General features: G+C 38.3%; 3 protein-coding genes and 1 long non-coding RNA gene across 19 annotated transcripts; 3 read left to right on the forward strand and 1 right to left on the reverse strand.

The window, feature by feature from the left end:
• The first annotated feature begins 27,562 nt into the window (after window positions 1-27,562).
• On the forward strand, window positions 27,563-28,279 carry LOC130995678 (uncharacterized). The gene is made up of 2 exons (XR_009092240.1): window positions 27,563-27,712; window positions 27,773-28,279. It is a non-coding gene; the product is annotated as an uncharacterized LOC130995678 (long non-coding RNA).
• A 7,539-nt stretch (window positions 28,280-35,818) lies between these two features.
• On the forward strand, window positions 35,819-36,295 carry LOC130994253 (uncharacterized). The gene has a single exon (XM_057919292.1). The coding sequence runs from the start codon at window positions 35,819-35,821 to the stop codon at window positions 36,293-36,295; it is 477 nt and encodes a 158-aa protein (XP_057775275.1).
• A 3,681-nt stretch (window positions 36,296-39,976) lies between these two features.
• Window positions 39,977-45,830, forward strand: LOC130993051 (cell division cycle 5-like protein). The gene is made up of 4 exons (XM_057917770.1): window positions 39,977-40,922; window positions 41,278-42,987; window positions 43,718-44,002; window positions 44,869-45,830. The coding sequence occupies exons 1-4, from the start codon at window positions 40,746-40,748 to the stop codon at window positions 45,553-45,555; spliced, it is 2,859 nt and encodes a 952-aa protein (XP_057773753.1). The 5' UTR covers window positions 39,977-40,745; the 3' UTR covers window positions 45,556-45,830.
• A 4,005-nt stretch (window positions 45,831-49,835) lies between these two features.
• On the reverse strand, window positions 49,836-56,332 carry LOC130993052 (nuclear intron maturase 2, mitochondrial). 16 transcript variants are annotated; one of them, XR_009091565.1, is made up of 6 exons: window positions 56,039-56,326; window positions 52,854-55,396; window positions 51,615-51,764; window positions 50,449-50,680; window positions 50,236-50,298; window positions 49,836-50,147 (listed from the first exon to the last, which is right to left on the reverse strand). XR_009091565.1 is itself a non-coding variant. In XM_057917772.1 (2 exons), exon 2 carries the CDS (start codon window positions 55,103-55,105, stop codon window positions 52,907-52,909), a length of 2,199 nt encoding a protein of 732 aa, XP_057773755.1. In that variant the 5' UTR covers window positions 55,106-55,396; window positions 56,039-56,313; the 3' UTR covers window positions 52,699-52,906. The 16 variants fall into 16 exon arrangements, 1 of the variants encoding a protein (XP_057773755.1); XR_009091568.1 differs by having other exon boundaries at window positions 50,449-50,595; window positions 56,039-56,313; XR_009091567.1 differs by having other exon boundaries at window positions 50,449-50,600; window positions 56,039-56,313.
• Between the last annotated feature and the right edge of the window lie 15,757 nt (window positions 56,333-72,089).

Below are 72,089 nucleotides of genomic sequence, written 5' to 3' on the forward strand. Positions count from 1 at the left end.
TGATATGGGCTGATCATAAGAATTAATTTATTAGAGGCCGATCTTTATTCATTGTATCTGATCCCTGGACTGGCCCAAAGTCTCCTGAGCCCAGTAATTGGAGCCCTAGGACTATGTTTTGTCTATAAATACAGCTATCTGCTCTCAGAATAAGACACACAATTAATCAGGATTTTAGAGAGCAGTAGGGGGCACCGTTTTTTAGGTGGTCGAATTCTGTGTGGGAGTTCTCATAGTTCGTTGTCCATCCAACGTTGGGAACTGAGCGGGATATAGTTCAGAAGATCTGAGCTGGAGTCAGTTTTTCGCAGGAAATCAAGTTCTGGAAGTTTTTGAAGAATGGCCATAACTTCCCCTACAGAACTCTGATTTAGACGAAACAGGTGGCTACGTAAAGCTCTTTCAAAAAGGAAGAAGTCATATTTCTGGGCAAAATACGATTGGAGAACGTTTGAGGCTTCAAACGAAGGCTTGTAGTTGGCTGACCTGTTCAGCGACGAATTGATGAATTCTTAGGAATTCTTCAGGTATTTCTAACTCCAAGGTGTAACACTTAATTTAATAGGAGCATGCTAGGTTTAATCGATGTATGGTGAATTAAGATAATCCAAGAGACGATCATTGGGCAAATCGAGTATTAATTAAGTTTAATATTCCTACAATTGGTATCAGAGCCCATATTAGTTTTTCTTGGCTCTGTCTGATAATTCGCGTTCGATTAATATGTGCGTATTTTTATTTTGTTTTTCTGCTGCTGTTCTTTGTGGTCTGTTGATTCGTGGGATACGTCGTTTTGACGTTGTAATCATTTTTCCACCACGAGAAAATCCGTGGTTAGATTAGAATTTCAATTGTTGTTTTTTATTTTTAGTTGTAATCTGTAATTATGGTAAAATGAGACGAAGACGATGATGATCAGACGTAGAACGAAGAACAAGTGTTTGGAGTGGAGGAACAGATTTCAGAGTGCAGCATGTGGGTTGCTATGGCAAGGAGTATTCAGATGAACTTAAGCATGGCAACCAGCGAAAAGGTCTCATCATAATCTATACCCTGTTCCTGGGTATAACCTTTCGCCACCAGTTTAGCTTTAAAAGCTGCGACTTCGCCATCCGAATCTCTCTTTCTCTTGTATGCCCACTTACTACATATGGCCAAAAAGCCATCTGGTAATTCAGTTTTCTCGTATACCTCCATAGCATTCATGGATTCTATTTCAGAAACCATGGCATCGTACCAAGAATCTGCATCTAAATCTTCCATCGCTTGTCTAAAGTTGTCAGGGTCGATATCCTTTTATTCATTAATAGGGACAAGATCCGAAGATTCTCCCAAGAACATAAATCGATCGGGTTGGACGATAACCCTCCCACTACGACGAAGCGGTGGTGGTACGGCTGTGACAATGGTTTGTGCAGTGTCTTGTGGTGCATTCACTTGCACACTTGGCTTGGGTTATGGAATCGCCTGTCTATTGCCTTCAATTTCTTGAAGCACAATATCTTACTTGGATGAATTATTATTCACATAGTCCACTTCTAAGAATCGCTTGTCATTACTAATAACCACCTTCTGATTCTTTAGGACTAATTGCAAAGATGCATAACTCATCATCGAACATATTTTTTTTTAAGAGTGACCTATTTCTTCCATCCACCACACCATCTTATACAGGGATTACATGGTGTAGTAAACTGGGTTGGAATTCCAAACACTGACAATGAATCAGAAAAGATCATTCCTAATACATTATTAGCTCTTTATCCCCTTTGCCATGAATGACCAGGTCTCCATCTTTTCCTCTATACAGGATTCGCAGGTTCCAAATGGTACAACCTGGATTGAATCCAATGTACTATTTAGACATGAGCCTTTGGATCCTGTTAAGATAGATGTGACCTAATCTAGGGTATCAATATATGTGTAAGATCCTCATGAGAGATTAGCCTTAACTTTTCTCTTTCTTTAGTTCGATGATGTACATGCAATATAAAGGTATTTTGTAGACAAGTTATAGTATAAAGAGAGATGTTCAAAATACCAGAATTGACAACTTTGTCATTTCTTATGATAGAAACACCAATATCAAAAATGACATAAGATCCATTTATTCAAAATTTTGGAACATGATAAGGAACTCTCAAAAACTAAACTATGTCTTTAGGACTTAAAGACAAGTCTCCAATTGCAACAACTGCGACTCTAGTCACGTTGCCTATGAATACAATCATCTCATCACTTCTCAGCTTCCTTGTCAGCTTAAGAAAGCCATGCAAGGTGTAACAATCATTATCAGTTTCTCTCGTTATCTACTACTCACAACTGAGTAGAAAACGAGCTGACATGTCTCAGTTACTACAACAAGTGAAGTACCTTAACCCCTTGCCTTGAGTATTGAAAGAAAAAAATTCTCCAATACTCAATCTTATCACACCACTACTCCCACTATTTCCCTTGTCTTTCTTGCCCCTTGGACCCTTCTTCTTTTCGTCTTTCGACGAAGAAGATGGCTCTCCTTTGGCAATAACAAGTGCTTGCACACATCTATTTTCCACAACTTCCTTAGCCGTAACTAGAGCATTCAACAACTCAAAAAGAGTATTGTCCTTCTTGTTCATAATAGCGTTGAGGCGAAAGTTCTTAATTAAAAGACTCAGGAAGATAGTTCAGGATAATATCGACTTTTGCCTCACCGTCGATACTCCCACCGAGCAAGTCAAGTCCATCAAACACAGAAAGTGGTTGTTAACACCAACGCACGATTCTTGGAATAGGATTATATAGATAAACACAAGTTTAAGTCCGAGATTGTCAAATCGAAGGCAATGGACAGGCAATTCCAACACCCCTGCCAAGTATGCAAATGAATGCATCACAGGACACTGCACAAACCATTGTCACAGTTGTACCAACACCGCTTCGTCGTAGTGGGAGGGTTATCGTCCAACATGATCGATTTATGTTCTTGGGAGAATCTTCGGATCTTGTCCCTGTTAATGAACAGAAGGACATCGACCCTGACAACTTTAGACAAGCGATGCAAGACGCAGATGCAGATTCTTGGTACGATGCCATAGTTTCTGAAATAGAATCCATGACTGCTATGGAGGTATACGAGAAAACTGAGTTACCAGATGGCTTTCTGAAAGAGAGATTTGGATGGCGAAGTCGCAGCTTTTAAAGCTAGACTGGTGGTGAAAGGTTATACCTAGGAACATGGTATAGATTATGATGAGACCTTTTCGTCGGTTGCCATGCTTAAGTCCATCCGAATACTCCTTGCCATAGCAGCCCACATGAACCTTGAGGTTTGACAAATAGATGTCAAGATCGCTTTCTTAAATGGTTTCCTTGAAGAATGAATGGACATCTATATGCAGCAACCTGAAGGGTTTGTGAAGAAAGGCGAAGAGCATCTTGTGTGGAAGCTAAAGAAGTCCATTTATGGACTTAAGCAAGCTTCGAGGTCATGGAACAAATGTTTTGACAAGGTCATTAAATACTATGGATTTACTCGTTGTGAGAATGAAAGTTGCGTGTACCGCTTAGATGCTAATGGTGACATGATTTTTCTTGCACTTTATGTAGATGATATCCTCCTCATTGGAAACAATGCGGCGCTATTATCGGATATAAAGAAGTGGTTATCCGAACAATTTCAGATGAAGGACTTAGGAGATGCAGCGTACATCCTGGGGATCAAGGTTGTTCGTGATTGATGCATCTTCGATTTTTGGGCCATTTGGCCCAGTTTTTCTCCTTTGTTTGTGTCAGTTCAGGTCTGTCCGGGGGAAAACTCTATTGCGGAGCAAGGAAGGTCTAGTAAGAGGCAAATGGAAGAAATGTGGTCAGAACGGGCATTACCAGCCCAGATTGCAAAGTTATGCTTACCAGCATGGAGCCTAGGCACAGTACCTCTCAAGTTTAACTTGGGGTATGGGAACCCGAAGTAACCCACCTGGTATGAGTCAAACCCGAAGAAGCAATCTGTTCGACCACAACCAACTTAAGCAGACAACTAGAGCCGAGAAAGGAAAGTAAATCACGAAGATTTGACGGAAGAATGCAGAAGAATGGAGAAGGATACGGAAGAATCTAGAAGAAGGGAAGATTGGCTCAAGATTGCAGCTGGGGAATATCTTCAAACGGATCAATTGAAGATTGTTCTAAAGAAGGAAAGAAGATCTCGATGAAGATATGGACTGGCGCAGCTAGGGTTGGCTCCCCACCATTCTGCAGTATAAGAGAAAGAAGATGTGCAGCGTGAAGAAGTTCTTGCCCCGCTGAACTTTTTACTCTACATAGTTTAGTACTTTTGATTCCTGCCGATTTGTGGCATCAAAAACAATTTACATTTCCAGTACTTTATTATTTTCATTTCGATTCACACAAGGAACAAGATTAAGGCTCGTGGTCTTAGGTACTCTTTTATTAATTCAAGTATTTTCCTTTTGCTATATGTTGTGTTTATTTCATATTGCGTTTATGTTTACTGCTATGTGTGAGTAGTTCTATTGGTGAGGTTTAAGGGGTGGAAATAATTTTTGTCAATATGTAAACATTCATGAGGCATTTGTTCTTTCGATTGAGTCTCGTGGTTCCGGACGGATCTGTGCCAAACCATGGACAATAGGGGCCTAACGGGTGATCTCCGTTCGGTAAAACGCTGTCCGTGTAAAGCAAAGGCCAGGATATACCAGGGCGTAACAACCGGTATACCTACGACCGAGTAGCTGAGCAGCGTCAACAAAAAGCGTTGTAGACGCGGAAGGTGGGTAATGGATTGATGGGATACACTGTCCTTCCTCAGTCTTGGGCTTCTCTAGCAACTACCCATCAACTGTGATGAGGCATAAAGCCATGGTTATCAAACGAGGAAAGCAACTACTGCTCCATAGCATGTCTATGATTGGTCGGCTGACTAGCCAGAAATGGTTGTGTCCAGGAGGCATGTGTCACTCAAAGTGCGGAATTGGGGACCTCGGGAGAGAAGGATGGTGAGGGTCATACTTGGTGAGTAACGGGTATGACTACTACCTAAGGAGAAGTGAAGCACTGCCTTGTGATCGGGAAATGTGTGACCTTCGGACCAAGTGACCACAATGGACTCAACCATCCTAAGTGTGAAGTATAACCTCTTGAAATGCCCTAATATCTTTGGGCCACGCCTTGAGTTTATGTGGATCATGGACGGATCATCAGTATGCCTATGACTGAAATAAATATTGACAACAGTTATAACCTAACCATAAACCTTACCTTTTTATTATTATTGATCTTTGTTTAGTTTCTTGTGCAGAGTATACAGATTGAGACCTATGACACCTCAGTTTGTCGTTGGAGAACAAAATGGTTCCTCATTCCCTGTGGGATTCGACCTTATACTTGCTACTAAGACTATTCTTTGGTTGCGAGCAATAGGAGCGTGTATTGTCCGTCTAGGGCATACACATGTATTTTGATCGTACCGCACAACAGGTGCGTGTTAGTGATCGCCAGAAAAGGATGTTGAGCTTATCTCAAGCGTCCTACATTGATACTGTGATTGCTCGTTTTAGCATGCAAACTGTCAAGAAAGGATTGCTACGTTTCAGACATGGCATTCCTCTGTCTAAGGACATGTGTCCTAAGACGCCTAGTGAGGTTGAGGAAATGAGGAAGGTACCATATGCTTCCGCTGTAGGTAGCCTCATGTATGTGATGCTTTGCACGAGACCTGATATTTGCTATGTCGTTGGCATGGTTGCGAGATATCAATCAAACCCTGGACCAGGACATTGGACTGCGGTAAAGCATATTCTCAAGTACCTGAAAAGGACTCGAGACTATAGGCTAGTTTACCAATCAGACAGTCTAACTCCTTTGTGATATACTGATTCGGATTTCTAGGCTGACCGGGATGAGAAGAGATCTACCTCTGGTTATGTGTTTACCTTGGGAGGTGGAGCCGTATCATGGCGGAGTGCAAAGCAAAAGTGCATTGCAGACTCCACCATGGAAGCCGAGTATGTAGCTGCTTCCGAAGCTGCTAAAGAGGCTGTATGGTTTCGGAACTACCTCTTGGATCTAGGAGTGGTACCTAATTTGCTTAAGAGTATCATAATTTAATATGATAACTCGGGTGCAGTGGCAAATTCTAAGGAACCCAGGACCCACAAGGCGACCAAGCACATAGAGAGAGAGTACCACATTATACGAGAAATCGTACAAAGAGGAGATGTGCTGGTAGAGAAGATCAATACCTTGGAGAACTTAGCTGATCCTTTCACAAAGGGCTTACCACAGAAGGCCTACGAAAAGCATGCTCGAGGGATGGGATGGCGGTTGATGCCACCCACTTAGGAAACTTTCAGTATAAGTGGGAGAAGTGATAGTGTTGTAATAGCTAGTATTTAGATGCATTGTATACTAAAAGTTTGCTTAAGTACAAGTGGAAGATTGTTGGATTCTTATACTGAAAGCAAGAATGTTTTACGCTTGTATACAATGATTCTTGTGTTCACTATTTTATCTCCTATCTGATTGTGTTCATGATTGCATATGTATGTCCTTTATCTCTATATAAGTACATTATATGGTCATTAACAGATCACAGAAGGTCATAAAATTGGAATAAACTTAAGAGATATAAATAGATCACAGTCGAGATGACTCTAGGACGAGTCGTTGGTATAGGCTGCAGTATAAATGGAAATAGTTTGTCTTGACTATTTGTCTATACTAGTACATCATAACGTATTGATAAGATCACAGTGAGATGTATTCTTCTATCTGACATAAGTGAAGAATCAAGATCTCGGTGACTTAATAAAATCTTATTACTAATAAGATTTCAGATATATATGTTGATTCGTGTATCACTTTGATTTACTATGGGTGAGAGTTATATATTAACTTGAGTACTCTGTATCTTGGGTGATAGCGGTCAATATATGATATTTGGTTATCTGTATTAGTACCCGTATCCGGTATAAGATAATGACATCCCCTTAAGGAGCTCAATAAGGTTTATTACGTTAAACCCTGCAGGTTGATTAAGTTCAGGCGCAATAATAAGGTTTGAGTCGTACTGCTTAAAGATTACAAAGCGATTAATTATTTTAAGCTGTCAGAGCTTTAATTAATTAACGGATGTCGGATATTTTAAATACGGATATTTAATAAGTCTAAATACAAGCCCCGAGTCATCATCGGTAATAAAGGGGTAAGTCATTATTGATTCTCTAGTGGAATGAATTAATACTTATGAATTAATTATGATCTGGGCTGATCATAAGAATTAATTCATTAGAGACCCATATTTATTCCTTGTATCTGATCCCTGGACTGGCCCAAAGTCTCCTGAGCCCAGTAAAGAGTAAGGGACGCCTATTACAGTTATTGGGGCCATAGGACTGTGTTTTGTCTATAAATACAGCTATCTGCTCTCAGAATAAGACACACAGAAATTAGGATTTTAGAGAGAGCAGTAAGGGGCGTCGTTTTCTAGGTGGTCGAAATCTCTGTGGGAGTTCTCATAGTTCGTTGTCCATCCAACGTTGAAAATTAAGCAGAATACAGTTCAGAAGGTCAGAACTGGAGTCATTCGATTCAGCTGTCAACAACCTCTGCATCCAATTCACAAGTAAGTGATTCTAACTCCAATATGCAGCACTTAAATTCATAGGAGCATGTTAGGAATTAATCGTTGTATGGTGAATTAAGATATCCGAGAAATGATCCACGTGGGGCTAAATCCTTCAGTAACCCTGCTTCAGGAAACAATAGCGAGAGAAGATGCATCCGTCATGAAAATCTGCGAGAAATCGGATTGGAGAGCACCAATAATTCATTTCGTGAGAACAGGACAACACACAGGGCTGGAGACTAGCCTACGAATGTTATACGCAAAATATTGCATCATAAATGACCAACTCTTCAAGAGATCTTTCACAAGCCTATATCTTAGATGTTTAGGGCCAAAAGAGGTAGAATATGCTTTGTCAAAGATACATCAGGGCTGTTGTGGCAACCATGCAGGCTACAAAGATTTGTTGAGAAAGATAATTAGAGTATGATTCTATTGGCCGCAATTGGGAAAGAAAGCTAGAGAATTTGTGAAGAAGTGTTTGAGTTGCCAAAAACACGCCTCGCGAATAAATATTCCGGGAGAAGAGATGAGAATAATGTAGGTTGTTTGCCCTTTCGACAAATGAAGAATATATGTCGTGGGAAAGCTGCCAACAATGCCAAAAGGCAAGTGTTATTTGATAGTCGTGGTAAACTACTTCTCGAAGTGGGGAAAAGCCGAGGCCATTGTAAAGATCGACGGCGTCACTGTAGAAAGGTTTATCTGAAAAAATATATGTTTCGTTATAATTTTCCTCGGATATTAATCTCCGACAATGGCACACATTTCACAAGCGAAAGAATTCAAAATTTCTGTTACCGCATGGAGATAGAGCAACGTTTCGTGTCAGTAGCATACCCGCAAGCTAATGGCCAAGTAGAATTGACAAACCACACCATATGCGATGACATAAAGAAAAGGTTAGAAAAATGCAAGGGGAAGTGGGTCAAAGAATTGGACATTGTCCTATGGGCCTACAAGACTAGTCCCAAAATGGCAACATGGCAAGCACCTTTCATATTGGTAAATGGATCTAACGTGGTCATCCCAGTAGACGAGGCTAGCGTCACACATGATCCAAACATATTCAGAAAATTAGAATGAAGAGATGAGAAAGATGGAACTGGATCTGATCGATCTTGATCAAGATTTAGCAGGCTGCAAAATACAAAAGTGTCATCAAGGCAGAGTATGATAAGAAAGTCAATATCAGAAAATTTGAAAAAGGGGACCTTATTTTAAAAAGGGTTGATGCATCAAAGTCGGTAGGCAAATTTTAAGCAAACTGGGAAGAGCCTTACATAGTGTCTGAAGGCACAATTCCCCTTACCAGGTTAAATCCAATAAACTTAGCAGCACTGCTTGTATTTCTTTTTTAATTTCGAATGTAACTTTAGACCGGGCACTCTTTTTCGGAAAGAATTTTAACGAGGCTCGGGCCAGGACATTTTTCCCAATAGATTTTATGGTTTAGGCACAAAATCTTGTGTTATACGCTATAAATTTCTGATAATAAGTTTGCGCAAATAATCTCACATATCACCAAAAAAAAAGGGAAGGGGAAAATACATACATGTGAATGTTTCTATTAATAAATAATAAAATTTTTGTGCCAAGTATAAATTTTGCAGGGTTAACATGATTACTGTGAAAGCTCGAATGAGTTGAAACCCGAATAGGTCTGCGAAAGCACGAATGAGCTAAAACCCAAACGGGTTCAAGAAACTCTCTTTTTTGCACGATGAAAAACCAGAAACAAGAATCCTTGAAACTATAAACCCCCACGGGTCTAAGAAGTTCAAAACGGCGTTGCTAAAGCTCAAACCAACCCTGTACATACTTGAATGAGAACTCTACTACAGCCTTATAGGTCCACCCATACCCCCCCACAACTTATAATTCCACCGATGGTCAGAAGAGGTAAATACCTTTTACCCACAAAACAAGAATACAACATAGTTGTAATTCCATGGGAAGAGCACGATTTATGTCCAATTTACAAAATTACGCTTATTAACTTAAGATTTGTCCTTAGGGATAGCAATGGGCCGGATCTGGACCGGATCCTACTTGGTCCAGATCCAGATCCATATTTTTTTAGTCAGATCCAGATTCGGTCCAGATCCATTGGATCCAAAAAAATGGGATCCAGACCCAAATTCGTAAGATCCACAGGGTCTCGGGTCCAGACCCAGATCCATATTATTTTCTTTTCTAAAATAAATTCTAAGCTAATTAAACATTAAAATAAAAATCATAACAATTGTCTAAAGTTTAAACAATCATTCAAGAACAAAAATACACCATAATCCATTTAATACTAAACAATTCAAAATAAATAAGAACACCATAATCCATTTAAAATCAAACTGTTAGGTCCTGAGGGTCTCGAATAGGTGTATGGGGGGGGGAATACACCTATAGGCTATTTTCAAATTAATCTACCGACCTCAATCAGAGGGATCTCAGTCAGAGATCAAAATGAAACTTTTCATGCAAACAAAGACGCCTGTTTTACTGAAATCAGTTTTGACCAAACAGGGTTGACGACTGATACTGAAAGCTCTTCAGTAAAGAGTTATCAGTTAAGTTGCTGGAACTTAACTGATGCAAGTAAGGGCTTCAGTCGTGTTTGCTAAAACAGAGATGATATCACTCTTCCTGACTATCAGAGGATAGTTCAGTCAGACCGATATCATACGCAGCGGAAATTAAACTTAGTTTCGAAATAGCCTCGGTAGAGCAAGTTGTTGGTTATGGTTTCTCTTTTGAGTTAGTCAGTGTTCAGTTTTATCAATTGAAATAACACAAGTAAAAATGTAAAACTGAAAGCTGTAAACAACACAGAGATTTTTACGTGGTTCGGAAAAACCCTTTCCTACATCCACGGTTGGTTGATTAGACCAACAATCCACTCCGCAAGTGCTTAACAGGTGCACTGCAAACCGAACTGTGTGCTTGCCGGGTGCACACAACCGTACACTGAAGAAAACCCTTCTCCAGTACCCGCGCTTCACTCGCGTAGGATTTCCCTTGCTTAACACAACCCGTGCTAAGACTCTCAGAGTCAGAAAACCCTTCTGACCTCCGAATCACTCAAAACACTCTTATGGGGGGGAGGTTTGAACGAGTGCCAACTATACTTACAAAGAACAAGTTCTTTGAAGCAAGTTTGACCTTGGGCTTCTGGGTAAACAGATATATGCCTAGGGTCTAAGAGAATGTATGTAATCAGCAGTGACTGATTTTGGCTTCGGAATTCTCTTCTTCGATTCAAGCTTTGGGGAGTTTAAGCTTAAGGCTGAGTAGCAATTTCGGCAGAGCTTCAGCTTATGTTGTTGAATCGGTGAAGGTTGAAGTGATCCTCGAGCGCTATTTGTAGGAGAACTCTTGAATAGATCCGTTGGCGTAAATCATCCTCAAGATTTCTTCCGTTGGAGAGCAATTCGAATTTGGGCTGAGGCTTCAATCTTCGAGGTTCCTTGTCTGGGTGGAAACGGCTCTCTTTGATGGACATGAGATGTGACGTCTCTGAAAAGTAACCACCAGATAGGAATGACCTCTGCAGAGATAAGATCCTGAGATCTCTGCATTTAATGCGGCTGTACTTTGTGAGTACGTGGCTTCCTCTGAATGTTGGAAGATCAGTCCGAGGAGGAATATTCAAATGATACTTGACTTTAGTATCAGTCCTTTGCGCGCATTAATTAATCAGTCTTCAACTGATACTTCAGTTGGTATCTGCAGTCTTCAGTCTTCAGTCCTTCGTTCTTCAGTCTTCAGTCTTCAGTCTTCGACACCGCAAACTAAACTAGAAACGAACTCTAACACTTGAGTTCAAAACAATTCTAGTCTATTACAATTAAGTCCTATGATTTTTGGTATCATCAAAACAAGGGTTAGGATATTCAACAAGGTTCCCAACACAAACAATCCAAAATAAGAAAGAACATAGTAATCCTAATATTGAAACGATCAATTTCTGTAATCCTCAAATATGTCTTCCATGTTACAGCTACTTTCAACATCATCAACATCTTGCAAAAATTAAGAACAAAATATAATGACAAATAAAACTTAGGGTAAATATCACTTTATATCCCAACGTATTAGTGTTTTAACGAATGTGTCACATCATTTGGATAAGTGCAAAAAAGTGCCCAACGTATGAAAATTTTATCAGTTTTGTCCCGTAAAAGGTTTCTGACAACAGAACAGTGACGTGGACGGACGGAACAATGACATGGATTTTATGGCCCGAAAATTAAAAAAAAATAAAATTAGGGTAAATATCACTTTATATCCCAACATATTAGCGTTTTAAATAATATGTCCCATCGTTTGGATAAGTGCAAAAAAGTACCCAACGTATGAAAATTTATGAATTTTAAGTTAATATTTTGGTCATTTTTAAGTCCTTTTGTAGTAGAATTGTTCCAAATGCAAGAAATCAAGCATAGCATTATAAATGAGCTATATCTCCAAAATATCAAGATTGAATAGAGGCACTCAATTTACATTCAGACAAAAAACCTCAACAAAAATGAGCCAAAAACACAAACTTCTCCAACAAAACAACTTTCGAATTGGAGGTCAACTTCTGATCGTAGGATTCATTCTAAGAATTCTGATCTTAAAAAATTATAGGCCACCAACTGCCTCAAACAACTGCCTAATGAACACACATCCATGTCTACTACAAAATGAAATTCCAACAAACTAGGGTGGTGTGGGGTTTTCAACTTGACTTTCTTGTGTTCCACGAGTGCTTCTTCCTCCGAGCTTGACGGCTGCAGCCGTTGCGTTGTATCTAGATACATATTGCACACGACGTGAACCAGGCTCATGGACGTAAATGTTGCCCGTTTCTTCAGAAACTAGTACACCAAAGCCTTTTCTTGCCTGCTCCAAAACAATAACAAATTATATTAGTGAGTATATTGCTTTAGTTGAAACCATAGAAAGATAGATATATATTATACCGTGCGCATTTCTTTACGCTTGAGTTGAGTGCATGCATTGTTAGCATTCGGCGCATCGTTAGCCTTCGACGCATCGTTAGCCTTCAGTTGTTTCCCTTTATTAACCTTCGGCGCATTATTAGCCTTGGGTTGTCTCCCTTTAGTAGCCTTCGGTGCATTGTTATCCTTAGGCACGCCATCTCCTGTAACTTGTGCACTAGACACCTCCTACACAAACATAACTTAAGGTTTGCTTAATATTCAAATGTAACTTAGAAATATAACACACCACGTACCTCGTTCATTCTAGCCGCCTCCTTACAAGTTCTCTTGTTGTGGTCAAAACCACCACACTTTCTACAAGACATCCTAAGCCCTTTTAGTGACCATTTTGTTTTCTTACTCGGCTGCTGCTCATCTTGGCCCCGTATCCTATGTTTTTTCAGCCTACCCACTGGTTTCGAGTATTTCGGAGGCAGTATAGGTGATTCGGCAACAGTTGGCCAGTATCTTTGGCCAGGCAATGGACTAACTTTAATTAATTAATTAATTCAATATTATTTTAATATTATTTCTAGGAACCTTCTCAGAAACCCACTTTTCTTTATTTTTTCGACAATGAAAAATGTCATCTCACAATTGTTTAATTTATATTGTTAAAGAAAGTGATGACTCCATGGAATTGGACATTTAGAAAGTTGAAATGTTGGGAAGGGCATCTTTATCACTTTCACATTGAAATTCTTAAAAGAAATTCACCAGCTTCAATGTGTAAGAAAGTAACACGAAATCAGAAAACAACACAAAATCGCCGACCTACCTGAAATCAGAGTGTTTTCAATAATTTGAAACAGGAGAATGCAAAGAAATCAGACGCATTGAGAGAGAGTCGCGATTATCAGATTTGGGGGAAATTTTAGGGTTCGTGTTCTTGGGGAAAATTTGAGTTATTCGAGAGAGAGTCGCGATTTGAGAGAGAGACACGATTATTTGAGGGAGAGACGTGAGGTGTAATTTTATTTTTTATTTTTATTTTTTAATTTTCGGGCCATAAAATTCATGTCATTGTTCCGTCCGTCCACGTCACTGTTCCGTTGACGAAAAAAATTTACGGGACAAAACTGATAAAATTTCCATAAGTTGGGTATTTTTTTTGTACTTATCCAAGCGATGAGACATATTCATTAAAATGCTAATACGTTGGGATATAAAGTGATATTTACCCTAAAACTTATTTCAATTGTAAATATATAAATGGATTAAAATCAAATACCATATCAATATAATCAATTTGATCTCCATCTTCATCACAATCTTCGGTAACAGTAGAACAATAATGTGTCTTCCAATTTACCTTGGAAAAAAGAAAAATTATATTATGAATACAAGTAAAAGAGATAATAATAATAATAATAATAATAATAATAATAATAATAATAATAATAATAATAATAATAATAATAATAATAATAATAATAATAATAATAATAATAATAATAATAATAATAATAATAATAATAATAATAAGGGTTAATAGCCGAAAAATACACGAACTTTCACCGGATTTGCATATTGCACATGACCTTCAAAAATAGCCCCAAAATACATCAGCTTTTAATTTAATGGCAAATTGCACACGGCGAAAATTCCGACTACCCTTATGTTTGACCGGCGATGACGTGGAAACTATTTTAAACTGCATGGCATTACACGTTGAATTTTTTACACAGTGGCATGCCACGCTTGTAAAAACGAGGTCGTTTTAATTAAAGGCATATCTAATTACCCAATATTTACACGGATAATCAAATCAAGAAACCAATTAAGTTCAAGAAACTTCATCAATGGCGGTCAAGAATCTCTCTGCTCATCTTTCTCGCCACACTCCTACATTATGCCAACTCCGCCGCCGCCACTACAATGCCTCTGCCGTCTCCCGCTACTCCATCACCACCGCCGCTGCGACGCATATGCAGCTGCTCTACGACAACAAGGTCGTCTCATTCCCCACGATTTCCGCCGCCCCGCCGCCCTCCATCTTTCCCCACGATTTCCGCTGCCCTCCCTCTTTCCCCATGATTTTCGCCACCCCCCGCCCTCCCTCTTTCCCCCACGATTTTCGCCGCCCCGCCGCCCTTCCTCGTGCCCTAATTTATGAGATCCGGCGCGGTGGCCTCGTGGAAATAGAGTTTTGGGGAAGCTAAGGAAAAGTGCCAGAAACTGATGCTCCTTAAGTACTAAAGAATTGTGCTCCAATGACAAAACCCTCAATTGAAATTTGTCGATTTTCTATGATTTTCTTGGATTGTTGAAGATGAGGAAAGGTGGGAAGAGGTGGATGGTTAGTCGTCGTTTTCTCTGAATTGTGCTCCAAGAACAGTTTTTATTTTGCAACAACCCTAATTAAAGTGGGGAAGACAAAGATTTTAATTTTAAGTTGTAAACAAACGAAACGACGTCGTTTTGGGTGTTGTAATGTAACAATAAAATGACGTCGTATTCCTACATCGGAAAATCGTCCACGTCAACAAAATCTGACAGCCACGTCACCACCGATCAAGGTGGTAGTCAACGCGGGTGCAATTTGCAATTAAATTAAAAGGTGGTGTATTCTGGGGCTATTTTTGAAGGTCATGTGCAATCTGCAAATCCGGTAAAAGTTCGTGTATTTTTCGGCTATTAACCCTAATAATAATAATAATAATAATAATAATAATAATAATAATAATAATAATAATAATAATAATAATAATAATAATAATAATAATAATAATAATATTTAAAGTACGATAAAAGTAAAGTATTACCTTTGATATCATCAACCATCCAATTTTGCAAGCACATCAATGCTTCCACAGTTTGAGAGTGAAGTCTAGAACGATGAGAACTAATCACTCTTCCAATGGTGCTAAAAGCACTTTCCGAAGCAACCGAAGAGACGAGAATAGCAAGAATATCCTTGACAATTTTTTGCAAAGTAGGATATGTTTGATCTCTTTTCCACCAATCAAGAATATCAAAATTATCATTATCAGGCAAAGGATCATCATCCAAATAGTGCTCAACCTCGCCCCTCACATTCACCTTCCTTTTCTTTGTTCTCTTAGCTTGAGCAAACTCATCCTCATTTGTCGCAGCCCGATCCCCGACGCTAGTGATAGCGTGGGCCGAGTATCGATACGACTATTTTAAAATAATAAAAGACAAGAAGAATAAATTGAACATCAAGCGGAAGCTCACATGAAAAAGTTCTAAGGAAATCATCATAAATCAACTCCAGGGGTATAAACGTCAACATCGTCATAACTCCATAAATATCAGGAATTTCAAGATAAAAAACAAAGCAGGTATAGCTCATTTTTCATAAGAAATCATAATATTCAGAGTATCTGTAACACCCGTACTTTTCCTTATGTTGTGAGATAGTATTTTAACACTATTGAGAATGCTGAGATGTCGAGATGTGAGATTTTTTTTTTTATGACCAAATAAGACAGAATGTCTTTTAAATAGAGATATGAGTGGACAAACCAATGATAGAGTTAGAGTGAAGAGATTTGAGAAATGAGTTGAGATAGAGATGCTGATTGAATTGAGCTGAGATTTTATTCTGTTTCCGACTACCGGAAATAGAATTACCGAATACCGAGTTATCAGAGATTGACTGTCCTATTAAGAAAATAGGAATAATGAGTTAGAAATAGAGTTGAGAAAGAAAGAGTGAGAACCTTTGATGAAAAGAGTCGGTCAGAGAGACGTCTAGTTTGTTTGTGTTTGCCGATTGCTCTGATGTGATATTATGTGAATTTACGTGACTGATTAATTATGTGATTTTCGTTATGTATGTCATTATGAGCAAATTATTATGATTTTTATTTGAGGACTATAGCACTTGGAATTTTAATTAGGTTTCCGAAGCAAGTGCAGTTTATTTTTACCGAGAAATCAAAGAATGCCGGTTTATGGAATTTTTTCCAAACAAAATATTTTCAAATTATTTTTCCTATGATGGTGTATTTATAAATTGAGAGAGAGCACTAATGCTAGTGCTATTTATTTTTAATTTTGGTTACAAGAGTTTTATACTCTAGTATTTTATTAAATGATGATTAATTTTCATGGTTTAATACATGAATTCTCTACACCACACAATATTACACTCACATGATTATTTAATTAATTGAGCATGTGTTTAATTCCTAACCTTGCATGAGAAGGGAACAAGTGGCGTGTGGGATGAAGAGTGGATTAGGATGTAAGTTTAGGGAGAGACAAGGCATTAATTGGGGAATAGTAAATTGTCCCTAATCATCCTTCCTAAGCAAGACAAGTTCATTTCACTCCCTCACACTTCACTCTCGGCACCTCCATCTCCCACCCTCCTTCGAAATTTTTACTCCCAAGATCACCATAGATGAACCTCCAAAGCTCCTAATTTCACATCAAGATCAACATCCTCCACCAAATCAAACATAAACACCTTCCAATTCTTGAAGATCTCAAGAAACCGTGGAGTTGGGTTTGAAGAGTGAGAAAGGAAAACTTTGATCTTTGTTTAATCTTGGGTAAGTGATTCTTATTTTCATAGATCTAGATTGTATGATGTTATATGTGAGTATATGATCATGATTGAGCAAGAAAATCACCCCACTTATTTCTATGAAATTTTCGAAAATTTGGGGCTTGAAACCCTACGAAATTTTGTTGATTGTTTTCTTGAATTGGCTTGAGTTATATGATGATTGATGATTATTGGGATGATATATATGAATATCTTGATGATTAGCCATGAGATATAGATTTTCTATTAGGTTAGTTTACCTAAAATTGGGATGTGGAGATCCTATGGATCAATTGATGTATTGATGATAGATTTGAGTTTTTGAGATGATCTAGATGATTAATGATGGATGAGATTGAAGCTTGAGGATGAGAAGTGAAAAATGAAAAGTGTTAGTTTGAGGAAGAAGATGACATATATGTGTATCTATATGTGAACTTGCTTTATGATGTTGATTTGTGCTAATTGGTAACCTAGGATGTTAGATCTATGATTTGATCAATAGGTTATACTTGATTAGTGATATTTTCAAAAGATTTAGTTGTGTGTTAATTGTGTGAAATCCGTTAAGTATATAATCTTGAGCATTTAAAGAGTTTGAGATGAGATTTTGGTGAAATTTCGTAGGCCTACTGACCTACTGTGATCGATGGTTTTTCGATGTCTAATAGCTTTGAAAATTTTATAAAACGTCTCTACATGAGTCTTGAGTACCCTGATAAAATTTCAAGCCATTCCAACTTCGTTTGTTATTTCTTTAAAATACAAAACCTAAACTGCACATTACTACCGAGAATTTCAGAGAACGGGGGAAAGAGTCATTCATTTCAGTTGCTTCCTGTGTGATATAGCTTTCCAAATTTTTATAGTATTAACCTTATAGTATTAGATAGATATACACCAAATTTGAGCCCAGTTGGATAACGTTTACAATTTTTCAAAAATCCAAGTTTACGGTTGCACAAAACTGCCAGAAATGGTAGATCGTGGTAAAAACGTTATATCTCTCAAACCACTTGGAGTTTTCGACTCTACTTTTTTTTATAAGAAACTAGACTCGAAGATATTTCTTTCGGTATGAGTCTCGAGTCCAGGAGATGTCGGAGTCAGAACAGATTAAATTTTGAAGTTGAGTCAGTGTAAAAACAGAGCATGTTTTGATGATGTTTGATTGTGTTTCTTATGTGCCTTATGTGATTGTGTTGCCTATGTGTTTGAATGAGATTAGACGAGCCTTATATGAGAGATAAATCGAGACTTAGAACCATGATTTTCTTGAAACCTATCCTTGAACTTAAGGATTTGAGATGAGTGGAGAGTTTATATAGAGTTGAGTAAGGAGATAGAATATGAGATAGAGCATGAGTTAAGGCTTGAGAATTAGTCAATGAGTTTCTAATCGAGATTCATTTTTATGACATGAACCTTCGATGACGATGATAATGATCTATGAAGGCCCGAGCAAGACGAAGAAGTAAGTTGCCTGTTTTCCTTTCCAAGTTGAGCGAAGGACTTCAGGTGGGCAATATTTTGAGTATACGTATATCGTATGAGCTTTCTAAAATGATTTGATGATGTTATGAGTTTATCAAATGTTTTGAGATAAATGATGTTTGAGAACTGTTTGACTTGCCAATTTTTGATGTTGAGCTTGTGTGTTACCCTCTACTGATGAGATGAGACGAATTCGGTCCTGCCACAAGCGGGATTTTGTGCACAGAGGTGACTGTGAGCCGTCTTCAGGTCGGCCGATCACGGTACTTGAGAGGGAGGCCTACTTCTCAGTACCTTTGATGATGATGAGTTGTAGATGTGGTACATACATGATGAGTACTTTGATAGCTGCTATCGTTTATTTATGATGTTATGTTTATTTAAACTGCTTACACAGGTTCATTTACGCTAAACTTTATTCATGTGTATTGTTGAGATGTGGCAAGCTTCAAACCTATAGCTCTAAGAGCACCTTACTTGTTTTTCGGCGTTTGCCCACTGAGTATTATATACTCACGCCCTGCATATATTTCTAAATGTGCAGGCTAAGCGTGGAGCGAGATTGGTCTGGTGCTGGTGGGGGAACGTTTCAATCAATGTGGTCATATTTAATATTGCCGTTATGATTGATAGAGTCTTGATGATTGAAATACTTTATTTTCTTTTGAATCAAGTAATATACTCACGGTTATGTGTCTTCATACATATAATCGGTTCGCCTTTTGCTGCGATACTCTGCATATTATTCTTCCTTATGAAAAAATAAGCTATACCTGCTTTGTTTTTTATCTTGAAATTCCTGATATTTATGGAGTTATGACGATATTGACATTTATACCCCTGGAGTTGATTTATGAAGATTTCTTTAACACTTTTTCATGTAAGCTTCCACTTGAAGTTCGACCTATTCTTCTTGTCTTTTATTCTTTTAAAATAGTCGTATCGATACTCGTACTCCACTATCACTAGTGTCGGGATCGGGCTGCGACAGTATCGCAGCAAAAGGCGAATCGATTATATGTGTGAAGACATATAACCGCGAGTAAATTGCTTGATTCCAAAGAAACCAAAGTATATCAATCCTCAAGACTTTATCGACACAATAGAAATGTGATAAAGTAATTACATCAGCTAAACAATTCTCCACCAGCACCAGACCAAACTCGCTCCTCGCTTAGCCTGCACATTTAGAATTACATGCAAGGCGTGAGTACATAATACTCAGTGGGCAAACGCCGAAAAACAAGAAAGGTGCTCTTAGAGCTATATGTTTGAAACTTGCCACATCTCAGCAATACATAGGAAAAAATTTAGCGTAAATGAACCTGTGTAAGCAGTTTTAACAAACATGACATCATAAAGAAACGACTGCAGTCAAAGATCTCAACATGTATGCACCACATCTACAACTCAACATTATCAAAGGTACTGAGAAGTAGGCCTCCCTCTCAAGTACCGTGACCGGACGACCCGAAGACGGCTCGTAGTCACCTCTGTGCACAAAATCCCACTTGAGGCAGGACTGAATTCGTCTCATCAGTAGAGGGTAACACACAAGTCATTATCAACAAAAAAAAACGGCAAGTCAAACAGTTCTCAAACATCATTTATCTCAAAACATTTGATAAACTCATAACATCATCAAATCATTTTAGAAAGCTCGTATGATATATGTATACTCAAAATATTGCCCACCTGAAGTCCTTCGCTCAACCTGGAAAGAAAACAGTCGACTTACTTCTTTGTCTCGCTCGGGCCTTCATAAATCATCATCATCATCGTCATCGAAGGTTCATGTGATAAGACAAACCTTAGTTAGAAACTCATTTACTAAAAACCAATCTCGTCTCAGCTATAAATTATCACTCAACGTCTATACTCAATAAGTCTCAGTCCCTCGGTATACTTAACTCCTAAAGATTCACAAGTCCTACTCTCTACTTGACACTCCACTCGGATTAAACTCATAGCAATCAAGCACATAAACAAGTATAATCACATAAGCATATAAATTCACATATAGACATGTCACAAACAAACCTCATTCTGCACTGACTCGAATTAAAAACGTCACCAGACTCGGAACAGAACTCCACTGGAGTCGTAACCTATACCATTTGAAATATCTTTGAGTCTAGTTTCATTCAAAAAAACGTAGGATTAAAAACTCCAAGTATTTTAGGAGATATGACTGTTTTCCTACAGTCTACCACATTCGGCAGTCTTGAGCAATTGGAAACTTTGATATTTGAAAAATAGTAAACGTTGCCTAAAAGGTTTGAAATTTGGTGGGTACTTAGCTAAGACAGTCATGTCTTAACAATAAAAATTTGGGCTCCAAAACGTTAGGGAAAAATACAGGAAAAGGTGACTCTATTGGCTACTCACCGAATATTTCGGCAGAACGTAGCAGTTTTGGTTTTCTATTTTATAAAAATAGTAAACGAAGTCCAAATGATTTGAAATTTTACCGGTATGCTCAAGACTAATCGAAAATAGTAGGTCAGTGCGTCTCAAAAATAAACTCCCAACTCAAACACACAAGCAAACATGCTCAACTCTACACTTCTTCAATGAAAACTCCTCAAAACTCAACTCAAGCACTTATAGCACTCAAAAACATTCAAGCATGAACATATTACTCATCACAACTCAAACTTGACTCTTCTCTTACATCTCAAACTCAAATCTCAAAGAAAACGTTTCAAAGAACGCATCATTTCAACTCTCATCTCATTTTCATGCTCAAAAGTACTCAATTACTCATATATGACCTCATGCATCATATAACTCACTACACATACATAGACTCTCTTTTATCATACAAACTAAACTCGGAGAAAAACTCACGTATCGACGTGGACTCTTAATTAAAGCATGACAAACGTTCACATAATGATCGTAAAGCAATTAAACCTCATTAAACCATTCATTGACCTCTCAACATATGCATACCCAAAAACTTATATAAACTAAACTAAGTCAAAATTTTATATAACCAACATTTGACCTAACCAAACATTATTAGACTCTAATATCATGCTCAATTTCATTTATCCTTAGTCAATTCAGTTAACTAACACATAGGCATGAAAGTCCTAATTTTGGTTAAACTAAACTTTTTGAAATTCCACAAATACATATGAAACATTAATCCAACCTTAGATCTATCAATTTTAACTATTTAATCATACATATAAACCATCAATTAACAATTTAGGGCATAGATACACATATCCCTAATTTCATCAAACTAACTCACATCAAAATCATCAATTAACATCACATCCTCAATCTACTCCATCAATCATCATCTTAGACATCTCATAATCTCATACTCATCATCAATTCATCATTTAAGACATCAACTCAAAATCTCCCAATTTTAGATAAACTAAACTCAATCAAACTTTGCATCTCAAGATATAGCTTTTTAAAACACACATCAATCATCACCAGACATATCATAGATCACATTTCTCACCCCAATTTAAGGAGATCTTCGAACATTTTTCTCAACTGACAGTGATCAGTCATGAGCTGATTAAACTCGTTAGTTTCATCGGATGAGCTATCTCCAGATTCTGAGTGGTCTCCTGAAAGCATCAGGAAGTTATCAGAATAAGGAGTTTTTGAATGAGAGATTACCTCTGAGCCATTCATTCCATTGTCGTAGCTGTTGTCAGCCACGCTTTCTGATTCATTAGCCATCAGGGCTCGGCTCTCATCGTCTGAGCTGGAACTGTCGAAGTCGGATGATTCTGATGTGTCTTTGGAAGAATCACCATCGTCAACAACCATCGCTTTCTTCTTCGAAAAGCTGTGATCTTTCTTAGCTTTCAGCTCTCTGCGCTCAGCTTGAGTCAGATCAGGGCATTCATTTCGAAAGTGCCCTTTCTTTCTACATCCAAAGCATTCCATGTCTTTGATGTCGTAAGCGGCTGACTTCCTTTCTCCGCTTCGATCTGTGGAATGTCTGGAGTTGCTTTCTCTTTCCTTTCCTTTGTAGTGCTGCTTGTGGAACCTTCTGTACTTTCGGAACTTGGACTCCATCTTGTTGAATCTTTCAGTTAACAAAGCATATTGACTGAAGAAGTCCTCAGGGTTGAGTTCCGTTGGTTCCTTGATCTGCTTCTTGCCTTCTCTTGTTGAGGCTTTCAGTGCTACTCCTCTTGAGGTTGATGGACCATCTTCGTCTGATCCTCCAGCCTTCTTGTTTCCAAGATTTCTCAGAAGGTCGAACTCATTTGCCATGAGATCAGAGAAAAGCTTGTTTGTCGGGAGGTGACTGAATCCGGGCTTATGCTGATGAGCGACTGAGTAGATCTGTCATTCTCCTCGTGGCAGTGCTCGAAGAATCTTCAGGTTGATTTCTCGTTGAGTGTATTTTGTCTTTGGAAATGGATTGAACTTCATTCAAGATTTGGTTGAATCTAAGTTCCATTTCCTCGACAGATTCATTCTTGAGCATGAGGAAGGAGTCGAACTTCTGGAAAGCTATGGATAGCTTATTCTCCTTGATTTCCTCGGAACCTACGCACATTCTTTCCAGAATGTCCCACATCTCCTTTGCAGTTCCGCACTTGATGATCTTCATGACATGCTTGTCGGGAACGGTGCCGGAGATGATGCTTTTGGCGAGGTTGTCTAGCTCATCTTGCTTCCTTTCTTCTGTGGTGAAGTCTGCCTTTTGCTTGGGCTGGACCTCATCATAAGGATCTTGTTGTGGATCAACAGGAACCTTCTTGACGGTTTCGGTGATGGTGATTGGTCCGCTGGTGATGACTTCCCACATTCGACAATGTTGGGCGGTGAGGAAGCTTTCAAGCCGAAACTTCCATATGTCGTATTTTTCAATACTAAACATAGGTAGAGAAGATAATCTGTTGTGGTTAGTCTCCATCAAAAAAGAGAGAACAGATAACAGTAGATAGAACAGATAGCAGACACAAAAAGAAAGAGAACTTTTTTGAGACCTTTGAGAAAAAGGATCTAGTTCAATTAGAACCTAATCAGATACAGAGTGTTCTTGCGAACAACCTGCTCTGATACCAATTGTTAGGTCCAGAGGGTCTCGAATAGGTGTATGGGGGGGAGGAATACACCTATGGGCTATTTTTCAAATCCTCAATCAGAGGGATCTCAATCAGAGATCAAAACGAAACTTTGCATGCAAACACAGACTCCTGTTTTACTGAAAATAGTTTTGACCAAACAGGATTGACGATTGATACTGAAAGCTCTTCAGTAAAGAGTTATCAGTTAAGTTGTTGGAACTTAACTGATGCACGTAAGGGCTTCAGTCGTGTTTGCTAAGACATAGATGATAACACTCTTCCTGACTATCAAAAGATAGATCAGTCAGACTGATATCATACGCAGCGGAAATTAAACTTAGTTTCGCAATAGCCTTGGTGGAGCACGTTGTTGGTTGTTAGGTTACTCTTTGCAGTTAATCAGTGTTCAGTTTATCAATTGAAATAACACAAGTAAGAATGTAAAATTGAAAGCTGTAAACAACACAGAGACTTTTACGTGGTTCGGAAAAACCCTTTCCTACATCCACGGTTGGTTGATCAGACCAACAATCCACTCCGCAAGTGCTTAACAGGTGCACTGCAAACCAAACCGTGTGCTTGCCGGGTGCACACACCCGTACCACTGAAGAAAACCCTTCTTCAGGACCCACGCTTCACTCGCGTCGGATTTCTCTGCTCAGCACAACCCGTGCTAAGACTTCTCACTCAGAGTCAGAGTACCTTCCTAAACTCCGAATCACTCAAACACTCTTTTGGGGGGAGATTTGAACGAGTGCCAACTTCACTACAAAGAACAAGTTCTTTGAAGCAAGTTTGACCTTTGACTTCTGGGTAAACAGAGGTTTGCCTAAGGTTTAAGAGAATATGTGTAATCAGCAGTGACTGATTTTGGCTTTGGAATTCTCTTCTTCGATTCAAGCTTTGGGGAGATTAAGCTTTAGGCTGAGTAGCAATTTCGGCAGAGCTTCAGCTTATGTCGTTGAATCGGTTAAGGTTGAAGTGATCCTCGAGCGCTATTTGTAGGAGAACTCTTGAATAGATCCGTTGGCATAGAACGTCATCAAGATTTCTTCCGTTGGAGAGCAATTCGAATTTGGGCTGAGGCTTCAATCTTCGAGGTTCCTTGTCTGGGTGGAAACGGCTCTCTTGATGGACAGGAGATGTGACGTCTCTGAAAAGTAACCACCAGATAGGAATGACCTCTGCAGAGATAAGGATATCCTGAGATCTCTGCATTTAATGCGGCTGTACTTTGTGAGTACGTGGCTTCCTCTGAACGTTGGAAGATCAGTCCTATGAGGAATGTTCAACTGATAGTTGACTTTAGTATCAGTCCATTGCGCGCATTAAGTAATCAGTCTTCAACTGATTCTTCAACTGATACTTCAGTTGGTATCTGCAGTCTTCAGTCTTCAGTCTTCGACACCGCAAGCTAAACTAGAACCGAACTCTAACACTTGAGTTCAAAGCAATTCTAGTATATTATAATTAAGTCCTATGAATTTTGGTATCATCAAAACAAGGGTTAGGATATTCCACAAGGTTCCCAACAAAGATATTGGTCTTTTTTAGAATATGTGTCTCGCAAAAAAACACAAGCGGTGTTCGCCATATTATAAAAAGTAAGAACTATATGGAAAGCTAAAGCACAGCGAATAACAGAATGAGCAAGTCGAAAAAAATGAAGTGCGAAAATAATTACAGACTTCAATGAGGAATTTACGGGGTGGCAGCCGCAGCCCCGCCTTGATCTAAGCCTCCCAGAGATGAATAATGTTTAGGGGAAGATCCTTGTTATTAGGTTTTTCGAATGAACGGGATTGTACGTGCAGAGTGAAATTATGAATGGGGAATCAAAGAATTTTCCTAAAAGAGTCAAGGTCCTTTTCATAAACAGTCGACGGGGGAAGATTTTCACAACTCATACGGTAGTCAGGTTCTTTAGGAGCCATCACAACGACAAAAAAACAAAAATTGAGGGGACGAAGATGGAGCCGGTAGCTGATGGTTTAGGGAAATCATCGGAAAGAGCGAGAAATGATAAGCCGAGGCGACAGAACACAATTACGTCGGAGAAAGTTAATTGCAGAGGAGGAGCAGTAAAGATGACGACGAAGAAACGGTAAGAATTCAAAATGAATTCGAAAAATAACTTGAGGGAAATCACGGCGAAATAGACGGCTGAGATGAGCTCAATCGCGATTGAGATTAGGGCACATCTGAAAGTGTAGCGCGTGAGGAAGTTGAAAAGTTCGTACTCGCGGCGACATGGCGGGACACGTGCAGGATGGAGAATGAGGGTTGACTTTAGCAAAGAAGATTGTTTTAAAGAACAGGGCCGCAACCTTGTATATTATATAAGATTAAAAGCAAACTTGTACGGAAGAAATCAGCCTTATAAGTTCTCCTCCACATCCCGGATAGAGTCCGTCTGTTTCTACGAAATATTATAGCAAGAAAAGACAATCAAACAACGTTGTTACGACGAATTCGGCCCTATCACTTAAAGATTTATAGTCTAGCTAAAACACCAGAGTTGTCGTGTTTCGACCAGACTAGGAGAGGACAATAAGTTGATGAGGACAAAAATATGCATCCCTTGAAGATCAGGAGATGAAGACCAATTCACCGCAAACAACGATGTTGACCCCTTCACGTCCCTGATTTTCCGGGTTCAACCATATCCGATAAATTCCCACCTGACTGATAAGAAACAAGATTGCCATGAATATGAAGATAAGCACGAAGAACCATAGTCCTATTATAAGTCTAAAAAGAGTCTTATTCCTCCTAGAATTTTTAGTATTTATCTATAAATACACGTGAAACCTTATTGTAAAATTAATCATCACTCACAATTCTCATACATTATTCGATATTCAATTCTAAGTTCTCTATATTTTCTCACCATTCTAGAGTTCTTCTAGCTTTCTGTTAAGAGCAATATTTTTGGGCACGACAAGAGTAATATGCCTAAGGAAAAAAAAACTTAAATGCGCACAAGGAAAAAATCTTAAATGCACCATTTCATGTAACCTTTATTTCATACTCCTTCCATCTCAATTCAATAGGTCTTGTTTCCTTATTTGGACATCCCGATTCAATAGGTCAGTTTCTTAAAATAGAAAGTCAATACATAGGAAATATCCTCATATAACTCATTATTTACACCAAATGTCATTATACCTCACACATAATTGTCCTTTCCTTATTTCTCTCGACTACTTTTTGGACAAATATATCCTCAACAAAAATTACTTTATCTCTCCTATTTTATTATAAATTATTCGTTTCTTAACATCCGTGTCCAATTCTTATGATCTATTGAATTTGGATGAATGGATTATTATTTATACGCCCAGAGCTTAGATGCGCCTAACATAATAGGAAAATAATAATTTATACGCTTGTGATTTAATGTGCCTAATTAGAATAGTTGGCCACATAATTAGAATAGTTTGGCGTATAAATAGATTAATTTGGGGGTGCATAATTAAACTAGGTACTTTCTTAAATGTGGTGCGTAATTTACAAATTATATATGGACACAAAATTGATATTTACAAATACTTTGGTAATATTTTATATACAAGTTGCATAATATATAAGTATTTATATACGGAGCGTATATTAATAAATTAAGGGTTAAGTATCAAATACACCCCTAACATAGACACTCCACGTTCAACCTCCTATACTAGACATTAGATTAATCAAGCCCTCGATGTCCCAATTTCGGTGCAATTAAGCCTTTCCCACTAACGATCGACTAACTCCGTTAACTATTTTAATTTTAATTTTTTTTCATTGGTGGTGCAATTAAGCCCTTTCATCCTTTCTTATTCGTCAAGCTCGCCAGAAATCCAACCATTTCAGCATACAACAATGCCATATTGTAGAAGATCTCAATCCCATGAACCTTGTAGTAATCAATCTTATTTTTAATCGCTTTCAGCAAGTAATGATCCCCCACCGAATTCTCGCACGGCTTCAGTGATGAGCTCATCACTAGCAGAACCCTAGACTTATTCTCAGCGATGAAATTGAGGTAATCTGAATTGTTTTTCAACCATTTGGATCTCTGCTCATTCCAATCCGATATTTTTAGGCCGAGCGAGTAAGGCTGAGATGGATCGCACTGGAATTCGGGGACACCGTCGTCCTCAGTCCTTTAGGGTCTTTTTTGTATCGAACATGGCGTAGTTGTTGCTCCCGCTCTCCACATTTCTGCTCGATTTCAGCTCGGCAGCGGTCTCCACGAGGACACGGCGCAGCTTGGCACGCTTGCGGATGTGGAAAAGGTCTCGCGGATCTCATCGAGATCCTTCTTCGGCGTGCCGAACTTCCCGGCGCCGATGTTGGCGCGCAGGACGATCAGCATGAGGAAGAGGCAAAGCACCATCAACTTTCCTTGCGAAAGACGCGGTGAAGCAGTCGCGCATTGAGCGGGTCGAGAACCCGATCTAGAATCGCGATTCAGGCTCGTCGATGAGCTGGAAGCGTAGATTCAGACAGTAGTAAGCAAAATTCACAAAACTCATAATCTTGAAAATAAGGTTTTTTTGTCTATTTGTGCTCTCAAATTTATCAATGAAAAGTGGAGATCGAAATCTGGGAGTTTAGATGGAGGAGAATGAGGATCTGAGATTGGGATATGTTTCCGGCGAGCTTGGCGTAAAAGAAAGGGTGGAAGGGTTTAATTGCACCGAAATTGGTGATGGGAGGGCTGATTTATGCTTAATTGTGCTAAATTTTGGGGTTTATATGAGCTTTATTTTAAGAGAATCTTCTGGAAATTGGTGCGTTTTATGGCTTGTTTGATGCTTCGCAGGAGATTTAGGTTTTTAGATGGAAGAATACAATTTTGGAGATTTCGGGGCTAAAAAGGGTGTTTTTAGCATAACTCTTTAGCCAGAGCAGAGCAGCATAGCTCTGTCGCCAAAGCCCGCGCTCCAGACCAGACCAGAGAAGTCAGCCGAAGCCCCGCGTCAGAGAAACCAATCTCCAGAGCAACGAAATAGATAGCCAGAGCAGCGAAGTCAATCTCCAGAGCAGTGAAGTGAATCGCCAGAGAAAGGTGCCAGAGCAGAGGAAGCCCCGAACTGCAGAGAAATCAAATCCAGAGAAATCAACATATCAGAGCAGAGGAATCACTAGTCAGAGAAATCACTAGTCATCGCAGCGAAGTCATCGCAACGAAGTCAGAGCAGAGAAATAAGGCAGAGCAGAGAAATCACCATTTCTCTGGCGATAGCCATTTCTCTGGCGCGACCCGTTCCCCTGGCGATAGCCATTTCTCTGGCGAGGTCCGTTTCTCTAACGACAGCCGTTCCTCTGGCGAGAGCCGCGATTTCCGCCAGAGTGGAGATTACTTGCTGAGTACGCCAGCTGGAAGTTGCCTTATCTTGCACGATTTTATTGCCTTTAGAGTTCTACTTTGCATGGCAACTTCCATAGTGATCAAGAAGGATTTGAAATCTATAAATATGGCTTAGTTTTCGTCTTTCAGGGGTATAATTCCTTGCCCTAATTTTCGTCTTTGCTGGAGATCATCTTTCCCTTGGCAGCCGCAAACTTTAGACTTAGACTTATTAGTTTACATTGATTACGTTCATCCTTTTGCTTTAATTTTTAGTGCAGACGATTTCTCTTTTCATTCCAGAGTGGTTATTTTATTTTCTTTGCAATTTAATTTATTCTCTTGTTCTATGTTTACTTTTATTTCTTTGCTTGTTCTTAATTTAAGCATGAGTAGCTAAACTTTTAATTCGGCGAGAATAATGAAACTCTAATTTAATTATCTGTGAGACCTAATTGGTTTAAAATTGATTCCTATTGATTCTGATTAATTCCTAGGTTCAATGATAATTCTGATTTTATTTAAGCTTGATCAACTTAGGTTTAATTGGATTATAGTCAATTAGCACCTCCAATCCGTAATTGTTGGAATAGGGCTGATTAGTGACAAAACTACCATGTTCGTAGTAGGAATTAATTGGTATATTAATTATTACTAGCGTATCTAGGATAATTGATATAAATGGGGTTCCTTCACCTTAATGCTATTAGAATATTAAATCTAAGAGTGGCGTATCCGGCTAGGTTATATTTTAATAAGGGAAATAGACAAGACTAGCGTATCTAGCTGTCTATCGACATAGTAAGTAGGAATTGGGGTATGTCAGTGCGTATCACGGTATCCTATAACTCATTGGTTAATAGGGATTAATTGATTATTTCGTCAAGGATCAGAGATTAAATTAGTGTGGATTTATTTGAGCCGAATTACCTTTCTATTGATTTATTTCGAGAGTTATTCCTATTTGATTTGTTGCATTCTTAGTTTTAATTAATTCTTCTCAAAATTAAGGCGTGGTGGCATCACCGTTTTTATAGATTTAGGGATTTGAATGATTTTTAACTGCTCTCTGTGGTATCGACCCTGCTTACCATTATACTAATTTATTTTGGTAATTCCGCAGGAATTATTTGGTGGTTGGCGACGTCCACCAATTTGGTGCCGTTGCCGGGGAGCGGTGTTAATCTAATTCTTTTCCCTTTTATCTATTTTTCTTTTCTTTTATTTTCTTTTGTTTATGAGCAGATCTTCGAGGCCGGAACTCCTATACGAAAGTGAGATCGAGAAAACAGAAAAGAGAGTGAGAAAGGAGGCTAAGGCGAGGAAGTTGTTGGAACTGCTGGATTCGCAACTTGACCTGTCCGCCAACACGGAACAGTTCATTGATGCGGAACCCAGTGCTGCCGCTGCTGACGAGACTCTGTTTGCCCAAACAGACCGTGAATCAGAGGCAGAAACTGATTGTGAGGAGGAAGTTAAGTCAAATTCCGACGAGAGCACCGGAGACGACATGGCTGACGATCCTAGACTGTGTGACCTCTCCAGTCACGAGGCTGATGACCCACCCACCCCAATTCGTATGCCGGCAGCTGCTACCGGTATTGAGATTAAGCTTGGACTGCTTAATGTTCTCCCGAAGTACTATGGCAAGAAGGGAGAAGATCCGTACAATTTCTTGAGCGAATTCATAAAAATTTGCAAGGTCCAGAAACGCCCAACTGGAGTTACAGAGGAGCACTTTAGATTGGCGGCTTTCCCCTTCACTATGACAGCAGAGGCGAACTCTTGGTTCGCGAGTCTTCCACCTTATTCTATCACTACGTGGGCAGAGATGAAGAGGCTATTCCTGGAGCATTTTTTCCCTCCCACCAAAACGAATGCGCTAAAGAAGGAGATCAGCGGTGCAAAGCAGGAGTATGATGAGTCCTTAAGTGCTTATTGGACCAGGTTCAGGAGATTGGTGGACAGCTGTCCAAACCACAAATTCTCCGAAGGAGACCTTCTGCAGTATTTCTATCAGGGGATGACAATAGACACTAAGAATTTGGTGAATTCAGCGAGTGGAGGAGGATTTTCCCAAAACACGGTGAGTGAAGCAAAAAGGTTAATTCAACATTTAGTGGAAGCCACGAGGGAGTATGAGGAGCCGCGCATCCAACTGCTCAAGAAAGCTGCTCAAGCTAGTTCATCGGATTTTGAGGATAAATTCGAAGCAAGGATGGGGAAATTGGAGAGAATGTTGACCACTGTGGTGGAGAAGGTCGCACCGGCTGGACAACCATCAGAGAAGCCATGTGGAGCATGTGGTAATCCAAGCCACACCAGCCTGCAATGCACTAGGAGATGAGGAAGAATATCAAGCCCAAGCGAATTCTTCCCATAATTTTTACAGCGCCACTACCCCCTTTGCCCAAACGGGACCAGTACTCAAACAATCACAATGCGCCATGGAGAAACCACCCCAATTTTCATTGGAGGGATCCAGAGCAGAGGCAACAACAGCAGCCACCAGCGATGCAACCGCCGCAGCAGCAGAACTACCGTCCTCCTCATCAAAGGACGGGATATCAAGCTCCACAAGCTCAGCAACATCCTCCCGAGAAGCAAGGCAAATCACTTGAGGAGATGATGGCGGATTTGATAGGCAACCAACAATTTTTGCAAGGTAATGTTCAACAGCTTCAACAATCTCAAGCCGAGCAGAAGGTGCAAATCAAGGGACTATCTCGTCAGATGTCTCAACTCGCCACATCCATGAATCAACTTAAAGGACATAATGGAGCCTTACCATCTCAAGTTCATGTGAATCCCAAGGAGAATGTCAACAAGATCACATTGAGGAGCGGTACAGAGTTGAACGGACCAATACCCAAGAACTCTCAAGATGGACCGCAGGCAGATTCTGGAGTCGAATTTCGTGTGGAGGAATTCGAGAGTTCTGTTGGCACAAAGGATTCAGTCATTCAGCAGGTCGAACCGCCCGGTTTGGCCAAACAGAACAAGTGCACCAGAGCAGAGACGCGCTGCAGAGAAATGGATTCCCGCCAGAGGAATCAACAGTCAGAGGAATCGCCAGAGGAATCAACAATCAGAGCAGAGACGCGCTGCAGAGAAATGGATTCCCGCTCTGGCGACCTTCTCTTCTCTGCAGTGAACAGAGGTTCGACAGTTGAGCAGAAGGGCAAGAGAGCAGCACTTGAGTCCACCGAGGAGGAGCAAACCAAGGTCTCTAAACCTTCGAGCCTACCTGATCCTAAGGTTGCAATATCAATTCCCTTCCCAGGACGATTGGCGAAAGAAGAAGCCGGAGAAGGAGCTCATCGATTTTGTGAAGATCTTCGGCAAACTTGAAGTGAATCTTCCCTTCCTTCAAGCATTGAAAATTCCTCCATTTGGGAAATTTGTGAAGGACTTCATAGCTGGAAAGTCCAAGGCAACTGGAAAGATTGTGATGGGAGAGAATGTTTCAGCAGCAATCAAGAAGGAATTACCGGCTAAGTGCAAGGATCCAGGTATGTTTTCTCTTCCTATTTACATTGGTGATACTAGGATCGAGCATGCTATGTGTGACTTAGGAGCGTCTATCAATGTTATGCCTCTTACTATTTATAATAGTTTGTCGGGAGTAGAGTTGGTGGACACCAGAGTGGTCATTCAGTTAGCCGATAGGTCATGTGTGCATCCCGAGGGTTTACTTGAGAACGTTCTTGTGAGTGTAAATAACTTTGTTTATCCTGCTGATTTCTATGTGGTGAGGATGAGTGGAGTGCAATCCAAGGGGTCATCGGGAGTCCTTTTAGGTCGCCCGTTCCTAAGGACTGCAAAATCAATCATAGATGTTAGCAATAGCACGATTTGTCTAGACTATCATGGGGAAAAATATACGTTTAGTATTGATGAAGCCATGAAAACTCCCAATGATGCTGAGAATGCTTATTCTATTGATATGATTAACCATCTTGTCTAAGAATTTCTTGAGACTGAATTCATGCAGGATAAGTTGGAGTTAGCTATGATGAAGAGCTGGAAAGATATTGATGCCCAAGGGATGGATGATGCAGAGACCAAGGAGGCTATCATGTCACTTTATGCTCAACCGGAAGTGGTTAATTCGGGAAGCCAGTTTTGTTTGCCCAAACAGACACCGTCAGACAGACCGCTGAGATCCGATGAGAAGCCGCCAGAGTTAGAGCTCAAGCCTCTTCCTGCAACCTTGAAGTATGTCTACCTCGGGGAGTCTGAAACTCTCCCAGTGATCATCAGCAGCGAGCTCACCGCTACTCAGGAGGAGCAGTTGATTGTCGTGCTCAGACGGCACAAGAAAGCCATAGGGTGGACTTTGGCAGACATCACCGGTATAAGTCCCGATGTGTGCCAGCATTACATTCTCTTGGAGGCGGATGCTAAGCCTGTTCGAGATCCGCAGAGGAAGTTGAACCCGAATATGAGGGAGATTGTGCTTAAGGAAGTTCTAAAGCTTCTCCCTTTAGGAATTATTTATCATATCTCTGACAGCAAGTAGGTGAGCCCGATTCACATGGTTTCGAAGAAGTCTGGATTGCAAGTGGTTGAGAATGAGAAGAATGAGTTGGTACCGATGCGTCTTGTTACTGGATGGCGCATGTGTATCGATTACCGGAAGCTGAACGCTGCTACTCGCAAGGATCATTTCTCGCTTCCATTTATTGATCAGATGTTGGAGCGCTTAGCTGGACAAGCATTTTTCTGTTTCTTGGATGGTTATAGTGGGTATTTTCAGATTTATGTCAACCAAGAGGATCAAGAGAAGACTACTTTCACGTGCCCGTTTGGAACCTTCGTATGCAAAAGAATGCCGTTTGGATTGTGCAATGCACCCGGCACTTTTCAACGATGCATGATGAGCATCTTCTCTGACTTGATCGAAAAGTGCATAGAAATCTTCATGGATGATTTCACAGTTTATGGGACATCATTTGAGGGCTGCCTCCACAATTTGGACAAGGTTTTGACTCGTTGTGTGGAGAAAAATCTGATCTTAAACTTTGAAAAGTGTCACTTTATGGTGAACGAGGGTATTGTTCTAGGCCATGTTGTCTCAGAAAAGGGGATTCAAGTCGACAAGGCCAAGGTGGAATTGATAGCCAAGCTGCCATACTCGAGGGACGTTAAGGAGATCAGAGGTTTTCTCGGACACGCTGGATTTTACAGGAGGTTCATCAAAGATTTTGCAAAGATCGCGCAACCGTTGACCCGTCTGCTGCAGAACGATGTTCCGTTTGCCCTAACAGATGAGTGTAAGCAGGCATTTGACTTGTTGAAAACCAAGTTGACGACGGCCCTGATCATGCAACCGCCTGACTGGAAGCTCCCCTTTGAGCTTATGTGTGATGCTAGTGACCATGCCGTAGGCGCGGTTCTGGGACAGAAACTGGGGAAGGAGAGCCACGTGATATATTATGCCTCAAAGACATTGAATCCAGCCTAATACAATTATGCAACAACCGAGAAGGAGATGTTAGCAATTATTTTTGCTTTTGAAAAATTCCGCTCATATCTTTTGGGAGCAAAAATAATTGTTTACATGGACCATGCCGCATTAAAGTTTCTACTATCAAAGAAGGAGTCAAAACCGCGCTTAATAAGGTGGATTCTTTTGTTGCAAGAGTTCGATTGGGAGATTCGAGACAAGAAGGGAGCTGAAAATCATGTTGCTGATCATTTGAGTCGGTTGGTCCAGAAAGATGAGGATGTTACTCCTATCAACGAAGCCTTCCCAGAAGAACATCTTTATGATATCCAGACATGTTCAGCCGTTTGTTTGCCCAGACAGGACCTTTCCTCCGAGTCAGAGCAGCGGAAGCAAGCCAGACCAGAGAAATGGACTCCTGCCAGAGAAATGGATTCCCGCCAGAGAAATGGCCATCCGCTCTGGCGCACTTGTTCTGCTCTGGAAATGTCAAGCAGCATATTCAGTCGAGGAAAAAGGTGGGTCCGAGCCATGAATCACCGACATCGTCAATTATTTGACTTCTGGAATATTCCCACCTTTGTTCAAAAAGGCACAGCGGATGAAACTTATAAGTGAGTGCAAATATTATCTATGGGATGAACCTTATTTGTGGAAGGTTGGAGCCGATCAGATCATCCGACGTTGCGTTCCTGAAGCAGAGCAACGAGCAATTCTTGTACACTGCCATTCTCTAGCTTGTGGCGGTCATTTTGGTCCGAAACGTACAGCAAGGAAGGTACTTGATTCCGGTTTCTTTTGGACCACATTGCATAGAGATGCTTATCTATTTTGCAAAAGCTGTGATCGTTGTCAACTGACCGGAAATATCTCGAAGCGAGATGAGATGCCCCAAGTCCCGATGATTTTTTGTGAGATATTTGATGTGTGGGGGATGGATTTCATGGGACCATTCCCAAGCTCATACGGCAATCTCTACATCTTGCTCGCCGTTGACTACGTCGAAATGGGTAGAAGCAAAGGCCACGAAGACGAATGATGCCAAGGTGGTTGCTGCGTTTTTGAAGTCCCACATCTTTACTAGGTATGGAGTACCTCGACCAGTGATTAGCGATCAGGGGACGCACTTCTGCAACCGCACCATCGAAGCATTGATGAAGAAATATGGTGTGCATCATCGATTGGCTACTCCTTACCATCCTCAAACCAACGGCCAAGCCGAAGTTTCCAACCGAGAAGTGAAGCAAATTCTGGAAAAAACGGTGAACCCGTCTCGGAAGGATTGGAGCTTGAGTCTAGATGACGCACTCTAGGCGTACAGAACTGCCTACAAAACCCCAATAGGTATGTCACCTTATCGTCTAATCTTTGGGAAGATGTGCCACCTACCGGTTGAGTTAGAGCATCGCGCATATTGGGCCGTGAAAGAAGTGAATAAGCAGTTGCCTAAGTGTGAGGAGGAAAGGAAGTTTCAACTTCAAGAATTGGAGGAGATTCGTCTTGAAGCATATGATGCAGCCATGTGGTATAAAGAGCGCACTAAGATGTGGCATGACAAGAATCTGCGAGGGAAATCCTTGAAGGTCGGGCAAAAGGTACTCTTGTTCCAATCGAAGCTGCGTTTAATGCCCGGAAAGTTGAAGACAAAATGGGTTGGTCCGTTCGTGATTCAGTCTGTATGCCCAAATGGGGCGTTTGAGATACGCAGCCTGGATATGGCGAAGACATTCACCGTGAATGGACAACGTTTGAAGCCGTTCTATGATGCCTCCTCTTTAGTTCCAGCGGAGTCTGTTTCGCTGTTGGTTCCGGGCATTTTTTGAGCACTTGAGCAGTCGAGCCGGCGACTTTCAAATCTAGCGCTTGGTGAGAGGCAACCCACCGTTGGTTTATTTTTAGTTTTTTTTGTTGTTCTTTGTTTTGTTTTTAGTTGGTGTTTTGTTCTTTGTCTTAAGTTCGGTTGCTATGCGGATACTATGCTTCTGGAGGTGTTCATGTTTCTGCAGCTCTACGCAGCCCTGCCAACGATGCCACTCTCTACTCTGCCCTGCCAGCGATGCCACTCTCTACTCGGCTCTGCCAGCGCCACCACTCTCTCCTTTGCCCCTGCCAGCGCCACCACTCTCTACTCTGCACAGACCGCACACTCCACTCTTCACCGCCTCTCACGATGCTTCAGTTTTTCATTGCCAATACTCAGGGACGTTTTCTAAACTCTCCTTATTTCTTTTATGCCCTGAGGACATGGCATGCTCTAAGTGTGGGGGGGGTGTTTTGTTGTGCTTATATTTTCAAGTGGGCGAGATCAGTCTTTCTATGCTTAGTTTTGGTCTTTATCTCGTGCGAATTTTTATGAATCGGTGGAAGAAGAGATGGTTTTCGATGTGACTTTCGGGTATGTGAATGAATGGTAGTTATTCTTATTTTACCTTCGATATATGTTTCTTGATTGTGCAAAGAATTATGAGTTTTGTTGCAACATTTTTGTAAGTTAGTAAAACGTGATTTGTCCAGTAGATGCTAGAAGGAGTGTTGTCATTGTGATTGCCTACGATCGTATCTTATTTGTGAAAATGTTGGACGAATTGCCAACTTTGAAATTGCCAGCTCTGAAACATCTGGCCGGCTCTGAAAATGTGACAGCTCTGAGTCTCTGCTCCTCTAGTCTAACTATGAGCATGGGAAACCACGTGAAAAGACTTTGGATTACATCCAAATGGTTTTATTTCATGAATTATGGCTCAACTGTCGACTGTAGAAAATCTTAAGCACAAAAAGTGTAAAAAAATGGTGATATTGATTATAAAGGCGATCACATTAGGGAATTCACTTCTAGCGGAGAATTGGGTATGATCGAATTACTTGCATTACTCTTTTATTGCTTCTTAAACTTTGAGTTACTTGCATGATCGAGAAGATGTGTGTTGATTGTAAAATCTTGAATTGACTTGTGAATGTTTGGATTGGAAATTAGCATTGTTGAAATCAATCTCTTCCTAGGATTCATATGGATTTTGCTTGAGGACAAGCAAAAGGCTAAGTGTGGGGGTCAATTTTAAACCAATTATGGCTCAACTGCAGAGAAATCAAATCCAGAGAAATCAACATATCAGAGCAGAGGAATCACTAGTCAGAGAAATCACCAGTCATCGCAGCGAAATCATCGCAGCGAAGTCAGAGCAGAGAAATAAGGCAGAGCAGAGAAATCACCATTTCTCTGGCGATAGCCATTTCTCTGGCGCGACCCGTTCCCCTGGCGATAGCCATTTCTCTGGCGAGGTCCGTTTCTCTGACGACAATCGTTCCTCTAGCGAGAGCCGCGATTTCCGCCAGAGTGGAGATTACTTGCTGAGTACGCCAACTGGAAGTTGCCTTATCTTGCACGATTTTATTGCCTTTAGAGTTCTACTTTGCATGGCAACTTCCATAGTGATCAAGAAGGATTTGAAATCTATAAATAGGGCTTAGTTTTCGTCTTTCATGGATATAATTCCTTGCCCTAATTTTCGTCTTTGCTGGAGATCATCTTTCCCTTGGCAGCCGCAAACTTTAGACTTAGACTTATTAGTTTACATTGATTACGTTCATCCTTTTGCTTTAGTTTTTAGTGCAGACGATTTCTCTTTTCATTCCAGAGTGGTTATTTTATTTTCTTTGCAATTTAATTTATTCTCTTGTTCTATGTTTACTTTTATTTCTTTGCTTGTTCTTAATTTAAGCATGAGTAGCTAAACTTTTAATTCGGCGAGAATAATGAAACTCTAATTTAATGATCTGTGAGACCTAATTGGTTTAAAATTGATTCCTATTGATTCTGATTAATTCCTAGGTTCAATGATAATTCTGATTTTATTTAAGCCTGATCAACTTAGGTTTAATTGGATTATAGTCAATTAGCACCTCCAATCCGTAATTGTTGGAATAGGGCTGATTAGTGACAAAACTACCATGTTCGTAGTAGGAATTAATTGGTATATTAATTATTACTAGCGTATCTAGGATAATTGATATAAATGGGGTTCCTTCACCTTAATGCTATTAGAATATTAAATCTAAGACTGGCGTATCCAGCTAGGTTATATTTTAATAAGGGAAATAGACAAGACTAGCGTATCTAGCTGTCTATCGACATAGTAAGTAGGAATTGGGGTATGTCAGTGCGTATCACGGTATCCTATAACTCATTGGTTAATAGGGATTAATTGATTATTGCGTCGAGGATCAGAGATTAAATTAGTGTGGATTTATTTGAGCCGAATTACCTTTCTATTGATTTATTTCGAGAGTTATTTCTATTTGATTTTTTGCATTCTTAGTTTTAATTAATTCTTCTCAAAATTAAGGCGTGGTGGCATCACCGTTTTTATAGATTTAGGGATTTGAATGATTTTTAACTGCTCTCTGTGGGATCGACCCTGCTTACCATTATACTAATTGATTTTGGTAATTCCGCATGAATTATTTGGTGGTTGGCGACGTCCACCAAGGACTTAATTGCACCACCAATGAAAAAAAAATAGTTAACAGAGTTAAACGACCATTAGTGGGGAGGGCTTAATTGCACTGAAATTGAGACATCGAGAGCTTGATTGTTCTAATGTCTAGTATGGGGGCTGGACGTGATAAGAGTGTCTATGTTAGGAATGTGTTTGATATTTAACCCGTAAATTAATATAAGAATTCGATGCACGAAATTTCCACTTTAATTTCAGTCAAAAAATAAAATATGACACAATAAGATTTTGTCAAAAAATTCACACGTTTGTTGGAAAGAATTCATTTTAAATTAAAATGTATATCAATTTGTGAATGTTAAGGACCTATTTGCTCCAATTTTTAAACATTACAAACTTTCTTGTACAAATCATAATGTTAATGATCTATTTGCCTTTTTGTTATAAACATTAGGGGTGTATTTGCTACTTGACTCTTAATGAGGCGTTTATTTTGAAGAATTAGCCTTGTTTGTTTACTTTAATGTATTGAAACTTTGGGATATCCGAAGACTCTTGATTATTATTATTATTATTATTATTATTATTATTATTATTATTATTATTATTATTATTATTATTATTATTATTATTATTATTATTACATAAATAAATAAAGAAATTTAAATATCGCGCGACAGAGGACTCAACCGATGATCTCAGATTTTGGACATTAACTTCATACCGCTAGGTCAACACACGCACACTAGATTAACCTCCTACGAAAGACCCTTGATTATTTTTATCATTTAAGCTGATTTTACTTGATTCTTACTTATTAATAGGACGTTTATTTTGTACAATTGATAAGATGTATTATTGAATATTTTTATTTTTAAAAGTAGGATTTCTCTAATCTCATCATTTTTATTGCATAAGAATTCACTCTTAAGTAAAACTAGCATGAATTTTAGAAATAATTAAGGGCATTGAAACATTCCAAAATTTCAATTTACTACAATAAATGAGTACGTGATTAAAAAAAATTTACTTTTAAATTTAAAGATGAAAAATAGTTAAGGATGCATTTGATCGATTATAGAATGCAAACGCCTTTTAACAGAATTGCCATTTTAATTAGACTGGAGTGATATTGATGAAGGCGAGAGTTAATTGAAGAGAGAATTGGAAATCAAGGCCAATATAGCTAGGGTTAATGTGTTTTCATCCTTATTCTTCCTCCCTGTGCTCATCTGGATTCTAATTCCGTCAAATTCTTGTCCCGTTCAATATTTTTATGTATATTTTAAGTAGCAAATCAAATAGATATTTGTTAGATTCTCGGTTGATTTAGGGTTTATGCGTTCCTATTTCTCAAGTTTGTGCAATATGGCTTGAGAGCTCGCAGAAGAAAGTGCATTTGGGGATTTCGATAGCCGTCCTTTTCCGGCCTTGCTTTCTTCCTCTTCGTTAGAGTTTTTCTTCTCTATTCAGAAGATAGTGAGTTCAGTGTGGAATCAAGCGAAAGGCGAAGTTATCAGATGAGCTTCTATGGAAGCAGGGCTATTGGGTTTTCAACCGTTTGCTTATAGTCTTATTCTAAAGACTGTGTAAGTCTGTGTTGTTATTAGTAATCTTTTGGTTAACAAGCTTTGATTTCTAAAGCAGTTCGAAGAGATTATCCTTGGGCTATAGGTGATACTTTCGGAACAAATACAAAGTATTGGATTGATTGAAATTTTCGCATCCGACTTAGACTCAATTAGAGGTACTAAACCTAAGAAGTAACCACTCGATTTCTCGCATTAAGACATTGTTGTCTTAAGATTTCACCGGCAAAATGAGGATCATGATAAAGGGAGGCGTGTGGAAGAACACGGAAGATGAAATCCTTAAGGCTGCGGTTATGAAATATGGAAAGAATCAATGGGCGAGGATTTCTTCTCTGTTGGTCCGGAAATCTGCCAAACAATGCAAGGCCCGCTGGTACGAGTGGCTGGATCCCTCAATCAAAAAGGTATGTTGCAGTTTACTTCTTTTTATTTTGGATTTGATCGATTTCTAGTATGTTATCTAGCAAGATTTTGAAATTTTACTATTTTAGATTTGAGTGATGGCTCTATGTTATTAGCAGGGTTTCCTAGCTTTTATCTGTTTCAGATGTTGCACATTTTGGTAGAAATGCTTCATGTGGAAAACCATTTTAGGGGAAATCGACATATTGGAAGATATTGTGGCATGCTTGTACTATTGAACAATGTTGTACTAGATAGTTTCTGTGTAAAACTCCATCATGAATATTATAATTTCCAACTTCTTTATGCAGCCTTTTGTGATTCAAAACTGACCTACTTCCTTCCGTGACATTGTAGACTGAGTGGACCCGGGAAGAAGATGAAAAGTTATTACATTTGGCAAAACTCATGCCCACCCAGTGGAGGACAATTGCCCCTATTGTCGGGCGTACTCCATCACAGTGCCTGGAGAGATATGAGAAGCTGTTGGATGCGGCCTGTGCCAAGGATGAGAATTATGAACCTGGTGATGACCCAAGAAAATTGCGCCCTGGAGAGATTGACCCCAATCCTGAGTCGAAGCCTGCTCGTCCTGATCCCGTAGATATGGATGAAGATGAAAAGGAGATGCTTTCTGAAGCTCGGGCACGGTTAGCCAACACTAGGGGTAAGAAGGCAAAAAGGAAAGCGCGAGAGAAACAGCTTGAAGAGGCACGAAGGCTTGCTTCATTGCAGAAAAGAAGAGAGCTTAAAGCTGCTGGAATTAACCTTCGTCATAAGAAGAGAAAGAGAAGAGGAATTGATTACAATGCTGAAATTCCTTTTGAAAAGAGACCTCCACCTGGATTTTATGACGCTGCTGATGAAGATCGGCCAGCTGAACTAGTCAAGTTTCCAACAACAATCGAGGAGTTAGAAGGTGAAAGAAGAGTCGACAAAGAAGCTCGATTGAGAAAGCAGGACATCGCAAGAAATAAAATAGCAGAAAGGCAGGATGCTCCATCTGCAATCTTGCAAGCAAATAAACTTAATGATCCTGAAACAGTTCGAAAAAGGGCCAGGTTAAATCTCCCAGCCCCACAAATTCCTGACCATGAGTTAGAGGCAATTGCCAAGATGGGAATTGCTAGTGATCTTCTTGGAAATGAAGAACTTACCGAAGGAAATGCTGCAACACGTGCTCTTCTTGCAAGTTATGCCCAGACTCCAAGACATGGCATGACTCCAGCAAGAACTCCTCAAAGGACTCCTGCAGGCAAGCAGGATGCTATTATGATGGAAGCAGAGAACCAGCGGAGGTTGACTTTGTCTCAGACTCCGTTGCTCGGTGGGGATAACCCAATGTTGCATCCTTCAGACTTTTCTGGGGTGACTCCAAAGAAAAAGGATATTGCAACACCAAATCCTCTCTTGACTCCATCGGCAACTCCTGGAGGCACTGGTCTCACTCCCAGAATTGGGATGACGCCTACACGTGATGTATATGCTGTTGGTATGACTCCAAAAGGAACTTCAATGAGGGATGAGCTGCACATAAATGAAGATATAGATTTGCATGACAGTGGCAAACTAAGGCAGTCTGATTCAAAAAAGGAACTCATTTTTGGACTGAAAAATCTCCCACAACCCAAGAATGATTACCAAATAGTTATTCAACCATTGGCTGAAGAAGACGAAGAACCTGATGTAAAGATTGAGGAAGACATGTCGGATAGAATTGCTAGAGAGAAGGCTGAGGAAGAAGCAAGGCAACAAGCATTACTCAAGAAAAGGTCGAAAGTACTGCAGAGGGAGCTGCCAAGACCTCCTGTGGCTTCGTTGGACCTCATTAGATCTTTGATTAGAGCTGATGAAGGCAAGAGTACCGTTGTTCCATCAACCTTAGTTGAGCAGGCTGATGAATTAGTAAGAAAGGAGCTTTTATCTTTGCTAGAGCATGATAATGTAAAATATCCTTTGGATGAGAAAGCAACCAAGGATAAGAAGAAAGGTGGAAAACGTACTGCAAATGAGAATTCTGTATCTGTGCCAATAATTGAGGAATTTGAAGAGGATGAGCTGAAAGAGGTATGCAATTCAACTTCATGTTTGGTGTCATAGCATTGTATATTTTATGTATTAGCCAGTCAACTTTTTAGTTTTTTGGGGTTTCAAGTTGAGTTTGGTGCTTTTGTCTGCTTTCACAACTAAGTAAGAACATCTGTTAAAGTTAATGTCTTGTGGTGCTATCAACTTTTTGGGATTATTAAAAGATTCATCACCTGATAAGTTCGTTAAATCATTCAAATTACACCTAGTTCCGAACAGCTCAAACTGAGCTCAAGTTACTGCTTGATTAGATTCTTGGTGCATCTTTTCTGGAGTTTGAAAAATGGTATTCAGTATCCTGGACCAATGCTTTATGATCTTCAATATCTTGTGGATATATATATGAGCATCTATCAGTGATTCTTGTAAGTCTTAACCAATAATGCTTCTAAAACATGGTATACTTCATTTCTTATCCTAAGAAATTTTATGACATGTAAATAAAAAAAATCTTAATGGTGCTATGCAAAAAGAAGTAATTGGTTTTTTATTTAGTTTGGTAGAATGGATATAATACATTGATGGCTTTTCTAGAGGAAAAATGGTTTTAACGAGGTCCTTACTCTTAATCTCTTGAGCAATGTGAAATCATTTATGTGTAGAGATGGTTTCCTATGAGTCTTTTATTCATATCTTTGTCACTCTCACCTTATTGTGTATCATCTAAAAGGATTTATTTGCATTTAAGTAACAGTTTCCGATTATGCAGGCAGATAAATTTATTGAAGACGAAGTCCAATATCTTCGTGCTGCTATGGGCCATGAGAATGAATCTATTGATGGTTATGTGGAAGCGCATAAAACATGCTTAAATGATATTATGTACTTCCCTACTCGTCATGATGGCTATGGTCTAGCAAGTGTTGCCAACCATGAAGAGAAACTTGCGTCCCTGCAGAATGACTTTGAAAATGTGAAGAAGAAGATGGATGATGAGACTAAAAAAGCACAAAGGCACGAGCAGAAGATTAAAGTTCTTACTAATGGTTACCAGGTATGCTTTTCTTCTGAATATACTCTCGTTGTGTTCCCCTTTCTCCCTTTGGTGCTTGAAACATCATTTCTTGTTGAACTTTGATTAAAAAAATAATACTACCTCCGTCCACCAAGAGTACAATTTTTGGTGGATACGGGTTTTAAGAAAATAGTTTGTAGATGTGTGTTAACTAGAAATGAGTGGTGGTTGAATTGAGTGTGGGGCTATATAGAAATGATTGGTTGTTAAAAAGAGAAAGTGGGATCATGTCCAAAAAAGGAAAGTAGTATGCTCTTTGTGGACGCCAAATCGGGTAATTGTTGTATACTTTTGGTGGACGGAGGTAGTAATTAAATAATGGATTTGCTACGCATTGTTAATTCAAAAAAGATCTTGAAGAACTTGACCAGAATTGAATGAATATCGGATGGTTTTAATAGTTAGTATCAGGTCTACTAGCCAAGTAATCTGCATTAAGGTTACAGAAGTGCTTCATTAGAAAATGGCTTCGGAAAATATTGAGATATAGACATGGTCCCATATTTGTTGAATATGCTCGAATTAACGGATAGGAGATCTTAATATTGTTTCTTGGTATCAGCTCCATGGTCTTGTTTCCATACCCGAACCTTCTCAATAAACTTGACAGTCATGTGAGATTTGTTGATCTGGCATTTTTTTCGTCTCTTCGCTTGATGTGAATGGAAATCACTCTCTGTAGCTTGTGTGTTGGTGTTCAGACTAGAGATTTTTTTTTGTTTCTTTTGTTACATAAATCAAGATTAGACTCTAAATTTTGGTTGCATGGTATATGAATTGAGAGTCTGTTGGAAGCTTTGTTAGATTATCCAGATTTGTAAATTAGATGGTTTCTGAATGATCAGATGCGAGCTAATAAACTTTGGGCACAAGTTGAGGCAACCTTCAAGCAGATGGACACCGCTGGAACAGAACTCGAATGCTTCCAAGCTTTGAAGAAGCAAGAAACGCTTTCGGCAACATACAGGATCAGCAACCTCTGGGAAGAGGTTCAGAAACAGAAGGACCTCGAGCGCACTTTACAGAAACGATACGGTGATCTAAGGACTGAACTAGAAAGGGTTCAGCATATGATAAATGCATATAGACTGCACGCACAAAAAGAGCATGAAAATGCTGCAAATGACAATGACACTGCAATGGTTGCCATCGACACAGCTCAAGATCAATCTGTTGAACCCGAGCTTCAAGCTCCCAATGACGAAGTTGCTGCAAATAACAATGACACATCAATGGAAGAGGTCACTGCTGCTGAAGACCAACCAGTTGCCTCGGAGGATGTTGGAACGTCTGAACAGGATTTTGTCACCAGAGACACGGTCGAAGTTGAGGTGGTTGCTCCTACAGCTGAACCTCAAGGCATTGAAACCAAGGAAAATTCTAATGAAACACAAAATACTGATGAGACGAGAGGCCCAGAGGTGGACGTGGCTGAACTGAGATCTGAGGATGGAAATGATGCTGCAGAAGAGAATGCAACAGCAACCACCGGTGACTTGCAAATAGCAGAGGAGACTGCGGGTGAAGCATAAATCATTTGCTTAAAATTGGAGAATATTTGTTCTATTTCATTTTGTGAGGGTGAAAGAGAACTGGTACGGTATGTTCATTCCAAAACGTGATCTTCTTTATTATTATTAACTTCGATTGCTACTTCATCAGATAATTCAGGAATTGATATAAAGAGAGTTGGTTCCGTTTGTAGTAAAGTTGCATAGCTAATTGATTTTCAGATGAATTACTAATTATTACAGTATAATAATTTTTTTGATTGCCGAATAAATATATTTTGGTAGTGCTTCTGATATGTTTTCTGTGTCTTCGATAGAAATACTTGATGTATGGGATAATGTTGACGCCTAAAAGTCCATCTTTTGATGTTATATTCTTACTTTTACGCGCTCCCTTAGCTTATTTTAGATCTCCAACATGTAATGTGTTAAGATTTTATTTCTCGACGGCAGAAATATGAAGAAATGATTCCAAGTGCAAAGAATGGATGAACAGCAAGGGCGTTGCTTGTTAAGGTAAACACTGCAGGAATACAAATGTTTTGACTTAGTTCCAACTCATAATTGCATGCGGAATAAAACATTACTCTATTTTAAAATCAACCATGAATCGAGATGTATAGATCAGAATAAGAATGGTTTTCATATAAATATAGCATTTTCATCACTGGCCCTTTCCAACCCACCAATTTTTTATGTATCTTGTTTATTTTCCTTATAAACTTTGGCAAAACCCAAGCCAAGTCTGAAGTAGTTTTAAGCAAATATGGGGGAAAATTGTGTTTGATGAATTTTTGAGTCAAAAATAGAGGGCATTTTTGGGAGATGAATTTCATTTTACGAAAACGTAACGGAGGGGAGGTGAGTTACGTATTGCTGAGTGAACAGTGAATTTTGGCCGGGCCTATGCATTTTTGTGGGCCATATGTAATGCGTGCACAAATACCAAACGCACATATAATGCGGTATATGGACTAACTTGATTATTCTAACTTTAGATTTCGTTTACATGATGATAGATAGTCCGTTTGACTTATTTTTATTTGGGATAAGTTATAAATCCACCCCTAAACTACACACCCCTAGAGCGTATACCTCTCCATTATCGACCTTGGCTCAAATACACCCCCGAAGTGTGGGCCCTCCTAATCGTCGGACGAAAAGAAGTGTCATTGGTAATAACATAGAGGCAGCTGCATTTTCAGGAGAAAGGGGCGAGGCATAGAACAACGGCCTCACCAATTTTCGGAAGCTACCGACAACGACGTCATTGGATTTTAGAGAGAGGGATGGTGGCGCCAGGAATCGACAGACGAGCACCACCCTTGCCTAGCCCTTCAGCGGCGACAACAACAAACTTTTGTAGGGGAATTAGGGCTCGATTTGGGTATTCAAAATTTCACGAGAGAGAGAGAGAGAGAGAAAGGAAGGTTGTGTGTGATTGAGAGGGAAGGCTAAGGAGCTCGCCAACAGCCTACTCACGCAGATCAATTGGTGAGTGGGCTGCCGACGAGCTCCTTAGCTTCCCCTCTCAATCACACACAATCTTCTTCTTCTTCTTCTTCTTCTTCTTCTATCTCTCGTGAAATTTCGAATGCCCAAATCGAGTCCTAATTCCCCTATAAAAGTTTATTGCTACCGCCACTGAAGGGCTAGGAAAGGATGGTGCTCGTCTGTCATCTCCTGGCGCCACCATCTCTTTCTCTAAAATCCGGTGACGTCGTCACCGGTAGCTTTCAAAAATTGGTGAGGTCTATGCCTCGTCCCCTTCTCCTGAAAACACCGATGCCTCTATATCATTGTCGCTGACACTTCTTTTCATTTGGTGAGCAGGAGGTCCCACTTAGAAATTAAAAAAAAAAAATTAAGTTAACTTGCGCGTATAACCCCCATTCTTGACCTTGTCTCGAATACACCCCCAAAGTTCATAAAAAGGGTGCATTTTAACCCAACAAGTTAACGGCAAGAAACGACCGTTAACTTGCTGGGTTTAAATGCACCCTTTTTATGGACTCTGGGGGTGTATTTGGGCCATGGTCGAGAATGAGGGGGTATACGCTCCAGGGGTGTCTAGTTTAGGGGTGGATTTGTACCTTAACCCTTTTTATTTTGATGTTATTTGCTTTGTCTTCTGGATTGAGCCTTTGTTTGGCTAGTCTTTTGGTTGTTTTTAGCATGTTTCTCGCCTTTTACTTTTGAGTGTTGTCATTTTTAAGCAACACTATATATGAGATACTGTTGATGTTTATTTACATATTGGGGGTCTATCTAACCCTTCACCATATTAAAAAGATAAAAAAAGGTAAAAATGTTCTGGAAATGTGATTCGGAATGTGTCACAGCAATTAAACAAAATCAGTTTACTCTTTAACAAATACTCACCAGATGCGTACTGCTAAATAAAATTAGATTTATATCAATAATCATTCAGAATGCACATCACTTGTAGTTGTGCTTTTTAGGGAAAGGGTTAATTAAGATCACCAACTATAGGTGATTGTGCAACAAAATTACGACTTTTCTATTGAATATCTATCTATAAATATATAATAGCAATATATGTTCAGGCTCCTATATGACAATCTCATAAAATTCTATTCTTAATTTTTTAAATTTCAATTTTCTGTCATCTTAATTCCAAATATTATTTCCAATAATTAATTACATTTACACCATATTAATGATTTTTCTCTTCATTTTATAGAAACATATTTATTACACTTATATTTTTGTATTATATAGATGATACAATTTATAATTACTAGATTCTAAACATTTAGGCTATAAAATAGGAACACTTGTAATGCGTTGGATTAAAAAGATTTGATGGTCAGATCTTCATCCATAATTGCAAAGATTTTAATTCATGTTTTCTGTATTGGATTATATTAGTAATTTGACTTTGAATGTAATTAATTATTCCATGATTTTAGGGATTCATGTTGATTATGTGATTTTTTTTCTTGTATTACTTTATACAGTACAAGAATTCATTTAATTCCTTTCTTTAATATTTGTATGAATTCATCTGGTGACTTATAATGATTCATGCATTTTTCGCAATTAATTCATGCCTTGTGCAAAATCTTACGTACGTATGTTATTTTAGCTCATTGTTTATTTATTGCAACATCTTATGAACGATGCGAAGCATGGTACGCATTCATGTAATGAATTTACGTAATTGAACTTTGTATCAGCAATTCATACAACATGGACAACAAATTCATATAACAATTAACAATATTGACGAATTTTGTTCTTTGCAAGTTCTTCGCGTCATTTGTTTTCTAATCTGAAATACTCTTGAACCTTGTAAAAGATATTTACGAACTTATGCATCCAACATGATGAATTGTATAAAAGAAAACTTTATTATTATTTGCTAATTCGCACGCTGCTACCTTCTTCAATTCACATAATAATTGTATGAATTCATACGATGCTTGATAACTATTCGCGCATTTTACATAATAAACTCATTCTTTCTATAAAACAAATTATATTCCTTAATGTTGGTAACTTGGTGGGTGTCTCCACATTAATTCACGCTAATTAATTGTGGTGATTGGTTAGATATGAAAAATATAATTTTCCAGAGTTATGGGCAAGATTTTTAGATTATTAGCTGTTGACGGAAGGTCCAAAATGTAGTATTACAATATTAACCTTAAATGAAAAAACGCCATGAATTAACAATAGAACTAAAACGAATTAATCTAAACTCCATCTCTGAAATCTCAGCCATTAATTTGGTGTAGATCTAGGGTGAAGGATTGTTCCAATTTTATAGTCTAAGGGTTGTTTTCATCTTAGGCCCTCCCCACTTCTTAACCTATAAAATACGAATTAGTTAAAATATATGAATTATATATAGAACACGTATGAATTTTCCGTGTAAATGTATGAATTGGGAAATAAGAATTTTTTTGTTATCTATGGAATTCGAACTCGGGATCATGAATTCATCCAAGAACGTGATGAATCGATCGTAGATCTTGATGATCTAAGGGCTAAAAATAGATCATATTTTGTATTTTTATTTTAATTCACCCATCATATATATATATATATATATATATATATATATATAGTAGGCATCGAAAAATTATTAGTAATCCATTTTAATTTGAATATTAAATTTTTGGATCAATTTTTCTATATATTTATTTAGAATGCTACTTAAATTTGAATATTTATATAGAAAATATTAAGGAAGGTTCACTTTGCATGAATGACAAGATGCATGATTTAGTATTTTTATTAACGAGATATAAATCAAGTAAAACAAGGTCAAATGATTGAAATAACCATGGACCTTTGGAAATTCAAAAAGTTCCAATTCATCCAAAACAGGCCCCTCGAGTGGAATGCACATCCATGCGTGTGTAGACATATTTACTTACATATGGATATACTATAGACGATGTTACTAAATACTTGTATAGGTACACAAGATTTTTGAATAACAGAAAACAAATATCAATCATCCAAGTTTATTGAAGGCAGAATATATGCTCCTAACAAGTGCTTTTAAGCCCCAATGGTCTTATCCATTCTGAAATGACATCCTGCAATGGTCTTCCCATCTGCCTCATACATTCCTGTGATATCTGCAGAAATTAAAGGACAAGTAAATGTAAAGAAAAAGATAGAAATTGTAAGAGAAAAGGAGAATAAAGAATAAAACAAGTTCCATACATCTTGTTCGTGTTGATTCCTTTCATGTGCCAATGGTATTCTAGTGAGAGAATGGGCAGCAATCTGAAACGTGAAAATTGTCAATCAAGAACCAATAGCAGATAAAACAAAAGCCTCAGAAACAGAGAAATTATGGAAAGATGCAACAGAGAAATGAGCTAACAAATATTGGTAAACAAAATCACAAATTCTATTGACTCAATCGTCCCTAACCAAATTGAGCTGACAAAATTGAAGCAGTATCCAAGTCTTTGAGACACCAACAGTCTTTCCCCTGCGTGCTGACCACACACATGAAGGCCCCAATAGTGACGGAGACCATGGTGGTTCCTGATCTTCTTCAAAGGTTCAAGATCGTCCCTGAGCTTCATGTCCAAGGCGTTGGAAGTCACTTGAGAGAATTTATACAGAACTCAGTAAACACACATTTGTCACAGGAAATGAGCTGCATCAAAGTGGGACTATCAATATTATACAGAACTCAGTAAACACAACATAGGTACTCTGTAGATTATGCAAAATAAAATGGCACTAAGTACAGACGTGTCTTCTTTTTTTTTTTTTTTTTTTTTGTATCTTCAAAATACACAAATGGAAAAAGCAAAGATCAACATCTTCCAGCAAATAAGTGATAAGTGGTTATACATCAAGAACAGCAATCATGAAAACACTCCACTCTAGAAGATCACTATATGCATTAAATTCTATGAAATATTATTCCACGCCAACTATGTCAGATAAGTTCAGAAGAAGAAATCCATTCACCAAATACTAAATTTGCAAAGAATCTTTTTCAAAAATCTCTTTAGCAAAATACTAAATATGTATTTACTAACCTTGTTTTTCATGAATTTTCTTTTATTTAAAGACAATTCCATATATCATCCGTAGGACCACCACTTACACATTCTTCACATTTAATTTATGGCGACAAATTCAAAGTAGACCCAATTAAACCTGTTCTTATTTTTGAAACCAAACATTAAACCTGTTCTTACTCTTCCCCTGTTTTCTGTATAAAATTCCTCAATTTCACAAAATAAGATGATGGCCTAAATCTAATCTCACTTGTGTTTATGAAGAAAGTCACGAAGACACAAATTGAAAGTAAAAAAAACAAACAAACCAATTGAATGATTAATGGTGCAAGTACGTATATTCATTAATAAAGATATAAAAATGGTTTATAGAGTGGCTTCAATAAGATTAAATTCGGATGAATAGTCGTTGATTATCAAACAAGCAGAGTATGTGCAGCAATTTGCAGAGAACGAGATAGAATACTTGCGCAGAGAGAGAACGATGACCTAACGAGATAAATATGAGAGAGATCGTTTTTTCGTATCTTTTAGAATACTCAAATTAGGGAAAAAGAATACCTGGGTTGGACCGGGGAATAAGAATCCCAGTATTTCACGTAAGTTTCCCCATATTTAGGAATCAGATTACTTTCCTTAATTTCCTTATAACTAAACCAAAAACATAAATTTAATAATTGGGAATCAGATTACTTTTCCAGAGCACATTCCCTGCAAACAAACACGTCCTATAAGTTTTTAGACAAGAAACAAAAATAAATTGGTAAATTATCTGGCATTATACTACTCCCTCCATCCCATTACAAATGTCACGTTACTTTTAGGCACGGAGATTAAGAAATGTGTAATTAGTAGATAAAGTAGGTTGGTGGAAATTATTTAAATATGAAGTATAAAGAGAGAGAATATATTACCAAAAAAATGAATGAGACATTTGTAATGGGACATCCCATTATGGAAAGTGGGACATTGGGACGGAGGGAGTATCATTTTCCATAGTGGATGAGTGGGGTACTTCTCAAAACCATATTAATCCCTCTGATGTTAGCCAGAACAATATCTCATTAAATTAGGAAGGGCAATGAACTGTCTAAGAAAGTTTGGCATAATTTCAGGGGTCCCCTTATACAACTAAGAAACTATATTTCAATTTGGAACTATTTCAGACATTACTCCAAACGACTACTTCTGACGAGAGCTTGAGAAATTGCCGGGAATGAAATGTGTTTTGATTAGTTATTGGGAAATTAAACGTGTTGTATTTTGCAGTAAAATAATTTGAGTGAACAATTGTGAGCCTAAATTTCTCTTCAGTATGTGTTTCCTTATATTTGGTTGTATCTGAGTATTAGTATAACAACTCACAACAACTTTTTACAAATGGAGGCACATTAACCTTCTATAGTAACTTTTCTACTTACTATAATTATAATTAAAAGATCTACTGCAGACAAATTCTGGGAAAAGTATAATTAATTTGTTCTTTTTAAGGTTAAGTATAATTAATTTAAGAACTGTGGATAAATTTTCGGAATTTGCATATTATACATATATAGAATATTCTGAAATATCTCAAACTATACACCATTTTCTTAAAATGCCCTCTCAATAGCCCAACAATACCTAAACAACTGCAAGCAAAGCATGACAAAGCAGCAAACGATTTTATAAAAGCATTGGAGCAAGATTGTAAATCATCTAACACCCATCAAGATTTGTTGAAAGAAGGGATTGCTCATGTATTGTACTCAAAACCAGACAAATTAAAAAATCTGAGAAGTAATTCTGAGGTAACGTTACCTAATGAAGACAGAAGTGCTTCCAAATTCCAAAGGAAAAATATGCTAGATAAGTTAGGCTATTTGTGCTGCACTAATACCTCCTTCCTCGTCGTCCTCAATGCTTTCATCATTTGAGCTCAACAAACCAGATTCGGTTTTTATTCCATTCTTGCTACTTAGCGTATAAGAAACATGATTTACTGAAATGGCATTCCTTTTGTAGTTCCATACAAGCATTGAAATGTAATCCTGAGGTGAAACCAGGCCACATTCTTTAAGGCAGTCTCGTTGCTCCTCCAGAGTCCTTGAGTCCTCAAGCCTTATATATTCAAGCAATGCTTTCTCATGATCTGGTCTCCAACCTAGTGGCAACGGGGAATAGTCCGTTTCAGGTACTAGAGACATTCGGGTATACTGAAGCCCATCAATTGACTCTACAAGACCCATCCTCAACAAATTATGGAACTCGGGCGATTGCCCTTTCTTTTCCTTTAGAGGGCGGCTCAAATTCCTAGCCCCAATCTTGTAAACCTTAGCTCTTGACCTCAGCTTGTATTTTGCAGCATAGAGCTTTGCTAGTGAGCCTCTAAGGATGTACGAACAAAAGTTGACTATTTTCTTCCTGTTATCCGCATATCTGTACCACTCAACCATTGTTGACAAAAACTTGTTCATCTGAGCATTCGTGTGAGCCTGTGTAGCATGAAACATTCTAAAACAGGGCTGTGGATCCGGGTCTCTATCTCCCTTGAGAAAACTCAACTTCCTAAATTGCTTAATGCACTGCTTCAAACTAGCCGTAACTGACAACAATGTTCCCACACCCTTTTCACTAATAATTTTCCCACCAGTAGCTGTATATCGAAGAGTAGGATACACAACTCTACGGCATAACACATGGTCAAGAAACATAATACCTTTAGTTATATGCTCAATGGGGAGGCACTCGTTATCCAGTTTTAGCATATACTTCTCGTCACAGAACTGTATCAACTGCTTTCTTAGAGTTGCTGCATCTGCCCTTGGTCCTCTAACTCCAATCAAGACGTGACCACCATAACGTATGTAATCAATCTTCCTAGTCTTATCAGGACCAGCTGTAGGAACAAATTCCGGCCACGATGTAGTCCCTTGCTCCGCCTCCCCATCAGGATTGTTCCATATGACGTCACTCGCAGACGGCCTATAGAACTCCTTAATCTTGCCTTCCATCCAGCGGTCCAGTTCATCGAGGCATATGTTAGCCAAAAGAGGACTAAGGATTCCACAATGACCCCAAGAAGGATGCACCTCAGCCTCCTCTGGTGCAAACCCGAAAAATGTCTCCAACCAATACGGATCAGGCTTCGGCTCGTCCTCTGCCAAAACCCTCTTCTTCTGATACTTGCGTTTCTTCTTCTTTTTCTTGTCCCCATCATCAACCCTACTCGTGACAACTGGTGTGGTCAATGCAGCCTTTATCAAATCAATCACCTTCTTATCCCTAACATCCCTCATCACAGCATTGATCACCATTCCAACCTTCATACCATCTAGCACTGTACTCAAATCTCCTTTTATATACCACAAGTAACCTGCAAAACTCCTTCTGATCACCCTCAGCACCGTGTGGGCATTCCTCCCAGGCCTAAACGCATACGACTTTTGCGAAAACCTCGCCTCGTAAATTGGCTCCAAGACCATCAAAAGCACCTCCTGCACAATCCTATCCTGGAAAGGGGAAGGCTGTGTGGTAGTCAAGATTGCCCTAATCTTCCTCTTCGACAAGGACTCATAATCAGTCTTGTCATTGGGGGATCTGATAAAGAAGTCTAACCTAGCCCCCCACTTAAACCTGCAATCAAGGACTGCATTGCGCAGCGCTAGCAAGTCCTCGAGCGCGGAACGCGTGATGGAGCTGCGGGGCATGTATGACCCAGTCGCATCAGCACACACCTTCTGGTAAGCCAACACCCACAACTCGAACCTTCTCAAATAATTTGTCAAATTAGTGACACTCTTATCAGGCTCCCTGAAATTCTCAGTCCACATTTGGGAACAAACCGCCACGCCGTCCTCCTTCATCAAGGTGGCCGGGTCGTTCGGATCAGGCGGCCGCCTCGTGAATGTGTAACTGCTGTATGTAAATGCTCTAAAGAGAAAACCCGCGTTATCATTTCTGGAATGCACATCATTATTCAATTGAGTGTTGATAAGTGTTGAATTGTGCAGGAAAATCACAGCTCTGTTTCTGATTGCTCCACGGCTCCACAATACCACAGTTCGATGCATTTAAATGTTGTATCACCTCACTGATAGATTTACTAGATGTTGAGTTGTGGCTGCAATCGAGCCGGGACTTGGTTTAGTGTGTTGCTGTTGTGAGCCAAGTGGGAGCAAGGGACTGGGGCTGTTGTAGGTTTGGGCAAAGTCGGTAGAAGGTAGCAGGGTAGCGGCGGCTGCCTAGGAAATGTTGCTGTTCGTGGGAGGCGTGGTGTTGGTGGTTCAACGTCGAGTCCTTGCTGGAATACTATGAGACTGCATCTTCAGCTTCATATTCCAGAGTTTGTGAAGAAGACATTCCTACGTAATTTGCCAATGTCATCATTAACATTTATCACACAAATATGAAATATATCAAGACATTTAGATACAAGAATCTGCACATTGGAGTTGCAATTATTTGACAGCAAGAGTTGATCACCATTTGACTAGCTTAATGAGACCATCATTAGGCTCTTACTTTTCGAAGTCCGCTGCCACTGGAGTTGCAATTATTTGACAGCAAGAATGTCCAAAATTTTCCACATGGTGATCAAAATGCATTCACTAATCCTAAATGACCTAAAAAAACTCAGCACACATTCAAGCAAAAAAAATTCAGATACAGATACAGTAAGTTCACAAATTTACTGTAAAAACAAAAAGAGAGGGCCTACTGTAATTCGCAACTTACTTTCAATCAACTAGAATACCATTCCAGCTCAAGAGAGAAAGCCAAGTATTATCGAACCAATGGATTCGCTCAAAGGTGAATAAAATATTAAGGTTACAACACAAAGCTGCATCGTTCAATTGAAAAGATTGAAGCATCCAACAAACAATCAGCATTGTTTCTCATTGTGCAGCCATGAACAGTGGCAATGATTCCCCTATCCCCTCTGCCAGCTATACTTTCCTCAGTTGAATATTCTACAAACTTAAGAACTGAAAGAGAGGGCTTACCGTGTGCGTGAGTTGCGGGCGGCGGACGGACGGCGGTCTGAAAGAGAAGCGGCGCAGCAGCTCGTGGAGGAGCGGCGGAGTCTGGCGATTTGCGGAGGGCAGCGAACGTCGCGTAGGAGGGCAGCGGCACCGGGTACTTGCGGCGGCGGACGGAGGACGGCCGCGGACGGCGTCGCCGACGGGCGACGAGAGATGAGAGATAGAGAAGACTGGGTAGGGCTGTAGTTCAGCGGCGGGGGCTGGCAGAGTTCTTCGAGTTGCTGCTTACAATTTAGGGCAATTATTATAATTTACAAATTTATAATTAAAATATATATATTAAATTATTAATTAAATATTTATCGATTATTCGGTTAACGCGAATTTGCTATCAGGTTAATCTGATATCCAAAATTTTAAAATAATTAATAATAGAAATTGATCCAATAACCGAAAAAAATTGGTTATTTAACTGAACACGAACAGTTTGGTTCACCTATTGAATCTATATGGGAGGGCTACAGTAAAAACACTTCTTAAAATATAAATATAAACGTTTTTTAATGTACGAATTTTATCCAACATGATTACGAATTGGGGTTATTGCCATAAAATACACCAAGTTTATCAATTTTCTGGTTTATATCATCACTTTTTTTTTTTGCCAAAAAATACATGAATTTATAATTTGTTCTCAATTATCCCATCATTTACAATTTTGCCCAAGTTAATCTGAGGTGTTAGCCGGAATTGCCAATGTAGTTGCCGGAATTGCCACATCACACATACACACCTCTCTCTCTCTCTCTCTCTCTCTCTCTCTCTCTATCTCACACACACGTACACACCTCTCTCTCTCTCTCTCTCTCTCTCTCTTTCTCTCACAGACACACACACACGTCACATACCCCCCCAGCAGAGCCCCCGCCGCCGCCTTCCCCCTCCCAGCAGAGCCCCCTCTCCGCCGCCCTCCCCTACCCGCAGACCCTCCCCCCTTCGCTGCCTTCCTCCACCACCGCAGTAGCAGCACCCGTTGCGGTCCTCGTTCAGCTACGACCGCCCAGCCAACAGAGCCCCCCTTCGCCGCAGACCCAACAGCGCCACCGCCCCTCCTCCGCCCCCAAAACCAGCAGCTTCCCCTCTTACACCGCCACTCCCAAAACCCTCGAAATCCGCCACATTTATCCTCGAGCTTCGTCCCACAAAATCATTATCCGCTTCCAAAAATGAAGCTCTAGGGCTATCGTTTGAGGAAATCGAATCCTGCGTCGATTTTGGGGAAATCGAAAATGAGGAGGATTATAGGGAACAACCAATTGTAGAGGATTGGAAGGGAGAGGGGAGTGGTTACAGCAGGGTTGGGGAAAGGGGCTCCGCCGGGCTGGTGGTGGCGACGTGGGTGGGGGAGGGGGACAGTCCGTTGGGTGGGGTTGGGGGGGAGAGGGAGGGGGACACACACACAGACACACACACACAAACACATGCACGCACACACTGCACACACACGCGCGCGCAGCCCCTCCCCCTTCTTCCTTCTCCGGCGACGGTAGCGTCGCCGCCGCCGCCGCCCCTTAACCATCCCCTGTCTCTCTCTCTCTCTCTCTCTCTCACCGTCTCCCCCACCAGCAATTTCTTCAAAAACTCAACCAAAACCACCAATTTCACCATTCTTAATTATAGATCTGCAAATTGGAAAACTTTGGGTGAAGGGAAGGGAGATAGGTCGAAGGGGGAAGAGAGAGGAGGCAAAGCCGCCGGCTCCGCCGACGATGCTGTCGTCCGGTGGTGGCGGCAGGGGGAGGACTGATGGAGAGAGAAGGTGGGGAGTGAGGGGCAGCTGCTGGGGGATTGAGGGGGATTGGGGGGGGGGGTAGCGGGGGAGGGAGAGGGGACGGTGTGCTGGGGTGGGTGGGTGGGGGGAGTGGCAACACATCATCATTCTCAAATAAATTAAATGCCACGTAACTACTACATAAGCCACGTAAATGACACATAAGTTTCGATTTCGCTGGAGATACTCACCATGGGATTTTTACCAATAAATCATAAATTCATGTATTTTTTTGCCAAAAAAAAAAGCTCATGATATAAACCAGAAAATTAACAAACTTGATGTATTTTATGGCAATAACCCCTTACGAATTCATCCAACATGGTTACGAATTGTGAAAAATAAAATTTTGCTACCTTTGGGATTCGAACTCAGGACCACGAATTCATCTAAAAGGGTTACGAATCAACCGTAGATCTTGATGATCTAAGGGTTGAAAATCATTTATATTTTATACACTTAAGAGTGTTTTTATTCTAGCCCTCCCCTATATATATATATATATATATATATATATATATATAATACTCCCTCCCTCTCTCACATTAATCTTGTCATGTTTTTCTTTTTGGGTTGTCCCATTAATCTTATCTTATTTCTATATTTAGTATAATAAGTTTACACTACAAACAATATGACCTTACACATTTACACATTTTTACTACATTAATTATACTCTCTTTAATAATCGTGCCCAAAAGAAATGGAACAAGTCTAATGGGACGGAAGGAGTATATAAACACTTACGAATCGTCGAAAATAGTAACTTCAATTTTTTATTTTTTCATCATTTCATTTTTAGAAATTAATTTTAGTAAATAATATACTTCATCCGTCCATCAAGAGTGTAACACTTTCTTTTTTAGGAAATTACCCCACTTTCTCCTTTTAATTACAACTACTCATTTTTTATGATTTCACATTCAATTCAACCACAACTACAACCACTCATTTTTATTTTATACACATCCACCAACTATTGTTCTTAAAACCCGTGTCCACCAAAACTGTTAGATACTTGGTGGACGGGGGAATATTAAATACTCAATCATTAATTATAGGGTTAATTGCATCAAAATACCTGACTTTTTCTCAAAATTTGATTTTTTGACAATCTTTTTAATTGTGGCAAAAATTTTAACGAGCTTTCAATTTATTGCAATGTCCGTCCGGAGAAAATTTCTGGCCAAATTAAATCTGAGTTGGCATTTCTAATGCCAAACGTGGCATCAGAAATGCCAAATCAACACCCCCCTCCCATTTACACGAGCTTCACTTTCTCTCATTCTATTCCACAACGCGACTTAATGTCGGACGTCGGAGAAAAGAATGAACGAGTTCGCCTCAGCCAAGAGATCCCCTCTCCATATTATTAATTAATTGTTTATTTCTGATTGTATTTTTAATGGTATTATTAATATCTCCATAATTTTTTTTTACAAATTGTACTAACATTTATATATTTAATTCTCAATAAAGAAATAGTGAAATTTGGGAAATTTAAAGGTATTATTTTTAGAAATTTGTCAATTGAACTAATCCTGCCAGGATTAGTTCAATTGACAAATTTCTAAAAATAATACCTTTAAATTTCCCAAATTTCACTATTTCTTTATTGAAAATTAAATATGTAAATGCTACAATTTAATTGTTGGTATTTTTACATCTAGTAATAATTAATAACATAAGTTAGAATAGCACAAATCACTACATCAAATTAATTTTAACAATTATATACGCATGTATGCTCCAATATAATTTTAATAAAAGTTATTTGTATTATATGGGTTGTATACATGTATAAATTATATAGTTCATATCATATCTATTATTAATTGATTAGTTGCCTTTTTTCATACCACTCTCCATTTCATTATTAGCTATTTATATTCAACTAGTGTATCACCCGCGCATTGCGCGGTGATTATAATTTTAGACTCAGGTGAGTTACACATATAATGTACTTTCTCCGTAAGTACGACACTTTTGATGGGCACAATTTTTAATAAAAAAAGGATCCTACCATTATAAGAAATAAAAGGTTGAGATTAAATTAAGGATGATATTTTTGTAAATAAATGATATTAGTAAGGATAAAAGATAAAAGAAAAGATGTGGGACCATGTCTTAAAATGGAAAGTGCTGTAATTTTTGGAGAAAAGTAGCAATTAAACATCTTACATGAGACCTCTACGATGTTTAGCCCTCTATACTCGACAATGCATCAATCAAGCCTCCCTATGTCCAATTTCGTTGCAATTAAACCCCTCCCCCAAACGTCCGTTAAACACCTCATGTACAATGCGCGAAGAATATTATGTGTTGTAAACTTAAATATTTTATTAATAAATACAAAGATTTTCAAATATAATACTTTTATTAAATAATAATGAAAATGTGAATTTTTTAAAATATCATATAGCTTTATATTTAATTCTGGCAAACTCGCGCCCGCACTGGGCCCAACCCTCCTCCCCCCCCCCACCCCCAATCGGACACATTATCATTTTTTGTTTTTAAAAGTGTTATATGTATGCATCAAAATTATCATTTCTAATGTATTATCATTTTTTATATAAAATATTATTTGCCTTTATAAAAGAATATCACATGCGAAGAATCATTTGCATCTAAGAAAATTATCCTTTTTTATAATTAGATGTGTCATTTGAATGTATTAAAAATATAATTTGTAATGTATCATTTATTTTTATACAAAATGTCATTTAGTTTTATAAAAAAATAAAAATGCATAGGGATTATCACGATACATCACACAATATATATGAAACACTTTATAATTATTAATATAATACTACTGAATTTTAAATTTAATATTTATAGATATAAAATAATAGCAAATAACAAAATATAAACTTATATAGATTAAAAAAATTAGTTAGATAAATCAAGATAATTTTGAAATATTAATAATCAAAAGATATAGAAACTTATTTTTATACCCGTAAAGATAATTGTTATGATATACTACTAAAAGACATGCATTAGAAAATAAAATTATTTTATTTAACAAAAGTAATTATGAACAAATCAATGGTAATAGAATAGTTAATTGTGAAATAAATCACGAACTTATGCATATTTTACAAATTCAACTTAATTTTTTTAAATTTTATGTGGTAACTTATGCATATAAAGTATTTGCAAATTCGACTTAATTTTTAAATTTTATGTGGTAACTTATGCATAATCATCTATATTTGACTTTTAATTTCATTATTTTTTTAACATATGTTAAAATTTTAATTACATAATAATTATTACTATTTTTTTTTTCTATATTGGTTAGTTAACTCTATGTAATTTTAGGAATATTTTAGTAATTTATCATATATAGGCTTATATATTATATATACAAAATGGTGAAGCGAGTCACTATATACAAAAGTAGGGATATTATAAATAAATATATGTACTTTAATTATTTTGAATTTAATAATCAGTATGTCCATATATATAATTTAATATTAATATTGAAATAGTAGAATAAGGGCACTAACAATTTTCGACGATATATAATTCATAATTGATTTGATTTTGGTATTATTTATTGGATAAAAATGATTTTATAAACTTATGTATAATAAGTAGATGTACTTTAAATTTATAAGTAAATGACTATGCTTGATAACGTGTAGGTATATATAATTAAATACTTAATATTCAATTAATTGATTAAAAATATTATTTTAATGTTGAATTAGTTCAACATGTATAGAGAGAGAGAACACTTTGGGCGTAATAAAAATGTTCAATTATGTAATATATATATATATATATATATATATATATATATATATATATTACCTTTTTGAAAAAGGAAAACATTTAATATTGATAATATTGAATTACTTTTATGAAATTGAATTAGTTTTGTTGTATGAGATATTGAACTACCTTATTTTGTTTAGAGGAATTAAACTGCCGGCAGTTTTGCAATCAACTAATTTTAAGTGGTTTAGTGGTGATTCTAATTTTTTCCCATAAATTCCAATTATATCTTTGCAATTGAAATTATTTACATTTACTTTGCTTTTTATATATATAAAGATATAATAATTCAACATTACCCCACAAATTACGGGTTATTATTAATAGTAAATTCAATTCTTTGTTATTTTTGTATTTCTATTATGACTGAAAGAATTTAGTGCCCCAAATTATCACAAGTAAACTGTGAATTTGTAAGAGTAATGTTAGCAGGAATGTTGATAACAGGATGTTAATAACATTCAAGCTAACATGCAGCGAAAAATAAAGAACACACAAGAATACTTTTTCACGGGTTATATAAATACAACCCGTGAGTGCCTTATGGCTAAATTCACTATGATCATCAACAATACAAAGTACAAATTCAGACTCCGGTAATCTATCTTTACAGATTGGCTGCCTAAGATAAATCTACCTATCTAGAATCTGCACTAAAGTGTTGAATCAACACAGAAAACCAAAACAGTCGAATAACAAATGTTACTCGAACAAAGCAGTCTGCTACGCTCCAATGTCCTCGATCTTCAACCCTTACCCTTGACCTCCCGTCAATACAGAGTGAGCCTTTACAGATTGGCTGCCTAAAACTCCTCCGTCAAAGCAAGGTTTGAAGAACTGGTGTCATGTTTGTAGCAAGACAAAGTGAACGAGTTGGTTGTGAGCGAATGTTAGGTCTGTGAAAATGCACTCCCAAAACGTAAGAAAGATTGAAGCTTCTTGCTGCTTTTATAGGTCTTCATGTTGTGGTTAGTTTCATCCACTTCCCACTTCCAAAACCTTCCTATAACCGCTGCAATCCATCTTCAAAACTGCTCGTCGACCAGTCTGGAATGTTGGTTGAAAGATCATGGCTTCTTAAAAGTAGGAACTAACACCCCACTACTTTGGACCATGTATAACCGTCTTTCCACTTATTGAAAACGTGGTCAACAAGCGTAAAACCTTTATTTCACAACCAAAGAATAAGAAAATGTAAAATGAAGATAAAGATTAAATATATACAATTACCAATGGACAATCAAAGTATGGAGTCAAGACAGACTCCAGAATGTTGGTTGAAGCCCAGAAATGTTGACACCATGAATGTTATCAACATTTGATGCAGCCCAAGGTTCGTTGGTGCAAGACCCGGTGCATGTTTCTGTTGGTCCAGTTACAAGAGCTCGAGCCAAGAAGTTCAAGGAGAGCTTGATGATCTTAGTTGAAGAAGTTTGGAAGCAAGAGTTGATCAAGAAGCCAATTGGAGATTGTGGAGTTGGCGAATTGAGCCCGTGTTTGATTAATCTTATTACGTGCGAGTGGGCCGAAGTTTGAAAGACTTCATTTTTATTTATTTAGCTCTGTTTTCGCAGCCCATTAGTATTAGGGCTTGTTAATTTCGAATTTTAAAAGTAAGGGTGTTGTTTGGCTTATTAGGGTTTGTTTTAAGTTGTTTCCTTATTAGATTAGTTTTAGTTTTTGCCTATATATATAGCTGCTATGTGTTGGACGAAAATTACCTATAAATTTGTGAGTTTTATTCTCTCTTGAGAGTTTTCGAATTTCTCTTGGTTTTTCCAAGACGAGTTCATTTATCCGGCGTAACGGCGAGTCAACCAACCCTCGTTGGGTGTCATTCATCGTTCCCGAGTTGCTGCGTCAACATCACGTTGGGGTGTAGGTGTCACAACCCGCTATTCCTAATGGTGGTTTAGCCGCAGTTTTGACTTGGGATGAGAGTTAGAAACGGGGAAAAAAGGGCATTTACTTATCATAAATGTAATTTGAGTAAACATGACATTAAAAGAAAGTATCATATTTGATCATTCAAATACTTACAAATCATTCACATATGGGTGATCTAATCGAAGGGGATTACCCAAAAATGAATACATTGACTTCATAACTTAGAGTTACCATAATCAAAGTGTTTCGCAGCGAAAAACGTGTGAGATATACATATGAAGATGTATACTCAAGGTTACATTACTTGAAACGACAAAGGAATACCCGCTCACCATTCCATTCCATCACCTGCTCAACCTGCACATTTAGAAATACATGCAGGGCTGAGTATAAAAATACTCAGTGGGCACATGCCGAAAATACAAACATGTATATACATATATAAATTGTATAGCCAAACAGTAACATACAGGGGGTTTTCTTGAAAGACATGTGCTTACTAAAACATTTCTTTCATTTTCATAAAGTCGACTGGCCAGTCACATTTTCCTTTCATATATTCCATATCTGTTCTTCCTGTTACGCGCTGGGAAGGAGGCCTCCTTCCACGAACGCCAAGACCGGTCGCAAGCGACTCGTGGTCTCCATGAGTGTACACGTTAACCCGTACTAGCATACCTTCGTCAAGCATAGGGTCCCGATTGGATTTCCTTTAAAGTTGGCGAACCAACACAAATAGGATACATACGTAAAACATAAATATTTTTGGCAGACAATCATTTCATAAACATTTCATTTCATAAGAGTCATTTATCATATGAGCATTTCATAAAACTGAATTAAACAGTTAAATCATATCATGCATATATTCGTATAAGAGGCCTACATCACGCAGGGGATCTCTATATACGTATAGTAAAAGTAATACCCACCTGGACTCCTGCTTACTCTTTCTTTATTAACCACTTGCTTCACCTCACTTCCTTCCGTCGCTCGTGTCTTCAGGTAGCGTACACGATGTAGGTAGTTCATATAACAAAATATCAATCAATCAGTAACCTTCTTACTGATAGCACTACTCCTATCTTAGTACTAGTCTATCAAGTCTAATCACTTCACTCCAACTATCTCGATTTCCTACCAATCAAACTTCCTATGTAATCACCATTTCTATTCCCGACTCGTCACCTAATTTAGGACTAGACTTCTCAAGAAATAAATACATAGATAAGAACACATAATAACTAAACAAGTTTGATAGCATCTTAGCAACATATTCAAAACTTTTTATAAAATCGAGAAAAAATATTTTTAGTTAGGGAAAATTCTAAAAATTTTGATTTAGAAAGCCACAAACATATAATAGAACATTCTTAAATCAATTTCCCAAAAATAATTCACAAAAGAAAGTAATTTCAATTTATATCCTTTTAACAAACTAACCTCTTGGTTTCTTCATCGAAAAATTCTCAAAAATTCACGTTAAACTCATATAATACACAATAGCACAAATACATGATCATATAACTCATAACTCTTCCCACATGGAAGATTCCTTTCATACATGCAAACTAAACTCGGGCAGTTTTCACAACTCAACATCAATACCTCTATTAATGCAGAGTTTTGAGCTGTTATTTTTTCCCGCCAACAGCAGCTTATTATAACCCAATGGATATCTAATCTGTTTTAACTGTTGGGCCAATGCATGTTGTGCAATTTTGGAGCCCAAATTTTGAATTTGAATTTAGATTTTGGAGCCCAAAATCCGCTGATAACAATGTTTCAAATTCTATAGATAGGGGTTCATTATATGCTAATACACACACTTAACCTCTGCGATTTTTAAATTTGTAATAGTCTTCTCTTTTTGTAGTTGAAAATTTTTGTGGTTGAAAATTTTGTCTGACTGCTTTGAAAAAGTTTTGTTTTCTTTTGATTTCTTGAAAAGCTCTTTTTTGTTTTTTCCTTTTTGTAGTTGAAAACTTTTTGTTGTATCCTCTTCAATTGTTATTCTAAATTGTTGCAGAAGGCCTTTTCATGAAAAGGCCTGTAATTCAACTGTGACAATGATGAATATGCTTGAATTTGAACTTTTAATAAAAAATACTCTAATTGTTGCAGAAAGGTTCATCATTTGAACTATCATGAATACATGTTCATTTGTACAAAGAATATATGCGTAAAGGAATTTTAATAGTATTTCAAGAGCTATACTAATGATCTGTGATAATCATTAGTATATGATATTTGTCCTTTTTTTTCATGTTACAACAACTATAAATGGAAACAAAAAAATTATGAATATAAAAGGAGTAAGATGTACACTATAATTTAATTGAAAATAGAATTTCCTTTAGTTTCTTTGTTCTCAATTTCATTTAAAGTTGAAAAGTAAAACACAGATATAGATTCATTGGTTGGGAGTAAAACAAATCAAGCAATAAAAGTGCGGTGTGTGAGGCTGTACAATCGATATGCTGGAGGATCGAAATCTGAAATTGTTCAAATGCAATGTGTTGTTCATGATGAAAAGGTTTTTGGAGTGTGTGTGTGCAAATGTGCTGAATATTGGATAATATATATAATATAACAGAGTAGAAAATATGTGTGCGTGTGTGTATTTATTTAATTTATATACCTGTTCATTTCGATATATTATATTGAAGTGTGTTCAAATATGCTGACTTTTGAAGTGTGTGCAAATGTGCTCACTATTGGATAATATATATAATATTATAGAGTATCCTATATCAAATAGGTGTGTGTGTGTGTGTGCTTTTTTAATATATCTACATGTTCATTTTGAAATATAATATGAAATTATCAGATAAGTGTGTGTGTGTGTGTATGCTTTTTAAATACATATACCTGTTCATTTTTTATATATAATATGAATTTTTTGTATTAAATATAAGTTGCTCATCTATATATATGCTCCTGCACATGCTGATAATAAGTTGCTTACCAAGTAGTATTTCCTCTCTCAATCAGTGGGTCCCTGTTTCACAAGTATTAACATGTTAATGTATGTGCAGGGAAGCAGGATACAACTGACTATTCCACAAAAATTCGTCAAAATGTTTGCAAAGAAAATGAATGAAGGTTTTTTGTATCAAATAATGAATTTCATGGTGAAAAGAAATGGGCCTAAGTTTAAGTTGACAGATCATGAAAATCGTCTTGAACTCACACCCAAGAGCAAAATATCAGAGATCTTTCCTAGGTGTTTTCCAAATTATACGTTCAAATTCAAATCATTTGAGGATATAGCATCTACTAAGAACCCTGATGAAGTTGCTATGTTTGGTATGTGTATTTTTGTTGTAAATGTTGATTTATTTTCTACACTTGTGTGTATACTAACCTTCTATTGTATTGTAGATGTTATTGGACTCATCGCAGGAAGAGCATTTATCAAAAATGACTCTGAGTCTAAAATGGTGGAGTTGGTGTTGGAGGATCTAAAGTATATATATTATTTTATATTTAACTTTTATTTTATTATTATAGTCAGCATTACAATCAGTATTAAAGTTTTCTTGGATTATAATGAGCATTGTATTTTGCCTAAATTTTACAGGCAAAATAGAATATACTGCACTCTCTGGGAAGACTATGTGGATATCTTCCTCAATCAAGTTAATCATAGCGATAACAGGCCTCAGATTATAATAATTATTCAACTTGCTAAGACTAATTTTTATCGGGGTATGTTTTTCGTTAGCTGTATTTCATTATCTATGTTGTTTATAGCACTAATAGCTAACTTGTTTTTATATAGGGGAGATGCGGGCACGTACATCCTACAATGCTTCTAATGTTTTTCTGAATTCTGATATTCCTGAGATAAATGAGTTTAGGAAGCAGTAAGTGTTAAAACCTCTAATATATTTTTTTTAGATTTATTCATGTTATTAGTTTTGCTTAAGTAATGTATTGATTATGTGAAGGCTGTCTGGGAGTGAATTGTTTCCAACTCAACTTGAATTATCTTATGAGAAGAATGTTGTGGAAAGGGATAATTTCTTAAATGGAAATATAGCTGTCTAGACTCTTGATGAGATTTTCTATGCAGAGGTAATTTATTTATTTATTTAATAGATGAAGGAAGACAATTCAGAATTAATGATTGATTTGTATGAAGAAAAGAACAGTTTCTTTGCCCTATGTTTTGGCAGGATGGTGAATACTGGATTTGTGCCAAAATTGACTCTGTGGACTGTTATTCAGCGTGATGTTATAATGCATGTAGGAAATGCACGCGCAAAGTTGTGAAGATGACATCAAGGTTTTATTGCAGTCATTGTGACAGATATGATGGAATGGTTAACAAGAAGTTAATTATTTATATTAGTTAAATTATTTAATATGATGTAATGTAGAAATATAGATTTTTTTATCGTAATATAATTATCTTTATTTTACTATAGGTATCAGTTGTTACTCAATGTTGTTGATTCAACCAATAATGCTACTTTACTGGTTTGGGATAAAGAGGCAGTTCTTTTGGTTGGGAAAAAAGCTGAACAAATTTCTATGAAAGAAGCTGTTGATGCAAAATCTATTCCAAAAGAGCTTGATGAAGCACTCTGTGAGAAGATTGTAATGTTTAGGATCCAGATGAGATCAAAATCCTCCTTTGTACAGGACAAACCTTACACTGTGACTAAGAGTTGCATGGACCAAGTGGTTATTAGTCACTTCTGGAAAGATGATGATGTTTCTAGGGATTCTGCCATTACAGAAGATGATCTGTCCAACAAGGCTTATGTCGAGCAGTGCGAGTCTTTAACTCAGATTACTGATCTAACGTTGGGTGAAGGCTTCAACAAGGTATTCTATAGTTTGTATATTTTAAGAAAAATGTATTTTCAAGTTGTTTAATTACTTTAATATTTTTTTATTTATTGAAATAAGATTCTGGAGATGGCTACAGTTTCCTAATGAATGAACCAATTACGGAGACCATTTTCAATGATGAAAATTTTAAAGAGAATGATGTTTCCTTGGAAATGTGTGGGCCTGTAGAGGATTTTTCTGGAAAGGGATATTTGGAGCATTGTGAGTCTTTATCGCAGGATACTGAGGTAACAATGGCTGGAGATGTTGGGAAGGTAATGTGTGCTATATGATATTAATATTGGTATTCTTAAAAGTTATTAATTTGTTGAGATTTTTTTTATTATTATATATTGAAACAGGTTTATGAAGCTAGGCTGATTACCCCAGTCAAGGTTCCACTTGCTGAAAGTGCTATTCATTGAAGATTGTTGAGAACTTTATGGAATATCCTAATCCTTGTTTTGATGATACCAAAATCCATAGGTCTTAATTGTAATAGACAAGAACTGTTTGAACTCAAGTGTTAGAGTTCGTTTTTAGTTTAGTTTGCGGTTCTGAAAACTGAAGACTGAAGGACGAAGGTCTGAAGACTGAAGACTGAAGATACCAACTGAAGTATCAGTTGAAGAATCAGTTTGGAACTGATTACTTAATGCGTGCCGTGTGGATTCAACGGACTGATACTAAAGTCAAGTATCAGTTAAACATTCTTCCTCGGACTGAACTTCCAACGTTCAAAGGAAGCCACGTACTCAAAAAGTACAGCCGCATTAAATACAGAGATCTTAGGATCATCTCTCTCTGCAGAGGTCATTCCTATTTGGTCACTACTTTATCAGAGACGTCACATCTCCTGCACATCAAAATAGCCGTTCTCACTAAACAAGGAACCTCGAAGATTGAAGCCTGAGTCCAAATTCGAAATGCTCTCCAACGGAAGAAATCTTGAAGACGTTCTCCGCCAACGGATCTATTCAAGACCTCTCCTATAAATAGCGCTCGAGGATCACTTCAATCTTCACTGATTCAACAACACAAGCTGAAGCTCTGTCAAAATTGCGACTCAGCCCAAAGCCTAACTTTCCAAAGCTTGAATCGAAGAAGAGAATTCTAAAGCCAAAAATCTGTTTACCCAAAAGCCTAGGTCAAACTAGCTCCAAAGAACTTGTTCTTTGAAGTTTAGTTGGCAAGATTTCAAACCTCCCTTCGAGTTAGAATCGAGTGTTTGAGTGAAAAGAAGTTCAGGAAGGTACTCTGACTCCGTGAGATCCTAGTGCAAGGTCGTGCTAGGAGTGAGAAATCCAACGCGAGTGAAGTGTTGGTACTGAAGAGTGGAATCTTTAGTGGTACAGTTGTGTGCACCCGGCAAGCACACGGTTCGGTTTGCAGTGCACCAGTTAAGCACTTGCGGAGTGGATTGTTGGTCTGATCAACCGACCGTGGATGTAGGAAGTGTTTTCCGAACCACGTAAAAGTCTCTGTGTTATTTACAGCTTTCAGTTTTACATTCTTACTTGTGTTCTTACATTTGATAAACTGAATTCTGACTAACTGCAAAGTGAAACCTAAGACTAACAACGTGCTCAATCGAGGCTATTATGAAACAAAGTTATTTCTGCTGCGTATGATATCAGTCTGACTGATCTATCCTCTGATAGTCAGGAAGAGCGATATCATCTCTGTTTTAGCAAACTCGACTGAAGCTTTAACGTGTATCAGTTAAGTTCCAGTGACTTAACTGATAACTCCTTACTGAAGAGTTTTTCAGTATCAGTCGTCAAACCTGTTTGGTCAAAACTCCTTTCTGTTAATAGGTGTCTTAGTTTGCTTGTAAAGTTTCGTTTTGATCTCTATCTTGAGATCCCTCTGTTTTAGAGGAGAAAAATAGCCCATAGGTGTATTCCTCCCCCCATACACCTATTCGAGACCCGCCCTCCGGACCTAACAATTGGTATCAGAGCAAGTTGTTCGCAAGAACACTCTGTTTCTGATTAGGTTCTAATTGAACTAGATCCTTTTTCTCAAGGGTCTCGAAAAACTTTTCTCTTTCAAATTGTGCTTGCTAATTGCTCTATCTGTTGTTATCTGTTCTCTCTTTTTGATGGAGACTAACCACAGCAGATTATCCTCTCTACCTATGTTTAGTATTGAAAAATACGACATATGGAAGTTTCGGCTTGAAAGCTTCCTCACCGCCCAACATTGCCGAATGTGGAAAGTCATCACCAACGGATCAATCATCATCACCGAAATTGTCAAAAGAATTCCCGTTGACCATGCTCGGGATCCTTACGATGAAGTCCAGATTAAGCATAAAGCAGACTTCGCCACAGAAGAAAGGAAGCAAGATGAGCTAGACAACCTCGCCAAAAGCATCATCTCCGGCACAGTTCCAGACAAGCATGTCACCAAGATCATCAAGTGCAAAAGTGCAAAGGAGATGTGGGACATTCTTGAAAGAATGTGCGTAGGATCCGAGGAAATCAAGGAGAACAAACTATCCATCGCCTGCCAGAAGTTCGACTCCTTCCTCATGCTCAAGAATGAATCTATCGACGAGATGGAACTCAGATTCAATCAGATCCTAAATGAAGTTCAATCCATCTCGAAGGACAAGTACACTCAACGAGAAATCAACTTGAAGATTCTTCGAGCACTGCCGCGAGGAGAATGGTAGATCTACTCAGTCGCTCATCAGAATAAGCCTGGATTTAGTCAGCACCCAACAAACAAGCTCTTCTCTGATATCTTGGCAAATGAGTTCGACATCCAGAGAAATCTTGGAATCAAGAAGGCTGGAGGATCAGACGAAGATGGTCCATCAACCTCAAGAGGAGCAGCACTGAAAGCTTCAGCGAGAGAAAGCAAGAAGCAAACGAAGGAACTAGCGGAACTCAAGCCCGAGAACTTCTTCAGTCAATTTGCTTTGTTGACTAAAAGATTCAACAAGATGGAGTCCAAATTTTGCAAGTACAGAAGGTTCCACAAGCAGCACTACAAAGGAAAGGAAAGAGAAAGCAACCCCAGACATTCCACTGATCGAAGCGGAGAAAGAAAGTCAGCCGCCTACGACATCAAAGATATGGAATGCTTTGGATGCAAAAAGAAAGGGCACTTTCGAAATGAATGTCCTAAACTGACGCAGTCTGAGCGCAAAGAGCTGAAAGCCAAGAAGGACCGCAATTATGCAAAGAAGAAAGCGATGGTTGCTGACGATGCTGAATCTTCCGAAGATACATCAGAATCATCCGACTTCAACTCCACCAGCTCAGATGATGAGAGTCAAGCCCTGATGGCCAATGAAACTGAAAGCGTAGCCGACAACAGCTACGACAATGGAATGAATGGCTCAGAGGTAATCTCTCATTCAAAGACTCCTCTTACTGATAACTTCCTGATGTTTTCAGGAGAACATTTAGAATCTGGAGAAAGCTCAACCTATGAAACTGATGAGTTCGATCAGCTCATGACTAATCACTGTCAGTTGAGGAAAATGTTCGAAGATCTCCTCAAGCAGAATCAGAAAATGGAAAAGAAGATCAATGATGAACGAGTCAAGAATCAGACAATCATCTACTTTCCGGATGAAACTTGTCTTGATCAGGTGATCATGGAGAACAGTCGACTGGAAGAAAAGCTCAGAATCTCCAACTCAGAATGTGACAGAGCTTCTCATGAAATCAAGAGGCTCAATCACAAACTGGAAGAAATAGTCAA

This window comes from Salvia miltiorrhiza, chromosome 7 (genome assembly GCF_028751815.1).
Source record: "Salvia miltiorrhiza cultivar Shanhuang (shh) chromosome 7, IMPLAD_Smil_shh, whole genome shotgun sequence".
Lineage (NCBI taxonomy): Eukaryota > Viridiplantae > Streptophyta > Magnoliopsida > Lamiales > Lamiaceae > Salvia > Salvia miltiorrhiza.

What these genes read in the sequence shown, in the direction of transcription:
- LOC130993051 (XM_057917770.1), top strand. Translation starts at nt 40,746, where the DNA reads ATGAGGATCATGATAAAGGGAGGCGTGTGGAAGAACACGGAAGATGAA. An exon ending in TGGATCCCTCAATCAAAAAG is followed by an intron (nt 40,923 to 41,277) that starts GTATGTTGCAGT and finishes GTGACATTGTAG; the next exon opens with ACTGAGTGGACCCGGGAAGA. An exon ending in AAGAGGATGAGCTGAAAGAG is followed by an intron (nt 42,988 to 43,717) that starts GTATGCAATTCA and finishes CCGATTATGCAG; the next exon opens with GCAGATAAATTTATTGAAGA.
- LOC130993052 (XM_057917772.1), bottom strand. Translation starts at nt 55,105, where the DNA reads ATGCATCGAACTGTGGTATTGTGGAGCCGTGGAGCAATCAGAAACAGA.
- LOC130994253 (XM_057919292.1), top strand. Translation starts at nt 35,819, where the DNA reads ATGTCACCTTATCGTCTAATCTTTGGGAAGATGTGCCACCTACCGGTT.